We start from the raw sequence: 72,089 nt of genomic DNA on the forward strand, positions 1-72,089 counted from the left end.
TGTGTAATCAACATCTTATGTACCTGACTATTCAATCTAATAGTGTGCATTGAAGATTAAGTATTTTTGTTCTTATTTCATCTTATTTCTTGCATTATACACTTTGATTGGGATTCCGCACCATCAAAGTGAATCCGATTGATCTGTAGGAGAATTCGGGACTTACAATCACTACAAGATATAAGTGTATTATGGGCGACACTTTTAGCGACGACACCAAGCCATATGCGATTGGCATGTCACTGCTAAATGCGTCCCTCCTAACACATTTATCAACGATCCATGTGCTACGTCCAAATTTCAATCCTAGTCGTTCAATGCATATGTCAATCCAATAGTAACAACACATTATAGGCGACACTTTTACAGAGTAAATTTGAACAAAAGCATGCCCCACTCGAAGTTAAAATCAAGCCTAACTTCAAACACAGTCGGAGAAAAAAAGGGAAAATTATTTCGCCATTGTTGTTGCAGCTAAAGAGAGAACGATAGTAGGAATAAAAATACTCCAATTGCATCACTACATAAATAAATCTTATCCCAAAAATAAACCCTAGAAATCTACAATGTTCTCGACAGCCATTTTCTGCTAACTGTCATATCAGATGAACAAGTTAACAACCGACTGATTGCTTTTCTTGAATTCGAAGTCTGGAAAGGAAGAATGCATCACCTTTTTCAACGAAGAATAACAGAGGGGCGTTGAATGAGGATGGCAAGACAAGACCACCAAGTTGAATCCAATGTCGGAGAAAATCACCTCCTTCAAAGTGAAATTGTTGTTCGTTAGAATTCCAGAACATTGGGGCAGTGCTACAGACTCCGAGTGGTGGGATGTCAAGTCCACCAAGAAAATTACACCCTTTGTTTGCAAATAAAACGTAATATAATGGTAAAAAGGGGTATCGATCCTCGGGGAAATGGTTGTATTCAATCACCAATGCAATCTAATAGAACTAGTGTAAATAAACTAACTAACTACAATTAAACTAAAGCGGGGGTGTTGTGATTGCTTGAAAACTAAAAGACTTGAATAACTAAAAATCTTGCAATTAAGCAAGATGGTGAGATGCTCAAATGTTGGGAACAATTGGTTAACCAAGGCAATTCAACACAATGAACATTTGTGTGTTTATCATTAGGATTCAATACAAAGCTTATCATTCATCCCAAATTGGTTATAGCAATCATGAAGCATGATATGCCAAGATTCCTCATAGGTAGTATGGAGGTTGGGGAAGCCCACAACTGTCACACCCCCGAACCGTCGGAACGAACGACGGAAACGTCCGAGGGCGGGTGACGTCATGCGTAGTATCACAACAGTTGTATCATAGCAAGCGAAGTAAACACAACCATTACATTATAATATGAATATTTACATTGTTTGAAAACATAGTTTGTTCACATCAGTATATAACAAAAGTAAAAGACGTGACTCCAAAATGCTCCGTCTTCTCCAAAAGTTGGCAAGAGTACCTGTCTATTGTTGCCCTGAGAATACAAGCAGTTTTTAAAATATCAGCATAAAGCTGGTGAGTTCATAAGCGTTTAGTTCTGGTGAAAGAAATTTTCTTTGATCCTTTGAAAAGTGTATCCCAAGAAAATTCTATAGTTCTTATGAAAGATGTTTGATTATCCATTAGTTGTATGTTAAACAACCTGTTTATGTAAGGTTGAGTTATCCCAGGAAAATCCTATATTTTCCTTAAAAGTTGACAGTTGGTTATATGTTCTTGTCTGAGGTGTACAAGTATCTACCATACTTGTATCGTTAGATGTAGTTTCCTTGAAAAACCCTGTTCGCTCCATGTGAGATGTATTAGCCTTATTACATAAATAAAACTAATAAATATGCGGTAAACTAAATCCTAAGGGTATTATTAATACCCTCTAGTAATCAAATCGGTTATTACTTTGAGGTTAGTTCACTTGTTTCATTATTACAAAAGTAAGTTATGTTATCTAGGTTGTGAGTGTCATAACCGTACTTAGACTTGATATGGCACGTAACGGGGCCAATATCTTTTTATGACTTTGTCACCCCTGGACCTATCGGTCCAACTGTAGCTAGTAGTAAGGTGGGGGATAGTCGGTCCCGTATAGATCTATACACAACAGTCACGCTCTCCCTACAAGAGATTCTGGTTACAAGTGTTAGTCCTACACTCTCGAATCAGGTGGGAGTGTTACCAAGGACGTGTCTCCAACTTTAGACTAACAATTTGCATGTAATAATACCGAAAATCCTGTTTATGAGTTGTATGAATCCTTTATAAAATATCACATTTTATGACAAGATTCACAAGTTCATTGCTTTAGTTTTGAAAACTGTTTCTACGCGTTGATTTCTTAATCGTTTGGTAAAACTGTTTTCTGTGTTAAAAGCATACTGAACATATAATTATTTTATACAAAATAATATAACTTGAGCACAATTTTCCTTGTACTTTTGCTTGTATTCCCCCCTGAAAACATGAAAAACTCAGAAAAAGCGTAGGGGTATGAACTCACTGTTTGACGTGGGATTCGAGTGTAAGTTGCTAGGAATTGCTGAGTGTCAAACAAAGCCTCGGGAACAAACGGATCCTATTTAGCATGTAAAAGTACATATATGCATTAGGTGAGGGCTTAACACTATTTGTTATGGAAGGAACCATCTTAGGGACTAGGAAACATTTAAAACTAAGTGTTAGAATCATATGTGATTTGAAAATGGGGAGTTTGTGGTCGTAAAAGGAGTGTACGGTCAAGGGTTTGCGGCCCAACAGGGTTTACGGCCCATATGTTTACGGCCCAAGTGTTTGCGATCCCTGGGTTTACGACCCATGGGTTTACGGCCGTAAACACTTGGTGAAAAGTGCGATTTTCGGTGTCTCAAGGTCCTTTCTAGCCTTCTGGAAGTGTCCTAAGCCTCATGCCCAGCTCAAGGAAGAGTTTAAATGTCAATAATCGACCAAAAATGGAGTTTACGGCCATTGAAGGGTGTACGGTCGTAAACACTCAGTTCATGCGTTTCACGTCGATTTTTAGGCGAAAATCGATGGTTTCTAGTAGATAACAAGTACAGATGGTAGTTACTTACTGTTAAGAAGCTTGGAATGAGGTTTTTAGCCACCAAGAACTAGTGTGTGTTCTTGGTGAGAGAGAAAATCTAGAAAATGATGAAATTTAGGAGATTAGACATGGATTCATCACTAGAATAAGGATAGAAACACAATCAAAGTGAAGAATCACTTACATTCTTGAGGATCCTTGAGCAAATTCGAAGTTTGTAGAGAGAGAGAGAGAGAGAGAGAGAGAGAGAGATAGTAGAGAGAGAAAGCTCCTGAGATGTGTAAAGTGTGAAATGAAGGCCACTCATCCCTTATATAGGGATGAGCTTACGGCCAAGGGGTGGGGTGGAGGGTTTACGGCCGTGAACAGGGTTTACGGTCGTAAACAGGGTTTACGGTCGTAAACTGAGTTTGCGGCCGTAAACTCCTCTCGAAGGGTTGTTTGGCCCGGATGCTATGCTTTGACTTAGAAAACCTCGTTTTTTGAATCCAAATCTCGATTGAACTGAGCTTAGAATATTCTGTTAGACCAAAAATAATACTAACGTGAACGGAAATAAATCCGAATTGATTTATTTAAAACGTAAAGTCCTTCCCAAACTAAGAAATTTGTCGGAAATAAATAAAAACCCAAATTTTATTAACGGAAACTGGGTAAGGATAACGGAAAAAGTTTCGGGTTGTCACAACAACACACCTTCTTAATCAAAATCAAAGATCCAATTGAAGCAATTGAACCTAAAAAGTTAATTAGCCTTAAGAAAGAAGGAATCCCCAATTCCTAGAGGATGTCAATGCTTACACATCCATAAAGGAGCTATGATTCATAAGCTAGAGATGATTTCTACCATCATAAAGCTCTTGTTTTAAGTAAATTCAATGATTCAATGCAAAACCAAAGAAATAAACCAACAATTGCTCATTCAAGTACCAAGCTCATGATCAAAGTATCAAACAAGCATAAGAAATATAAACTAGAATCATAAACATGAGATAATTGATAATCAAACATGAATCCTTCAAAAACCCACAAACATTCAGAGGTTTTAGCCAAAGTTAACCAAATAGAGAGTTTAGCCACTCATGGCAGTAGAATAACAATCACAAAAGTCTAATTGCATAAAGAAACTACCAATAACTTGGAAAGATGAAAAGAAATGAGTCTTGAGCTTCAAAATCGCCTTCTCCTGGTCTCCAATGGTGTAAAAATCGAAGTTTCTCGCTGCTAGATCTGATTCACCAAGGTTATGGTGTGCCAAATGACCAAAATGCCCAAACTGGGCAGTTGCGCGGGTACCCGCGCGATGGAAATTCCACCCGCGCAAGTGCTGCTGGAATGCTATTGGCTCATTTTTCCTCCACTAACCATCCTACTACCAAAGATTCCCTTGGTCCCCTCCATATCCCACATGATTTAAACCAACCAATCATCATTTAGCTTCAAAAATATGGATGCTCCAAGCCCAAAATAAAAGTCCAAAATCCATCTTCACAAGCCCACTTCATCCAAGCCTTTAGTTTTTTAAAGCCCAAATCTTCTTTGGTGGATCCGCCAAGCCCAATAATGCATCGGAAAGCCCACTAAGCCCAACTCCAGTCAAACCGCAACCGCAATGAGCTCCAAAATCCTGCAAAATTCCTCATGCAAAATAAAAAGTCCCCGATACGATCCATGATAAAGAAAATAAAGAATATACAATGCAATACTAGTAAAAAGAGCTAAAAATCTAAAATAAACTAATAAAAATAAGGAAATAAAATAAGCTATCACCGAGCAAGCAACGGTGGTGAGATCGTTAAAAGGAGGAGATAGGAGAGATATGCAGATTTGAGAGGAGATAGTGTATTGATACGTGTATTGAGAGAGAGAGAGAGAGAGAGAGAGAGAGGTAGGTGGGTTTGGGTCTTTTCTTTTTAAATTTTTTTAATTAAAAAAAATTAAAAAACATACAAAACAAAATTAAAAGGGCAAAGTAGTCCTTTCGATTTTTTGAAAGACTAAAACCACAAAAAGATTTTGATTGGACTAGTGGTGCAAGTTTGAAAAGATTTTGGACTTCATTTGTAACGACTCAATTTTTTCAAAACAAATTTTCATTTTTAATTATCCAAAATACATGTTTACCATCCACAAAACCAGTTACAATTGTTTTCAAAAAAACATATCAATTACAACTTTATTTCCAAACTATCAGAGTGTCCTATAAAATATCTGAGTGAGAGTGCACGTCGCGCCATCAAGCCTTGCCCTTGCCCTTGGGCTCAGATGTACCTGAAACAAATCCACAAACTGTAAGCTAATGCTTAGTGAGTTCCCCAGAGCTTACCACACACAAGCCACATACAACATATCATACTAGCTATAACAGCTCTACATATCACATAAGCCATAAAACCTGTAAGAATGCCATGGGCTACCCCACATGGTCTTTACCTAGGACTGCCATGGGCTACCCCACATGGTCTTACTTCCAATGCTATGGGCTACCCCACATAGTCTTTACCTAGGAATGCCATGGGCTACCCCACATGGTCTTACATCCAATGCCACGGGCTCCCCCCGGGGTCTTCCATGCAAATCATACAATCACATAGCATATCAAATCACAGAATTACTAACACATATATCATAGTCACATAATGGGCCGGCCGTGGTGCCTTAGACCCATGGGTATGGTGAGAAGACTCACCTCTGTCTGCTGAATACAAAAGCTGCTCTCCTAACAGTCTGTAACCTCTCGTGCTGAATAATAATATTAATTAATGTCAGGACCTTACTTAATCAAAAGAAACCCAAACTCCAAACCCCTCCATGAGGCCCAATTATCCTTCCCTTGCTAATGGACCCAAAGTCCAGGTCCAAAATCATTAATGGGCCTCTTGGCCCAATAAGGCTCAACCAATAACCATGACCCATAACAGATGAAATGACCCATAATTCACAGAATGCAACCGAGTCCAATAACCAAATGAGGCCCAATGGCTCAAAGGCCCAAAACAGATTCGGCCCAACTGTGATGCGTACGCTCGGCGTACCATTCTGGTACGCGCAGCGTACTGGGGTCTTGGGACTACGCGCAGCGTACACTGGGTACGCCCAGCGTACTACCAGGCTAAGCACTTTCTCCATTAAGTGCTTAATACCCGATTCCTTTACGTCCAGAAGCCAGATCTAAGTTTGTTAAGACGTCCTAAGGCATAAAGTTGGCAACTTTATGCCTTTGCATGGCTCATATACACCTAACACCTCCATTAAGACCTTTTCAAGGTCTTTAACCCATGCATGAGGCCAAAACTTCCACCAATACTCCATTTTTATGTTACTAAAGGACCAAGGGACCTCAGATCTGTCATTCCCATCTTCTGGAGTTGCTTAACTCACTAATTGAGGTCCAAAATCAACCAAAAGGGACAAAGTAGGAAACCCTAGCTAGATCTAGAGATTTAAGTGGAAAGATGCAAGCTTTTTACCTCCAGAAGCTTTAAACGATGACCAAGATGCAGATCCTTGAAGCACCAACTCGTCCTAAGCTTGCTTGACCACTTCCTCTTCTTGGAATGAACACTAAAAAGGACCACAATGCACTCTTAAGGCTCAAAGGCACTCACAAAGTTTATTAGGGCTTCCAAGAACGTTTGAAGGTGAAGGAGGCTGTTAAAGGTATGGCTCAAAAGAGTTAAAGGTGTTTATATAGGTCACAAGTCCGGGTTTTAGGGTTTTGGCCCTCTATTGCGTACGCCTGATGTACCCTTACGTACCCCCCGCGTACGCAAGGCTCCTTCGCGATCCTTCTCCCATAGTATGCTAAGCGTACCCTTAGGTACACCCAGCGTACGAGAGGGACCATTTTTGCCAATTAATCTATTTTCAAGGGTTTTAAGGTGTACCTGATTTGGAGTGTTACATCATTCATATTTTTTTTTGCAAACCACAGGGACCATATTTACAGTTTACTCTTTATATTTTTTTTAACATGGTTAGAGTTTTACCAAAGATAAACTTGTAGATAATTTATATTTACTAGTATACCTCATAAATCATTACTCCAAATTTGTCAATATTCCTATATTCCATAATCACCTCATGATCATACCCTTTTTTCTTATGTTTGGTTCAAAATGAAGAGTAAACTATGATAATAAATGAAACTGAAGTTGGGGAGTCATTAGTTGGCTTTAGCTAACTTAAATCTCATTTTTACTTTCTTCATATGCCATTAATGTATGATGGTAAGTTACAATAATCATACAATTTACCAGTGTTGTACATATCGGCCTAGGCGGCCGCCTAGGCAGCGCATAGACGCTAGGCGGTCTGCAACTGATTACGATTAGGGGTGCTTGGCGGAAATTGGTCAATATCGGTCAAACTCGGGCTAGGCGGTCCTCGACGGTCCTCAGCGGTCCTTGGCGGGAAGATTTTAAAAAATTCAAATTTTCAAAATTTCAAATATTACACCAAAATTTACAAAACTTCAAATTTTTAAATATTCAAATTTTCAAATATTATACCAAATATTTCAAAATTTAAAATTTTAAAATTTTAAAATTTTTAAATTTTCAAATACTATTTTTTCTTAGGATATATTAAGTTTTAAAATAGTTTTATTAGTAATTTATGGTCCCCGATTAATCCTCCGATTAATCCCCGTCAAACCGATTAATCGCTTGATCCCAGTCGACCGCCGAAGATTTTTACAACTTTGCAATTTACACGAATCTTATCCTAAATCTAATTCATCTTCAAAGTCTGGACATATTTTTCTAAAGAATCCTCACAGTAGTCCAAATCACTCCAGCAGTGCAATCATCCTATAAGCTAGAATATAAGACCTTTAATTACTTTCAACCGGTAAATATATGTAATTATGTATAGGATATTTCATTCAACTTTATTTTCAAACAATCAAATGCATGTGCTTTGAGATTTCGTGTATAAAATACTAGTTTTTAATCCGTGGGAACCACATGTTATAAAATTAATTAAATTTTCATAATAAAAATTTATAATTATTAATCAATTATTTTAAATAAATCATTTTAAATAAATTATTAATTAAGAGATATATCAAAATTTTAAAGTTATGATAACTTCAAATTTAACATTTAATTAGAAAATGTAAATTTGAATTTTGAAATGAGTTGTCTAATATATCTATCTACATGACACATGACATAATATTAATAAGGAGTTGTAAAAGAGAGACACTTGACAAAAGAAGATTAAAACTATTTATTTATTAGAATAAAGATTTTAAAAAAAATATGCTAAATCAATATCAAATTCAACTAATTCTTGTCATGATGCCACATTAAATGGTATCAAGTTAAATAAAAAGATAAGGTATGTGTGTTTTCCATCAACTTTTAATAGAATTCCATACTTTTGTAAATTAAAAGTACTTATCTCAAACAAATAATGACGTTGACAACGACAAGTCCCCACCAACTTCTACGTAATCCTTTTCTCAATTAAAATACGTTTAACAATTTCTTAAAAAAAAAATTCAAAGTTTATTTGAATCACACAAATAGGGATGGCAAAAAAACCCGAACCCGACGGGGAAACCCGATTTCCGAAGTTTTCGGGTCGGGTGGGGTCAATATTATCGGGTATCGGACCGGGTATCGGGTTCTTATCGGGTATTTTTTTCGGGTTCGGGTCAGGGAGCGGGTTCTGTCTGCCCCGACCCGACCCGTCCCGAATATATATATATATATATATATATATATATATATATATATATATATATATATATATATATATATATATATATATATATTACACTTCAGCCCCCTGGAAGACTAACCCTAACAAAACTCATTCACGCTTCTCTTCTAGTCTTCTAGGTTACAACCGACATTCCAAATTGACTGAAATCAAATAGCAAGCTACAAGCCTGCGATAGACGATAGTGCGACGTGCGACGACCAGCAAGCTGCGACTCAACGACCAACAAGCAGCGACGGACGGACGGAGCGATCCTTTAATCGATCGACGAATACGCAACCCACAAGAAAAAAACGAATTTCTTTCTCTTCGATCGACGCCATGCACAAGAAACAATCACAGGTAATCGATTGCATCTTTCTTTCTCTTCATTTTTTCTTGAAATTGATCATAGGTAATCGATCACAGCTTGTTTGTGGTAATTTCGATTTTTGAAATCTGTTTGTGGTAATTTCGATTCTTGAAATCGATCATAGGTAATCTTTCTTTCTCTTCATCTTTTTTTCCCTGTACTGTTAATCTAATTTCGTGGTAATTTGGATTCTTGAAATCGATTTCTTATTTAGAATCTATGAATAACATTCTGAACATTTAGAATTTGTGAACAATCATTTACAATCTAATTTTGTGGTAATTTGAGCTTATACATGTTTATGATTCTACCAAATAACATTTTGAACAATCATTTGACAGAAGAAACAATTAATTTTGATTATATCTTAAATAATTTATATTTATATGTTTAGTTAGGAATATATTTGATCTTGTCTTCAATGTATTGTTTAAGCAATTAGCACCTATTTAAAATCAATACAAAACTGTTTTTTTGCATTTGTGTGGTTAAGAATAATGTCCTGATAGGCAAATTGCATGTTGGTTTTCAAAAATTCAATTGAATTTCAAGCTCAAATTAATAACACTTGATTTGTTATCAAACATTACCAGGTAATACCTACGAGAAGTGAATTACCAACATTCACATACAAACACACGTTTAGAATCTATTTAGAATTGTTGAATATGATATTACATTGGTTATTTTTCAGGAAATATGAATTCAACCAGTCAAAATCATGCTCCAACTTCAAGTAGTCAAGATGTGGGAGGTTCGGGTTCTAATCAACAAAATATTGATTCTGTGGATCAACAAGATGGGACAAATATTAATGATACAGTTTTTGATGAAGATGGAGATGAAGTTGTTGGTTCAAAAAGGGCAACATGTTCGAAAAGGGCAACAAGATGGGACAAATATTATTGTGATCAATTAGTTTTTCATGTTGTGTACTTGGGTGTTTTGGTTGGTTGGTTGATGTTACAATATTAAACTATTAGTAATTTCTATTTGGTTAAATGATTTAAGAACTTATTTGGTATTTTAAGCCTATGCAACGTCTTAATTTATCATTATGTATTTATAGTTTTACCTTCTTTTTTTTCTGCCATATTTCGGGTTTAGGGTCGGGTTTTCGGGTAATTATCGGGTTTCGGGTTTAGGGTCGGGTTCGGGGAAAGTTTCAGCCCCGACGGGGCGCCCCGATAAGAAACCCGTCGGGTATCGGGTCGGGTTCGGGTACATGTGTAGAAATCGGGTTCGGGTTTGGGAAACTATGCCCCGCCCCGAACCCGCCCCGTTGCCATTCCTACACACAAATATCTGAAATAAGATCGTTGGTGAAAGGGTTATTAACCAATTATCTTAACAAATTGAAGTAAATATTTTTATTATCAAAATAAGAGAATATTATACATTTAGCAAAATACACTATTTATTTTGTGGAAAATAGTTAAAAAAAATCAAAATTGCATTTTTAGCCACTAAAATCGCAGATAGGTATAATCTATCTGTGATTTCGTCATGTCATCTGCGAACGTACAAGTGGCTAAAGCACAGACGTGCTTTAGCCACTTGTACGTTCGCATTTTGTTTTTTTTTCGCTGTATATATACCACTGTTGTAAAAATTCCAACTAGGTCCCGATTAATCTCTGATTAATCCCTAGGCGCTACTCGACCGATTAAGGGCGCCTAGCGAATAATCCATACATACATAATGAGTGAAACATTATAAAACGATGAAATTTTAACATTTTGAAGAAGTTTTATTTCAATGGAAACTATTTGAGGCATGGTTAGTGTTGTATTAATCATATTAACCTATTTTGTTATCATATTAGTGATATTTACGAACTTTGATATGATATTAGTCATATTTAATTTTTTAAAATTCAACAAATTAGCAATTAATGGTCCCCGATTAATCTCCGCCTAGCCGATTAATCGCTTGACCCAAGTCCACCGACTGGCTAACGTCGAACGTTTTTTACAACCTTGATATATACCCTCTTTTCCAGCCTAAAATTGCAGATGTCCATCTGCGATTTCCTCTCTATTCACCTGCGATTTTGTATTTTTTTTTTGTTTTTTTTATTATTATTTTGACTACGAAATTGATAGGGTTTGACTACGAAACAACCTTATTATACTTAAATTTTTTCAAAAATTATCATTTTTTTGTTATTTCTCTAGAAAGTTTGTTTAAAACGTCTCTAAAAAATGAATGAATATTTGGTTTGCGTTGTAACTAGCGGGAGGTGGAAAGAGAGAGTTTCTCTAAAAAAGATAGAGAAAAATGAAAAAAAAAGAAAAAAAATTAAAAAAAAAAACGTTTTTATACAAAATAGCTACGAAATCGTAGATGGAATGTACAAAATCACATATGAACTGTTCTATCTGCGAACGCTGTGCTTTAGGCACTTGTACGTTCACAGATGGAAATGCGAAATCACATATCGACTTAATCTATCTGCGATTTTAAGGGCTAATTTTGTAATTTGGGTTTTTTTAGCTATTTTCCTCAAAATAATTAGTATATTTGGCTAAATTTGCAATTTTCTCTAAAAATAATCAAACACAAATTTAACAAAGACATTTATAAAAATGTGAAAGCTCCTATATTGAATACAAAAATGTGAAGCTCCCGTATTGAATACAAAAATGTGAAAATATAAAGAAGCTTTTATGTGTATATTTCTAGCCCTCAAAAGTCTCTCTCTAGTGATTAATTATTTATATAGACTATCAAATGAGAGTTAATAACTGTATTTTCTGAATTAACTGTTAGAAACTGAAAATAATTATTAAAACAGTTTGAGAACAAATTTCACAGTTAGATAAGATTATTAATAAAAAGTCAAAATCAAAATTAATATATATATAAAAAAAATTATTTAGTTAAAAAGACCATTTTTGACTAGTCAATCACCATAATTTAAACTCTATCCTTTAACCCAAGTTTTGTCCATTTTAGTAAGATACTAACTAAAGCCTTATAAAAAAACCGTTTCTTTTTGCTTTCTTCCAATATAACAATATAAGACAAGTCCCACTATATATATATATATATATATATATATATATATATATATATATATATATATATATATATATATATATATATATATATATATATATATATCATGAGGTGACCATAATTAACAAGAAACCAATGAATCAATCATGAGCGTCAGAAATCATAATGATCAACTGCCAAGGAAATAGATATACACTTGTACATTGGACGCACACACACACACATACACACCGAATTATACCAAAAAATTCATCTCCTTACCAAAAAACTCACATCTTTTTTTCGTTTAAAATTTATTTTAAGACACCATTTTTATCGAAAAAAAAAACCCGAATATACCGTTGTTCTCGATTTTTCATCATTTTTCCATAGAGATCCATATTGATATACAAAAAAATGATTTTTTTTCCGAAAAAAACCCATTTCATTTTGTTAGTTATTTCAATATTTAAGTTTATTTTTATAAAAAAAAAAAACTAATTATACCAAAAATATTATTTTTTTGTACTCTATTAATAAACATCAACACCGACTAAAAAAAAACTCGATCAGTGTAGATTCACACTGTGAATCTAAACTGTAAATATTTCAATTTTTAACATTCACAATGTCAAAAAGCTCGATCAGTTCAGATTCACATTGTGAATCTGACTTATTATTATGCACACTGTGAATATGGGAAGGTTCACAATGTGAATCTGAACAGGTTCACAATGTGAATCTGAACTGAAATATCGATTTTTTTTAAACATAAATATAAATCTATGTTTAAAGAGTACCAAAAAGTATGAATTTTGATATATTTATTAATTTTTTTCTATAGAAAAATAGACATTTTTTTTTCAAAAACTAAGAAAATGAAGTGGGTTTTTTGAAAATAAAAACTCATTTTTTATATATCAATATGGATCTCTATGGAAAGAGGACGAAAAATCACGAACAATATTATATTCGGTTTTTTTTTGATAAAAAACATGGTGTCAAAAAAATTAAACTAAGAAAAAGGAAGTGAGTTTTGTTATAATCCGGTGCATGTGCGTGTATTATAAAAGTCTACAACCTTTCCTTTTGCCGTTGATCGCTTTAAATTTCGACGTTTTGGATTGGTTCCATGGTTCCTTTATTAATAATGGTTCTCTATTGAACTTTTCCATATATATATATATATATATATATATATATATATATATATATATATATATATATATATATATATATATATACACACACACACACACACACACACACTAGTTATGTTTTGCACGACCCATGGAGGGTAATTTAGGTATTTATTGTACTATTGTTTAAAGTATATTGTACTAATAACCAAAAAAGTGTAAGTACAAACCTATAAATGGGTGTATTTTCAATATACCATGCATGTATAAGAAAAAGAAAGAGAAAGTGCATTGTTATAATCAACATGCAAATGAAAGCCTATTGTTATTTGCTGATATGATTTTTTCGCCTTATAGAAAAACCTACCAGCATCCTTGCAGAGTACTCTAGGGATATTGAGATTAATGATGAAATACCATCTTTGATTTCTTTATTCAAGGTTTTAGCCACTTGTTCCTTGGTTTCCCTTGATCTTTAAAAGCTTTTTAGCTCCTGCAATGGTGCAATGAAACTCATATTGTGTTTTTTAAAGAAATAACATACTTTCATTAATTTCTTGATTATAGCATCCAACATACCAGAATAGCTTCTTTTTGAAGTGTTATCATGGAATCTCTAATACCAGTTAACTTGGTTTTTATGTTTCTAGATTTTAGGACACTCTATAGTAGGGTTTTTTAACTTTGTTTAGCGCTTTAATACTTCCAATGTGTAAATAAACATTCATCTTAATTAAATTTAATTAAATGTATTTTAATAATAAAAAAAGATGATACATATGCCTGAACTTCTTGGCATAGGCTATCACAATTGTAAGTGTAACACCCCGACTCTCAGGTACAACTTTTAGTCTTATATTTCCATTGAAGAAGGTCGACTCGACGAGTTGGATGCCCTGACTCGTCGAGTAGGCACGGTTGTAGTCGCGGGTCTTAAGTGACCGACTCGACGAGTCGGAAGACGGACTCGGCGAGTTGGAGCTGGAATGAGAAACCCTAATCCCCGGGGTTTTGCACCCTATTTAAAGGATCCTTTGCCCCTTAGCCTCCCCCTTACAGCCCTTGTGAGTCCATAAACCCTAAATCGCCGTTTTTCTCTCTTTTTGTGTGATATTAAGCCTTGTGGTGAAGTGTGGAAGGAAGATCTTGAAGTACTCAAGCTTGGAACAAGAGGAAGGTTGTGGATCCGAGTTCTACTTCATCTCAGCATTACTTGGAAGGTAACAAGTTGTTACCTTTGCTTTCCATTAGATACATCTCTTGTTTCATGGGTTTAGAACCCTTCTTAGGGTATTGTGGTGGTATTTCGGATTTGGGGCAAGATCTGAGGTTGCAACTTCAGATCTGGACCCCTTTAGCCCCTTATTGTCATAAAGTCTCAACCTTTGTCAAGCTATGGCCCTTCCATTGTCTTAAGCTTCTTCTTTAGCTTGGTTTTGACTCTTGAGACTTTGCATGCACGTAAAGTTTGCAACTTTACGTGATAACTAGGCCCTAGGAGGCTAGATCTACTATTTGGAGCTTTGGAATGGCTCAAAATCATCTGGACAAGAAATGGACTTTATGAACTCGACGAGTCGGATAAGGGACTCGACGAGTTAGGAAAGGTTTTCCTATTGTTTGGTTTCTGCATGGACTCGGCGAGTCAGCAAAGGACTCGACGAGTCAGTTAGGGTTTTCCCGACTTCTGGACACGCATAAACTCGACGGGTTGGTCAGAAACTCGGCGAGTCAGTGAGGGTTTTATGACCTTTTGAACTCTTAAGGAACTCGACGAGTTGCTAGCTGCACTCGACGAGTTGGGTCAACATGGACCGTTGACTTTGACTTGGACCAAGGGTTGACCAGTTTGATCTCTGAGGGTATTTTGGTAATTTAGGAATTTATGGAAGTAAGTCATCGGTGGATGTAGGTGTTGGATTTGGAGCTGCATTTGGTTGAGTTGACTTTATCGATTCGAGCTACTTGAGACGTGAGTTCTCCTCACTGTATCAATAGGGTCTACGGCACCAAGGCCGGCCCTTTATGATTTACATCCTGGTTTAGGATGATTGCTATGTTAGATTTCATCCTGGTTTAGGATGGTTGCCATGTTAGATTTCATCCTGGTTTAGGATGGTTGATATGCAAGAGATCGGTTCGATCGGTATCCTGGTTATAGGATGGTTGCTATGTTATTGATCGGTTAGATCGGTATCCTGGTTATAGGATAGTTGCCATGTTAGTGATCTGTTAGATCTGCATGTTTACTTGTTTATATGTATGTGCACATGTTTGTTGGTTTGGGGAAAGGGTTGAGGCAGGTCCTGCTGTGTGCAGTAGGCCAAGACACCCTGGGCGGACCGGGTAGACTGTAGGCCCGGTCCGGGCAAATCTAGTCAGGCCGAAGGCCTAGCGAGCGGTTCGGATAGGCTGAAGGCCCCAAGGAGGGCGGTCCAGACGTGCCGAGGGCTCGGAGAGCGGTCCAGATAGACTGAGGACAGGGATTTGGTCCAGTCAGACTGATGGCTCATTACGCATGTTGTATTGTTTGCGTATATGTTTATATGATATGTTTATGATTATATGGCGTTGGTATTTTGGGGGTAACTCACTAAGACTTCGAGCTTACATTTATCGATTATTGTTTCAGGTACTTCTGATGATCGCGGGAAGGAAAAGGCGTGATCATACCACTCCTCACACTTTATGATTTTATGTTTTGATTCTGGGATACTCTGACAATATACTATTTTGAAAACAAGTTTTGTAATAATCATGGGTTTTGAAATGTTTTTACAAGTTTAAATTTGGCATGAAATTTATGGACGTTACAGTAAGCCAAATGGCGATCATCCTCCAATGGGGCTCCTTTAATTGATGCTCTTAGTGACTCACATACCTACAAACCATGATAAAATCTAAAATGAAGGTTATTGTGACATCACAATGATAGGTTTTAAATAAAAATGGCTACCTGATTGTTAAGTGTCTCAAGCATAAGGGATTACTATGTAAAAAGAAGAAGAATCCAGAATATTCACCGTTTAACTTAATTCTTAAAACTAGATAAACCTGAGAACGTCAGAGGGAAGGTTGCATCTGGCATTCGTGATGATTACACAAATCACAATTTAAAAAAAAACTAAATAAATTGGAACAATCGTTTATTGTCCAATCTGTGTGTGTATAAACCTTGTAACTGCCCTTCACATAAAATCAATTGTCCACATAATTAGTGATATTTGAAACATTTTCCCAACATTAATCGTAATTTTAATCAACTTAAAAAGGGGGAAAACTCACCTAGTCAAAGTCCTAGACATCTTGAAACCCTTTCAAGGTAAATATAATGGATAAATCTTCTTTGGTAGCCACTTAGAGATAGCCAAAATTGGTGAATAGAACGCAACTATAAAGGTGTATATTGTATTTGAGTCATTGTAAAAAGCACTTTCCCAGAGGCTTACTAACTCCATCTGGACATAATGATAATCACAAACACTATGAAGTATGAATAAGAAGATTGAAGTTAAAGGACCTGTAGTCGATTTGAAAGGCATCCTAGATGAAATCTGATTAGTGGTGTCCACCATTGTTACTATAATCATGAACAAAGTCACTACAAATTTCAGAATTTGCAGACAATTTGCTGACTTGATCATAGAAAATGCACCAATAATCAAATAATTTTACTCTAGAAAAGGCATCAATAATCGAAATAGAAATCCAATCGATTTCTCCCAGACTCAGCCTAATCACACAAATTTTTTTCTCAAATGAATGTGAATTCGAACAAACCTAATTCTGAATCCTTTTGTACACCCAATAGAGGAATTAGATATTAGGGTTTGGACCATACATTTAGGAAAAATTAGGTTTTTAAGACTACTAACCGAATAGCAAAGAACCAAAACAAAGCATTTCACTTACTGAAGAATGAAATTGAAAATATCCAACATTTAGTCGAGTACAAATTGTTGATGTATGTCAAATCTGATTAGAGACTCATATTTCCCTTAATATGAGAGAAGGGTTGTATCAAGAAAGCAACACCAACAAATGGATTAGGTTTCTGCATCGGAACTTGAAATCTTGTGTCTTGAGGTCGTTTTTTGAGAGAGAAAGAAGAAGAGAACGAGGGGAGAAAAGGAAACGATGTTTGTTGAAGGAAGTGGCGTTGAGAGCGTAGACCGGTAGCGGGGGAATTTGGAAACGGTGGAGGTAGTGATGTAACGGGAAAGCCCGAAGATGACGGTGGTGTATTTGGTTGGGGTCGTATGGGAAGCCAATTGAATGAATAAAGAAAGAGAAAGAGAAGAGAAGATGTGACAACCCGAAAATTTTTTGTTTTGAAAGCTCAGTCAGTCAACTCAACTGAGTGTCAGACTCATTGGTAATGAGTTCTAGCCTGGTTAAAGGTCATTCTAAGGAGTTTTAAGCCTAATACACTCAAGGAATGAGTGTTAGGAAGTACCTGTTAGCTTCACTGTACAACACTAAATCCCTAAATTCCAACATGTGGAGTTTACGGCCGTAAACATGGAGTTTACGGCCGTAAACTCAACCCTGGCCGAAAACTCCCCTATAAGACTCCATCCCTTCATTTTCTTTCATTAATTCATTTCCAACTCAAGAACACTTCCAAATCCTCTCAAGTATCATCGAGTTCATCATCTTAGATCATCAAAAACGCAAGTGCTCTTTCCTTGATTTGTTGTTACACTTCATCTCCTAGTTACACTCTTTGATTTCATCCATGAAAACATTCATTTCAACTAGATCTTCAAATCTTCAAGTTTCACCAAGAACACCAAGAACACACACTAGTGTTCTTGGCCAAAATCGACCATTTCAAGCCTCTATATCGTAAGTACTCTTCCCTATACTTGATACCTAGTTAAGACTCATGCTTAGAGCCTTGAAATCATCAAGAATGAATGACCAAAAGGAGTTTACGGCCAAGCCATCCCCCATGGCCGTAAACCCCTATAAAGGTGCCATTTTGGCCATAAACTCTTCCTAAGGCTTGGACTTGAGGCTAGAACACTCCCATGTGCTTTGTAAGACCATGAATCATCACCAAACTCATCATTTAGAGAGTTTACGGCCCAAGAGTAAACACCCTTGGCCGTAAACTCCAAGTATGGTCAAGTTTTGGACCTTAAACACTTCTAGACCCTTGCTAAACCTTAGAACACTTGAACCCTTGAGGCTTCTTACCTTTAAGACCCTAAATGTGACCATTTAGAGAGTTTACGGCCAGGAGTAAACTCCCTTGGCCGTAAACACCTCAACACTCTCCATTGAGTTGGTGTTTCTCATCCTTGTGTAGAGCAAAATTCCCTCAAGCTTCCCTAGCCCTCAAACACCCTCATATGCATCTTTGACCATGAGTTTACGGCCGTAAACTCCCTTGGCCGTAAACACATGGCCGTGAACACCAAACCATGACCATAAACACCCTTTAGGTCAATCACATGTGATTCCAACACTTGGTCAAAGTGTTTCCTAGTCCCGTGAGGTGTTTCCTTGCATTTGGTTGCTTCCAAGCACTATATTTATGTCAATATATGCCAATGTGTGTCATTTAGGACTTGTTGTGTCTCGGGACTTCATTCGTGGAACTTCTCATACTTACACGCGTATTCGTTGAATCACCCACATCAGGTGAGTTCATACCCCGTAATGAATCTTTTAACTGTTTTTAAATGCTTTTAAGGGGGGGGGGGAATACAAGTTGAACACAATGATAATTGTGTAAATGTTTGCTATAAACATCTTTCAAGAGATTGCTTATGTCTTTTATAAGTGATCAAAACATTTCAAAAACTCTTTTAAAAGTTATGTTACTTTATAGTTTTACAAAACTCCGTTTTTAAAGTACAGGCATAACTTAGTAGATAAAAGAGTCTTTTCAATAACAGTTCAAATAAAACACTAGTAAACTATAATAGTTATAGTTTAGGAAGACACTACTCATTACTTCTAGTACAATGAAGCATACAAAGAGTCAGTTCATACATGAGTCAGAACATACTATTTTGAGAAACATTTCACACTATACACTATACAAGAGAGTATACTATACACTAGTATGGAAAGAACATTACTACACTATAACTTACAATACAAACACTGTTATACAATAAATTAATGTGACATACTATTTAAGGATACAACAATACAGTGTTGTATCATATTGTAACCAGAGTCTCCTGGAGGGAGAGCAGGAATTTTGTGTATAGATCTATTCGGGACAGACACTCCCACACCCTGACTGCTAGCTACAGTCCCATCCGATAAGGCCAAGGGGTGACAAATGTCACCTTACTACATATGACACCGGAGGGTCATCTTTTATTCAGTCGTCGATCAGCATGGTTACATACGAGTTCACATTAAACCTTTAATTAATCGACTAAAGATTAAAGGCAAAACGACTCCCCGAGGTGTATTGTACATTTAATACTACATGGAGTCTGTATTTTATTACTTTATAGCCAGCAGTGTCACTGCTGAGGTAAAACATTATTTTCCCTATTACATTTACTTTGTGATCTTCTCACATATTCATTAATGTATAAACTATATTTAGTTAATGATAGTCTCACTCGGGAAAATACACACTCATACAAGAAACAAACATACATAACATTTGATGCCTTGGTAGAAGGCTACGTTTAGTAGAAAGGACCATAATGCTAACGTTATGATTCCTTAATGTATACATCAAAGGATACATATATATCAATAGGATCCGACAGGTAATAGGATGTGTGCTCTCCGTTTCATTTCTTGTTCCTTGTTTGGTTGTGGGCTTGGAACAGATTCACCCAGTCTATTATCTATTCGATTCTAGATATATATGTCCAGTATACATTGAGTCATCATAAGGGTACCAGGTATGGGTCAAGTCATAGGACATAGAGTCAATGCACAGTTTTCTAGTACAATGCATACTTTCCAAATCAGAACTTTTGGTATACAAAACTAGAAACTTACTAGTTAAGGGTTTAATCCATTTTATTAAACCAATATAAACTTAAAGGACCTTAGGTGATTAACTCTATAATACTTTAGTTTATACATCACGGTTATATATCATTAACTCTATTAACTCTATAATAGGTAATTGGATGTGTGCTTTCCGCCTTACTTCCTGTTCCTTGTTTGGTTGTGGACTTAGGGCAGATTCACCCAATTAACTCTCTATCCGATATTAGATCATATATAACAGTATAAACTAAGTGATTATAGATGTAATCAATGTGGTCACCATTTTATTATAAGAAATAAGGGTTTTCTTAAGGAACCTTTTCATTAAATATAAAGGAACCATTACAATTAACTCCATGAGTAACAAGTGAACACGCCAGAGTTATATACAACAATGATCTAACAAACAATGGGATGTGTGCTATCCGCCTTACTTCCTGTCCCTTGTTTGGCTGTGAGCTTAGGGCAGATGCGCACAATCGATTGTTTGTTTACTCTGAGTTTTATATCACTTGTATCCATTTAGTACTCATAGAAAGGATTGTAGAATCATTTTTACGTATCTTTCATCAAAGTAGGAAATATAGGATTTTCTAAGAGGAACAGGCGAACTTTTATAAACAGAACTTACAACTTACTACATTTTTTTCAACTACATTTTCAACAACATTTTACCACAACGTTTTACAACTTACTTACATCACTAAAATCTTATGAACTCACCAGCTTAATTGCTGATCAACTCTTTGAAATAACTTGTATTCTCAGGAGCCTAGTAGACAGGTACTCGCGCTGGAAATTCAGAAGATGGAGCAATATAGCTTCAAGTCTTGATTGTTATTTGCTTATGTATTCTATGTTTTGTGAACACACACTTTGTAAACACTTTCTTTCTAATGAAATGGTTGTTCATTACTTTGCTTACTATGATGCATGTCTTATTATACTAAACATGACGTCCTCCACCCCAGAACGTTTCCGTCGTTCCGGTTTTGGGGTGTGACAGAAGAAGGTTCAACAACACCAGTCAAACGGGTTTCTGTGGGCAGTGAAATGATTTCACTTAAGTGGATTTCATCTTTGACCCGGAAACATGTCTTCCTCCAAGACTATCACACGCGCTCCCAAAAAAATAAGGTTTATATATATATATATATATATATATATATATATATATATATATATATATATATATATATATATATATATATATATATATATATATAGGAGTAGGATCAAATAAGAACATCAAAAAGGTTGAGAACGCGAGAACAAAGTATATTCATGTGTGATTCCATGTATTCATTTGTGGAGAAATTATAAATTTTTACGCCTTTAATTTCAATTGAAGAGAAAAAGCATATTCATGTTGATTGTGCGTAAAAATTTATCATTTCTCCACAAATGAATACATGGAATCACAAATGAATATACTTGTTCTCGCGTTCTCAACCTTTTAGGTGTTCTCATTTGATCATATATATATATATATATATATATATATATATATATATATATATATATATATATATATATATATATGATCAAATGAGAACACCTAAAAGGTTGAGAACGCGAGAATAAGTATATATATATATATATATATATATATATATATATATATATATATATATATATATATATATATATATATATATATATATAGAGAGAGAGAGAGAGAGAGAGAGAGAGAGTCAATATCAAATAAAAAGGAAAATTTTGGTAAGAAGATAAGAAGTTTTTTTTCTACATATTTTTTTAGCGAATGAATCATTAGATGATTCAAAAGTTAGATGATTCACAAGAAAAAATTCTCAAAAACATCTTCATGATTCATTTTTAAGTAAATTAAAAAAACTTTTATGACAATTTTAGTGAATAACAACAAAATCATTGTATAAATGAATCATCGAGATGTTTTTTTGAGAATTTTTTTTGTGAATCATGTTATTTTTTATTCATCTAATGATTCATTTGTTTTATTCGTTAAAAAATATGTAGAAAAAAAACTTCTTACATTTCTACCAAAAAAAATTTCTTACCGGATATATATATATATATATATATATATATATATATATATATATATATATAGCTAGGTTCAAATGTTTCTAGCAACTATTGTGTGCATGTATGCACCAATGAGAATTGAGGAAATAATAAATCATTAAATAAATCATGTAATGGTATTATAGTAATCTTTGCATATTTAATTATGGTAATTCATTAACTTCTTAAAACCTAGTCTTCTCCTCTCTTTATATTCAAACGATCGGCCTAAAAAAATTGTAGCCTCACCTCAATTGAAGACCGACTGTTTAATTGAAGATGGCCGGAAACTGGTTGCTGCCGGCGGAAACCACCAGTAGTGGTCGCCCAGTTCTTCAGCCTGGCGAGGTCGAGTCGTCCTTACAACCCACTGTCGACTTAGTCAATGAAGAAAACCCCAATTTGTCGATTTTCAAGTCCGGTCTTCTCATTCTGACCACCTACTAACTCCTTTGGCTCCCTAACCCTCAATCAACTACATCCGCTCCGATATCAAAATCGGTGGCAGTTCCTCTTGCTGCTATCACCCACATATTTCATTCAAAGAAGTCCATTAAAGGGATGTTTTCCAGTACTAGGGTTAGGTTCCACATATCAGTTACGCCTGATGGAAGAGTACAGGAAAGGGGTTCTAAATCCACTGTAATGTCTCTATTCTCCCTATCTGGTCTTTGTTCTATTGTTATGATGTGTAACTGATGTTTTTTTTGTTGTAATCGTCGATGACTTAATGTGGTGTTGAAAAATCCTTTGAAAGCAACCATTTTTCTTAGGCAAAAAGTTGAATCCATTTGCTAGTCGACAACTCTGAACTCATTTGCATATTTTCTCTAATCCTTATTTATATTTATTTAAATAATTTCTTTTGAATTTTATATGATGTTATATTCCAATCTTGTTTTAGTGGAAAACATTGAATTCAAAGTAGGGCAAAGTCCCCTTGATTTTCCAAATTTAGAAAAAAGCAACGATAATTTTTGTTCTTACTAAATTTACATATTCTGTATGCTCATAAACCGTTCGATGAAATGCCTCGATGAAGTCTTCTTTTTTATTTTTTAAATAAAGAAACATATTATATCTATAAGAGTACATAACATATTATTCACCATTATTTAAGAATTTGGTTATATTGTTCAAAAAAGAATGTGTCAATTGCACTGTTTAAGAATTATTCTAACTGTAGTGGTACATGTCATTAGTCTTTGATGAAAAGGGTTAAGCTGGCATTCTGTCAGAATTTGCATGAAAAGGGTGAAGCTGGAGATTTTTTTCATATTAGAATGCAAACACATGTTCATTCTATGAGAATATAAATATTACATAAAATATGTGTTGCTAGTAATTCTGACAGAATACATTTATACATGCTTTAGAATGTTTATGCATATAGAAAAAAAATACTATGATTTAAGTGCATTCTGTAATGTATTCTGTTAGAATTTATTTATATATATGCATTCTGTTAGAATGTCTTTTGATAATGTTTGTTAACAACAAGTATTTTTGTTTAACTGGTACTACTGACAAGTAACGTATCTTATTCTTTCAGAATTGCATGGAGAAGGAATTCAATATTGATCATACAAGAGAAATATTTGGAATCGAGTTCAACGACAACTATATATGCGAAGATCAAGTGGATTATATGAACCACTGATGAAGATGAAGTGTATTTGTTTAATAATGTTATATTCAAGAATGCTATTTTTAAGAATTTTATTCGTTTTTGATGATATTCTGTTAGAATATGTATAAATATATTAAAATGCATAAGGATATTAGTCTGTAAGAATATGTATGAATTTGTATTTTATTTCGGATGTGTATTAAGAATAAAATCATAAACCCAACTTGGATGTATATGAGTAATAATCTATAATTCTTAAATCAGGTAAATTATCAAAAACATTTGCATTGGAAATATATTCTGCAAGAATAAAATCGAAAATATATATGGTTGGCATTCTGTCATTCTGACAGAATAAAATCGGATTTTTAAATTTGAATTAATTTAAAATATTCGGATTTTAAAAATAAAGGAATTAATTATCCCTAAAAATCTGAAAATTTCCTTTTTTAATATAGGTTAATTGACTAAAATGCCCTTATGCTCAAATTTGTGTGATTATATGGTACATGTTACCCTATTGTAATATCATAAACCCTCAAATCATGACATTTGATTCTATTCCATCCGGTAGTCCAGATTTGTTTATTCTGGCACACAATAGTTAGTAAAAATAAAATAACCTAAGCCTATATATATATATATATATATATATATATATATATATATATATATATATATATATATATATATATATATATATATATATAACATTGAAATTTCATATTTGCACCAACAATCTTTTTTTTTAAAATAATGAAGAAACTAAACATTTTTATAAACAAAACTCATGACAATTTAAGGAAATAAGATCATTCTCTAAATAACTTTTCAAATAATTTATAAAAATAACAACAACAAAACATTAAAAATGGAAATATAAATAAGAAAATACTGGGCCAAAATTAAAGTGATCAGATAGAGTTTCGCCAATTTCCTTTACGTCTGAATTGAGTAAATTCTAGTGGCAAAGGGCCGAAAAATAATAATCATTTTTAGGACCAGTTATAAGAAACTCCAAATTACATTTTAAGCCGAATCCTCTCACATGTTGTACATATGATATAAAAATTAATACATATGCTAATAAATATTAAAGCATATACAAATAAATATCAAAGCATAAAAATATAAATATAAGATGAAGTATATTCGTGGTAGCAGCTAGCAAGTGATAAATTATACAATATATTGATCCGAATTAAACGAAAAAAATATTTAAATAGACCATGGTTTGGACCTTGAAGCCCAAATGTTTGGGCTTAACAGCCAACCGTTAAACAATATTGCAATTTGCAAGTACTGTACACTTAATATAGTAAATATTGCGAATATTTTTCGAATTTCAATTTCACATTGCTATTAATGTGAATACTGTAAAAGATGTTGGTATGAAAGAAAAAAAAAACTAAAATATGTTGTAAAAATTGTAAAATATGTACCTACGAAATAATTATATCATGCAAAAAAATATAATTTACATGTCGACTATATTCACGTGAGTAAATTTTAACATGGTTACAAAAAACAAATAGTTTTCCTCTAAACTTACAGAAAAAATAAAAGGTGAAAAGTACGGGTAGTGATGCAAATATATTTTAGTTGTGACTAGTTACAAGTGTTTTAAAACTGCATCATCCAGTTGACTTAAATAAAATAACAATTAAACTCTGATGATTTATAATTAAATACCAAATATACAAAAAGAAAATTGTTTTATTATATCACAAATATTAAGTGAAATCCTAATTATACAATATTGTGTTTTTTTTTTAATACGAGCTTTCTGACTTTTTTTTTTTTTTTTTTTTTTTTTTGTTGAGCAAAACAATGGGTAAATATTTTCTATTTCAGACCATTTGTTTTTTAGATGATTACAAACCTTAAAAAGATTTGTATGTTAGTTGTTAAAAACAAGGGGTTTTCTATAAGTACCCTCTCCCTTTTTCAATTCCACCCTCTTGATTTGATTTTTTTGTCTTTTGTTGTTTTTTGTTTTGTTTTTTTGTTGTTTTTAATTATTATTATTATTATTACTATTATTATTGTTATTATTATTATTATTATAAATTTCGAACAAAATTTTATAATTCGGACGACGTCATAAAATTCGAACGACTATATAAAATCGGTTTTTAATTCTTTTTTAATTTATATTTTATAAATCGGTTTTTAAAATCCGATGACATTATAAATTCAGATGAAATTTTAAAATTCATACGACATTATAAATTTGGACGACATAATAAAATTCAAACGATAATATAAAACAGAACAAAAACAAAGTTTGTCTTTATTTATCACGGATATATTAATTGGTTCGTTATTACATTTGCGTGGTGCGTTATGCGGATTGGAAACAAACTTTACTTTTGTTCCATTTTATATAGTTGTTGAAATTTTATAATGTTGTCCGAATTTTAATATGTTGTCCGAATTTTATATGGTTATCAAAATTTATAATAATAATAATAATAATACTAATAATAATAATAATAATAGTATTATTATTATTATTATTATTAATAATAAAAGATAAAACAACAAAAAAACAAAAAAGAAAAAAAAACAAAAAAAAAAAAAAAGAAAAAGAAAAAGAAAAAAAATGATGTCAAATCAAATGTAAACGGTTGATTAGATTGATGTTAGGGGGATAAAATCAATTAAGGAGAGTACTTATAGCACAATCCTCTGTGTTGAGCAAAACAATGTGTAAATATTTTGTATTTCAGACCATTTGTTTTTTTAGATGATTACAAACCTTAAAAAGATTTGTATGTTAGTTGTTAAAAACAAACAGAACCTATAACAATTAGGTGACTAGCTTCAAAAAAAAATTCTAAATAAATAATTGAAATCGACCTACATCAACGGTCGTATATTATATAAAAAATTAATCATTCGTATGAGATGGTTTTCAAATTTGGCATCGTAACAACTACTATGTTTATTGAATTTTTGTGGCAAAGAAAACAATATTCAATTGTAACATACGACTTCAATTTATTTAAAAATAATAACAAATAAGAAAAACAATAGAAGGAAGGTGAAAGAAAGCTCATGTGAACCTTTGCTTATGATAAGGTTTTGATTTTTATGTTTATCCTTATATCATAGGGGCCCACCGCCGCAACCGAGCACATGATCTGACGTCGGCGGCTGCCAACCACCGCCCATAACGTATATGGGATGTTGACATTTTAAACACCTTTTACAAACTTTAACATTTACCCTTCGGCTTCTATTGTATGCTTTAAATTTTAATCCTAGCTTTTTAATAAGAACAATAACGCATTAAAAAACTGAAGTAATTATTTTATTAAGAAGTGTATGTGAAAGATCAATTTGTGAATATAGTTAAATGAAGAATAAATAGAATTAGGCTGTGATTAAAAATACAAGAAAACTATCAAAATTTTCGTGCCATTTTAATAGTTTTCTACAAAATAGTCAACAAAACGATAAATGGTTAAAACAGTTATAATTTTTACAGGATATATCATCAAAAATTGACAAGACTTTTAAAAATCTTTAATTTTATTATTATTATTATTATTATTATTTTAAATTGAAAGGACTTTGTTTTCTGCCGCTTGAAGTCATGCGGTATGGTCACTAAATGTTCACTAGAAAAGTGATGCCACCAGTGACGAGTCTAGAACGTAAAACTATATTGTTCACTATTTAAATGAAACAAATAGAAAATAAAAAATCATATAATAGTAGTTGCGGGTTCGGTTCGGGTCGAGTCGTATAAGCGAAAAAGGATTTAAAGTTCTTACAATTTTACCACGGGGCTGTGGTGGAGGCCGAAGCGGTGGCTATCGGCGCAACTGATCGGTGATTGTACTTGAGCTAATGGTGATCGTTGATTGTGAAATTTTCAATAAGATTGAGGATCGAAGAGAAAACATTGTTCCTAATGTCTACTGTTGATGATGTTTACATGATTTTATTTTATTTTCTATATATTTTTAAATTGTAACGGGTTACTCTTGTTGGATTATACCTTAAAAAATATTGGTTTATCAAAATACAAACTATGTACTGTAAAATTCAAATTAATACATACCTTTATTTTCCAAAAAAATATTAGTTAGTTTACTAAAAACAATTAGGGTAGGTCACCAATTTTAATCTTATATACCTTATTATGAGAAAGAAAAAAATAGGTGGGTCAAGTGACCCACCAAAGATATGCCTACCCTCGTCACTGGATGTCACATATGCGCCACATCACCTCTATTACATGTTCACTATATGTTCATTAGCCATTGGAAATGGTTATCACTCCGTATTATTTATCTTTTTTTTTAATTTTTTTTGACATTATATTAAATAAAAAACACAATTATTAAACATAAATAAATATTTTATAACTAAAAAAACATTAACTTAAATAAAAAAATATTTTTAAAATTTCACATACATTTTACTAATAAAATATTGAAATAAAAAAATACCATTCTTTGTCATCGTTGTCCTCAGGGTCGGCCTTGTTCTCATCGTCTGCGTCCTCATCCTCCTCCTCGTCAGTTTCATTGTGCTCTTCAAATTGTCGTTGCCATATGTGCTTAGTTAAATCTTGACGTAGATTTTGATGTGTTTCACTGTTTTGTATTTCCAAAAGCCTTGTAAAGTATGTTGGGCTGCCGACTTGTATTATTACAAGTGGATTGGGTATATCGTTCAGCGTATATGTACAAATAGCGCTACCATCTTCTTCTATTATCATATTATGTAAAATAGCACACGCTTTCATCACCTTTATCAAATTTTCCCTATCCCTTGCTCGCGTTGGATGTTTGTGTTGATACATGAAAAGTGAACCTATAGCAATCCCAAGCAATCAAGTTCCGAAGTCAGCTTGTATCCGAGATATGGTGAAGTGTAAAGCTCATGATGAATCCGAGATAATGGTGATTCGAAGTTAGTGTCTGTTCATGCATTTAATGCATTTTGTCTTTTTCATGATGTAACAGTTCATAGGACTTAATCATGTGTATCTTTTAGATGTCAGTTTGTCAAACACTGATCATTATCCGGTCCTTTGAATGTATTTCGGTTTGTACTAGGTTCTTCCTTTGCTATATAAGGAGTGAATGTTTCATGACTTGATATCGAAGTATTAATCCTAGAATAGCAATTATTCTCTTCACATCACATTAAACTTTCCTTCAAGTTAAAGTTCTTTCTTAACATTCTTCTTGTTCTTAAATTATCTTTGCATTGATTATACTCAAGTTTACTTCATTTATTACTTGAATACTTTGTTGATTATTTATCTTCAAGAATTAACTAGTTTACCAGACTCGACTGGAACTCTATATTAAGAGCGGACGTTGATATTAAAGATTAACTTAAGGTTTGAGTTTTCAAACATTGTCCTTGCGCATTGATTCTTGTTCTCACAATTGGTATCAGAGCTTGATTGGTTGTCCTTTGAATCTATAAGAACAGATTATAGTTGATCTGAGATTACCTTGGTATCTCAATCATTTCTGTGTTCAGGATAAAAGTTCTTCTATATACCTCTTCTGCTCTAATATCTTAACTTCAATGGTTGCTCCTAATCCATCTCAACAAATGTATTTAATGCAAATAGCAAATAGCGTGGGTTGCCCTTCTCGTGCCCCACTGCTAGTTGTTGAAGAGTATGATCACTGGAAAGTTAGAATGGAAAGATTTTTACTTGGTAAGGAAAAAGGTGAAGAAATATGGAGATTTGTGAAAGAAGGTCCACATGTTCCGGTCAGACAAACGGTGAGAGATGCCGCTATAACTCTCATGGGCCAAGAAGAACAACGCCCATCACCTCTCACTGCTACAGACATCAAGAAACCGCATGCAGATCAAGTTGCATTTTACGAGATGGTGTTCGGTGTTCCTCCATCGCTCTTCGAGCACATTAAGTTGTGCAAATCTGCAAGGAGATTTGGGACACTCTTCAGGATCTATTTGAAGGGTCCGAGAACATGAAAGATAAGCGTCTGACTTCAGTTGTTAACGATTTTGATACCTTCACCACTACTCCAGGTGAATCTGTTGTCTTGGCTTCAAATAGGTATCAGATTGTTGTAAACAACATGACTGCACATATAATAACCATAACTCCTCTAGAGTATAACCCGAAGTTCATCAATAGCCTCGGAAAAGGCTGGGGGAATGTCAAATCGTGTCTTCAGAGTAATGGATCTCTGAAGAAGCTGAAGCTTTACCAACTCTTTGAAGAACTACAAGGCCATGAATCAAACGTTGCACAAACGTTAAGAGAACTGTCAGGAGGTCCTCTTGCCTTGGTTACTCATGTTAACCCACACATTATGGACCCATCCGTGTCAGATCCCTTCGTAACTATCCCACATGTTACACCAGTTCGACCAACCTTTCCCACTCCACCAACTCCACCTGTTCTGAACCATCCAGAGAATATCGATCCCAATGCAGTTGAGTCCAGTCTTCGCTTTCAACAAGAGTTTGCATTACTATCCATGAAATACAAGAGTCCATGGAATCCCTCTCACAAACCATATCAAAACCGTTTCCATGCCCCTCACCAAAATAATCATCAACCATTTCCAAAACCTTCAGAGAACCCACCTGCTTACAAACCCAACATCTCGTCATTAAGTCATCCCTCGGAAACCCATGATAATCTAAAGTCAAACAAACCCAAGATAGTTTGTCACAAGTGTGTTCATGGTAATCATTTTGCCAAATATTGTATGGCTAAAACCACTCATAAACCAAAGATCAAGGATTCTGCATACTATGCTCGCAGAGCTCAAGAGATGGCTGCCAGTGAGAAAGCTTTCGTCACCACTGTGTCAAGAGATGTTGAAGGGTACTGGTCTTCTGGAGACGAGGACGATGTGCGTACTGGAAGAAATATGTTTCTTATGGAAAGACAATCGATCGAATGTGAAGAAGGCTATTTGTCATCAGGTTCAGAAGGAGATGATTAAGATGTTAAGCCAAACTTTTGCTACATGGTAACCAATGATCCACCAGACAGAAGCATCGATCAGCAGGTAAGATCTATGATTACTGAAATAATTTTGATTTATCTCTTTGTGAGCCATATCTAACTCAGATCCAATCAGATATTACCATCATCCATAAATCTTCTGAGTCTTCAATAGAAGTAAGTGAGAAGCTGGAAAGTGAACTGACTCGCCTTAGATTACGTTTCGAATACATGAAGCTTAAGATAGAATCACTAGAAAGAGAGCTTGTAACGTCTCAAGATGAATGTATCATTTTAAAAGACAAATGTGAAATCACTTATTCTTAAAGAAATGTTTTAGTTTCTGATAACAAACGTCTGAATTCCAAAATTGATGCTTTACATCATGCAATAGATATTCTTGAAGCAAATGAACAAATGACCCATAATTTTCGTCATCCATGGTCCAAAGCACCAGGCCTCAGAAGCGATTTTCCGAAACCTGTTGTTCGTCCCTTGAAAGAGTTACAAAATCTAACTTTTATGGGAGACATTCCCAACCGCAAACATTCGGATACCCCTGTCTCACCATTGTCACCCCTTCATGAGACCTCGTTCCAGTTTCAATCTCTGATTCTTGAGTTTCAACCCATAGTTGTCAAATGTCCTAATTCCATGCCTCTTCCGCCTCTGATACACCTGACTTGAATCAGACCTTGAAATCAGTCCCTAGCATCACCCGTACTAGAGTTCAAGTTCCGAACTTCGGTCCTCCTAACAATTATGTTGTTGAGGAATTAATTCCAGAGACAACTGGACCTGACTCTGATAGATCAGATTTCGTTTGGGCATCTTTAGATAGTGACTTTGATGAAGAAATTTTATGTGATGATTCAACTGACTCGTGTGTTTCTAATTCTCAAGTGATTTCAAAAATAACCCTAGTGCCAATCAAGCCTAAGTTTGACATCCCATCAGCTGGACAAACTTCCAAGTCGTCATCTAAATCTCGGAAGAAACCTTGGTTAAATAAGAAAGATGTTGTCGACCCTAAGATCGAAGCCAAAAATGCCCTTAAAAAGGAAATTAGGTCAAGGAACGACTCCAGATTCATTGAGAAATCTGAAAAGAAAGTATCTCAGACTGTTATTCCAACCACTAGGGACCACAATACCTTTGTGCCTGTTAATATTCTTAAAAGGCCATCCAATCCTCTTAGGTCGGTCGTTCAAAACAAGTCTGTCAGTCCTAATCCAAAAAGGGTTACTATTGATACTCATCCTACAAAAACTGACTCTTCTCGGACATTTTCCGTTGTATTTATTGCTAAATCTGATGGTACTATTTTTAAACCACAATAATTTCCAAAATCATATTTACCATCAAAAGCAGCAAGCAAAGAACGAGTTAGTAAGAACATTGTTGTTAAAAAATCCTCAAAAGATTCAAAACAAAAATTTGAGTGGAAAATTAAAAAGGTTGAAAATACTTTTGTAACTTCTGACAACATAATGATTCCTTCATCTCGAAAAATTGTGTAACAACGTGAAATTTCCAAAACAATTTTTCATTTTTAAATCATACTTTTAAATCATAAAACAATATCAAAACATAATGTATCCATTGTCATCGTTACAAAACAATTCCCAGAATCTCAATCATAATCTCTATGAGTGTGTACTGATCATGCCGGCGCCTTCCCGCGATCCTCACTGGTACCTGAAACACATAACACACAACACGGTAAGCATAAATGCTTAGTGAGTTCCCCAAAATACCACATACGCACATACGCCACTCAAGGCTATAAGACCTTCCGGTCCCTGTGTCTAAGGGGACTTCCGTCCTATAACCCTGGTAGACCTTCCGACCCTACCTGTAATGACCTTCCGGTCCATATCACTCTGACCTTCCGGTCCATATCCTCTTGACCTTCCGGCCCACATCCTGACATACACAACATATACATATCACATAACAACATACAGTACATACACATCATAGCATACAAGGCCTTCCGGTCACACATAAGTACCTTTCCAGGTACAGTATAGTGAGAAGACTCACCTCGGGTAACTCGGATAATCTCGCACACGGATATACTGATCTAGCCCCCGCCTAATCACATAAACAATATTCTCAAATAAATAATGGCTCTTAAAGGCTAGATTAAATCCCTTTCTACAACCCCACAGAAGGGTAAAAACCATTTTACCCCTCCTTGACCCAAAAGTCCACATGTTGCCCAAAACCCTAAAAGTCAACAAAAGTAAACCCTCCGGGTTAACATACCCGACGGCTTCACAGAATCGGGGAACGCGACCCCCTACGCTGCGCGTATTGGGATTACGCCCCGCGTAACTCCCAGTTTCATACTCCTTTTGATTTTGGGTCTTAAATGGTTAAGACATATACTCAAACTTCAGATCTGACTTCTCTAAGGTTGCTTAATCCATAAAGTCGAAACCTTTAAGCCTTTGCATGGCTGTAAAGGTCACCAATCACTCTAAACACCTTTCCTCTTTCCATAATAAGTCTAGATCTCATGCATGGCTCAATATTCACGTCCAAGTTTGGATTTTTATGAACCCACAACTCATAACACTCTGAAATGTGGCAGATCTAGGCCAAAGGAGACCATTTGCTCATAAAGTCTCCACCTTGGGACCAAAATCCTAGAAATTGGTCCAAGAAGCACAAATCAAAAATGACAAGGAAAGCTTTGAGCTTTTTACCTCAGAAAGAAGCTCCAACCTCTGAAGAATTCAGATCTACTCTTTTCCACCAACTTCTAGCTCCTAAAATGGCCTCCTCTTCTCTTTCACCACCTTGAAATGACACTTTCAAGCTTAAGAACACACACACAAGCTTATGACGGGTTTTTGCTCTCTTAGGGTTTCACTCACTGAAGTATGGTGGCTGGGCATAAGGCCTTATCATTCCTTTTATAGAGTACAAGCCTCAAATTAGGGTTTGCATCTGGGCCCGCTACGCCCAGCGTAACCCTGGGTACGCCCAGCGTACCTAGGCGAGTCCGCGTCCAACTTAAGCGCATGAGTACGCGCGGCGTACTCTTCAGTACTCCCAGCGTACTCATTTGCCTTAATATCTCCTTTAAGGGCTAAACTTGACAACTTGGAAAAGAAGAAGGGTTTAAGAGACGCACCTGAATTTTGGGATGTTACAATTCTCCCCCAGTAGAACTAGACTTCGCCCTCAAAGTCTCATGCTGTAAACAACTCTGGATGCTGTTCCCGCATTTCTGACTCCGGCTCCCAAGTCAGCTCGGACCCTCTCCGATGTTGCCACTGGACCTGAACAAGAGGCACCTCCTTGTTCCTTAGAACCTTGATCTTCCGATCCAAGATCGCGATCGGTCTCTCAATATAATTCAGGCCCGCATCTACCTGAATATCCTCCAGCGGCACCACCGCCGACTCGTCGGCTATACACTTCCTCAACTGAGACACGTGGAAGGTATCGTGAATCTGGCTCAACTCCGCAGGTAGCTCCAAACGATATGCTACCCTGCCCACCCTCGCGGTCACTCTGAACGGACCGATGTACCGGGGCCCCAGCTTGCCCCTCTTCCTGAATCGGATCACTCCCTTCCAAGGAGACACCTTTAGGAGCACGAAGTCTCCCACCTGGAACTCAAGCTCGGACCGTCGCCTATCCGCATAACTCTTCTGGCGACTCTGAGCTGTCAACAATCTCTGTCCGACCTGCTGTATCTGCTCTGTCGTCTGGAGCACTATCTCAGTGCTGCCCATCACTCGTTGCCCTACATCTCCCCAATAGATGGGAGTCCGACACCTCCTCCCATACAACAACTCGAAAGGAGGCATACCGATACTCGAATGGTGGCTATTGTTATAGGAGAACTCAGCCAACGGCAAGTACGTGTCCTAACTTCCTCCGAAGTCCAACACACATGCTCGAAGCATGTCCTCGAGCGTCTGAATCGTCCGCTCACTTTGCCCGTCCGTCTGTGGGTGGTAGGCGGTACTGAAATGCAACCTCGTACCCAACTCCTCATGGAACTTCTTCCAGAACCTGGAAGTGAATCGCACATCCCGATCTGATACAATCGAGATCGGCACTCCGTGACGCGATACCACCTCTCTCACATACAACTCGGCCAACCTCTCTGCAGAAGAGCTCTCACTGATAGCAAGGAAGTGGGCGCTCTTTGTCAGCCGGTCGACTATCACCCAAATTGCATCGACGCCCCTCGCGGTCCTTGGCAATTTGGTGATAAAATCCATAGAAATCTGTTCCCACTTCCACTGGGGAACCTCAAGTGGCTGCAAGTTGCCATGCGGACGTTGGTGCTCAGCCTTAACCCTGCGACAGGTCAAGCACCTCTCAACAAACCACGCGACATCCCTCTTCATGAAAGGCCACCAATACTCTCTCTTCAGGTCCAAATACATCTTAGTGGCCCTGGGATGGATCGAGAACCTCGATCTGTGCGCTTCCTCCATCTGAATGGTACGTGCCCCGCCTGCATACGGCACCCAAATCCGACCTTGAAAGGTCATCAACCCTCGGCTATCGGTAACGAACTCGGGCACCTGCCCGATCACCCGCTCCCTTTTGCGGTTCTCTAGCATCACGGCCTCTGCCTGGGCCTCCCGAATGGTGTCCAACACCGGAGTCATCACCGTCAATCGCATACAAAGGTCTCGAATCGGGGCACTCCCTGCCCTACGGCTCAGAGCATCAACCACAACATTAGCTTTGCCCGGGTGGTAAAGGATCTCACAATCATAATCCTTTACCACATCCAACCATCTCCTCTGGCGCATATATAGGTTGGGCTGATCCATTAGATACTTCAAACTCTTGTGGTCCGTGTATATGGTACACCGAACCCCATACATATAATGACGCCAGATCTTGAGGGCGAACACCACTGCCCCCAACTCCAGATCGTGGGTGGGATACCTCGTCTCATGAGGCTTCAGCTGCCTCGATGCATACGCTATCACGTACCCGCTCTGCATAAGGACCGCACCCAACCCTGATATCGATGCGTCGCAGTACACCACAAAGTCCTCCATTCCCTCCGGAAGGGATAACACCGGGGCTTCGCACAACCTCTGGCGAAGAGTCTCAAACGAGGTCTGCTGCTCCTGACCCCACGAAAAAGCAACGCCCTTCCGGGTCAACCTGGTGAGAGGCACAACGATCTTGGAGAAATCCTTGATAAATCTCTGATAGTAGCCGGCCAACCCCAGAAAACTCCTGATCTCGGTGGGAGACCTCGGCACCTCCCAACTCATCACCGCCTCAATCTTGGCCGGATCGACCAATATCCCCTTCTGATTGACGAGATGCCCTAAGAACTGGACCCTCGCAACCAGAAATCACATTTGGAGAATTTGGCGTACAGCCTCTCCGATCTCAAAACTCCGAGGATTTCCCTCAAATGCTCCTCGTGCTGCTCTCGGGACCTCGAATACACCAGAATATCATCAATGAACACGATTACCGATCGGTCCAACATCGGTCTGCACACCCTGTTCATGAGATCCATGAACGCTGCCGGTGCATTGGTGAGCCCAAAAGGCATCACCATGAACTCGTAATGCCCATAACGAGTTCTGAATGCCGTCTTCTGGATATCCTCATCACGCACCCTCATCTGATGATATCCATACCTCAAGTCAATCTTGGAGAACCAAGACGCTCCCTGCAACTGATCGAACAGATCGTCGATCCTCGGTAAGGGGTAACGGTTCTTGACCGTCAACTTGTTCAACTCCCGGTAATCAATACACATCCGGTGTGAACCATCCTTTTTCTTGACAAAAAGGATCGGCGCTCCGCAAGGCGAGCTACTCGGTCGAATAAACCCCTTCCCCAGCAGCTCCTGAAGTTGCGAGGATAACTCCTGCATCTCTGGCGGTGCAAGGCGATAAAGCGCCTTGGCGATAGGCGCTGCTCCCGGAATCAAATCAATGCGGAACTCCACCTGCCTCTCGGGAGGCACACCCGGTAACTCCTCGGGAAACACATCCGGGAACTCACGCACTATCGGCACATCATCAATCGATCTTGGCCCCTCGGCGGCCACTCGTGAATCCATCACATATGCCACAAACCCGCTACAGCCCTGCTGTAGACTCCGCCTCGCTCTAGCAGCTGAACAAAATGCTGACCCAGAACGGGTACCCTCGCCATACACCGTAAGTACTCCCCCACTAGGGTCTCGTATTGTCACCAACTGTCGCTCGCAGTCTATCACAGCCCCAAACTGGCTCAACCAATCCATGCCCACTATGACACACACGTCCCCCATCGCTATAGGAACCAGATCTATCGGGAACTCAACACCGAATATCTCGAGTACACAACCTCGAATCACATCGTAGCATATACCGCTCGTTCGTCAGCTATGGAAACCCGTAGCGGTCGACTCAATGCCTCCCGCTGGATACTGATGTGCTGACTAAACGCTAAAGATACAAATGACCGACTCGCACCCGAGTCAAATAACACCAAAGCAGGTACATAACTCACAAGAAAAGTACCTACGCATATCATAATATAAGCACAAGATCTCAGCTCAGCATAAATAAATAAAGAATACATACCTGCCACAACATCGGGCGCTGCGCGGACCTCCTCCGCTGTCAACCGGAAAGCTCTCCCGCGAGCATTCGGTACCTCGGCCTTCACTGGCCGAACCTCGGTAGCCCTAGTAGCAGGTGCAGATCCCTGTGCTGATCCCTGATGTAACTGCGGGCACTCGGCCTTCCGATGGCCAGTCTGGTTGCAATGAAAGCAAACCATAAATCCCTTGGGGCAATCCTTGGCGATATGCCCCTCCTTGCCACATTTGTAGCAAGCACCTGATCGACAGACCCCATCATGTCCCTTGCCGCACTTCCAACAAGTGTGGCCCTTCTGGCCTCCAGATCTCGTATCAGCGGACTTTGTCCGCTTGGCAGCCGGCTGCGCCTGCACCGGTCGCCTGTCCCTACTCTGAGACTCGGCCTCCTCCCTGGCCTGAGTCTCCAGCTCAATCTCCCTCTTTCGGGCATTTGCCTGGAGCTCAGCAAATGTCCGGTATGACGAGTTCGACACGAACTCCCTGATATCCCTCCTCAAAATGCTCAAGTACCGACTCATGCGTGCCTGCTCAGACGACACATGCTCAGGGCAAAATAGCGCCCTCTCATGAAACATCCTCGTAATCACCGTCACAGACTCAGTTCCCTGCTTGAGGGACAAGAACTCCAGGGCTAAACGTTCCCTCTCCACAGGGGGAACATACTCATCTCGAAACATCGCGGTGAACCTCTGCCAGGTCACCGCGGTAAGCTCTGCCGTAGAGAAATCCGCCGTCACAAACTTCCACCAGTCCTTCGCCCCCAAGCGAAGCTGGTTCAGTGCAAACCGAACCCTCAGATGCTCCGGACACGAGCAGGTGTAGAAGCATCCCTCGATATCAGAAATCCATCTCATCGCAACAATTGGATCCTGCGTCCCATCAAACTCTGGTGGCTTCGTGTTGCTGAACTCTCGGTACAGCAATGAGTCACCCCCCTGAGGTCTAGCAGCAGCCACAGCTGCAGTAGCTGCAGCAGCTGCAGCCTCAGTAACCGCTGCGTACCGCTCATCAAAGGTCTCAATCAATGTGGTCTTGATAGACCCAAACATATCCGGAATCTCGGCCCGGATCGCCGCAGCCACCTCGTCGTGGATCATCTGACGAAGCTCCTCGTCACTTACGCCGCTCGTCTCTGGTCTGTGGCGTGTCCCAACCATGATGTCTCTGAAATACAACATAAAAATATCAGAGACTCGCTCGAGCATACTCGCACTCGATAAATCAACCCTACTTGTTTCCTAGTCCCCTAAGGATTCTTACTTGGACTGCACACCGGTCCGGTCTCTACAGTAGTACGGGCCCTATACTACCGTCCACACCGTATCAGTATTCACCCCAAGTCCTCCTCCTTGGATCCCAGATCACAAGTACTCTACATCTCTCCAGTATAGGCTACCCTTCGGTAGACCTCTCATAATCTCCTCACTGCTACCTACTCACTCTCAAGCATCTCATGGCAGCAGAAACCTTCCTAGGCTAAGGCATCACAAATCAGGCCACTCTAGTCCTAATATGAGGACCTAGCCTACTCTAGCATGCATAACATATCATAACATATCTCATAACACATAATGTAAGGGTATTTTGGGAAATCACTGTTCGGGCGCTGGTTGATCGTACACACTGCTTCCTTCTGCTTTTCTCAAATTCTTTTACTTCCTTAGAAAATTGTTTATTTTGTGAAAAACTTCCTCAAACCCTCAGTTTGAGTTCAGATACGCCCGAAGGTGCATCCGAATCCCTCAAACCAAGGCTCTGATACCAACTTGTGACAACGTGAAATTTCCAAAACAATTTTTCATTTTTAAATCATACTTTTAAATCATAAAACAATATCAAAACATAATGTATCCATTGTCATCGTTACAAAACAATTCCCAGAATCTCAATCATAATCTCTATGAGTGTGTACTGATCATGCCGGCGCCTTCCCGCGATCCTCACTGATACCTGAAACACTTAACACACAACACGGTAAGCATAAATGCTTAGTGAGTTCCCCAAAATACCACATACGCACATACGCCACTCAAGGCTATAAGACCTTCCGGTCCCTGTGTCTAAGGGGACTTCCGTCCTATAACCCTGGTAGACCTTCCGACCCTACCTGTAATGACCTTCCGGTCCATATCACTCTGACCTTCCGGTCCATATCCTCTTGACCTTCCGGCCCACATCCTGACATACACAACATATACATATCACATAACAACATACAGTACATACACATCATAGCATACAAGGCCTTCCGGTCACACATAAGTACCTTTCCAGGTACAGTATAGTGAGAAGACTCACCTCGGGTAACTCGGATAATCTCGCACATGGATATACTGATCTAGCCCCCGCCTAATCACATAAACAATATTCTCAAATAAATAATGGCTCTTAAAGGCTAGATTAAATCCCTTTCTACAACCCCACAGAAGGGTAAAAACCATTTTACCCCTCCTTGACCCAAAAGTCCACATGTTGCCCAAAACCCTAAAAGTCAACAAAAGTAAACCCTCCGGGTTAACATACCCGACGGCTTCACAGAATCGGGGAACGTGACCCCCTACGCTGCGCGTATTGGGATTACGCCCCGCGTAACTCCCAGTTTCATACTCCTTTTGATTTTGGGTCTTAAATGGTTAAGACATATACTCAAACTTCAGATCTGACTTCTCTAAGGTTGCTTAATCCATAAAGTCGAAACCTTTAAGCCTTTGCATGGCTGTAATGACCTTCCGGTCCATATCACTCTGACCTTCCGGTCCATATCCTCTTGACCTTCCGGCCGACATCATGACATACACAACACATACATATCACATAACAGCATACAGTACATACACATCATAGCATACAAGACCTTCCGGTCACACATAGGTACCTTTCCAGGTAAAGTATAGTGAGAAGACTCACCTCGGGTAACTCGGATAATCTCGCACACGAATATACTAATCTAGCCCCCGCCTAATCACATAAACAATATTCTCAAATAAATAATGGCTCTCAAAGGCTAGATTAAATCCCTTTCTACAACCCCACAGAAGGGTAAAAGACCATTTTACCCCTCCTTGACCCAAAAGTCCACATGTTGACCAAAACCCTAAAAGTCAACAAAAGTCAACCCTCCGGGTTACGCTGCGCGTACCAAATCTGTACGCTGGGCGTACCCGACGGCTTCACAGAATCGGGGAACGCGACCCCCTATGCTGCGCGTACTGGGATTACGCCCCGCGTAACTCCCAGTTTCATACTCCTTTTGATTTTGGGTCTTAAATGGTTAAGACATATACTCAAACTTCAGATCTGACTTCTCTAAGGTTGCTTAATCCATAAAGTCGAAACCTTTAAGCCTTTGCATGGCTGTAAAGGTCACCAATCACTCTAAACACCTTTCCTCTTTCCATAATAAGTCTAGATCTCATGCATGGCTCAATATTCACGTCCAAGTTTGGATTTTTATGAACCCACAACTCATAACACTCTGAAATGTGGCAGATCTAGGCCAAAGGAGACCATTTGCTCATAAAGTCTCCACCTTGGGACCAAAAACCCTAGAAATTGGTCCAAGAAGCACAAATCAAAAATGACAAGGAAAGCTTTGAGCTTTTTACCTCAGAAAGAAGCTCCAACCTCTGAAGAATTCAGATCTACTCTTGTCCACCAACTTCTAGCTCCTAAAATGGCCTCCTCTTCTCTTTCACCACCTTGAAATGACACTTTCAAGCTTAAGAACACACACACAAGCTTATGACGGGTTTTTGCTCTCTTAGGGTTTCACTCACTGAAGTATGGTGGCTGGGGATAAGGCCTTATCATTCCTTTTATAGAGTACAAGCCTCAAATTAGGGTTTGCATCTGGGCCCGCTATGCCCAGCGTAACCCTGGGTACGCCCAGCGTACCTAGGCGAGTCCGCGTCCAACTTAAGCGCATGAGTACGTGCGGCGTACTCTTCAGTACGTACAGCGTACTCATTTGCCTTAATATCTCCTTTAAGGGCTAAACTTGACAACTTGGAAAAGAAGAAGGGTTTAAGAGACACACCTGAATTCCGGGATGTTACAAATTGTTGCTCCAAGAAAAGCAGTGTCCAAACCACCCTTGGTTAAATATGATTTCTGGATTAATGAAAAGACCATGGAATTTTGCTTATTTCCCAGAGGTTCTCGGAACACACCCTCCGAGACACCCGTTGTTCCAAACTCACAATTGAAGTCCAAAGCCCATGCCAAAGTCCCTAAACCTAACTCGAAGCCTAAAAACTCCAAATCTCACTAATTTTGCAGGAACTCTATGCGCCGGAACAAGATACAATGGTATATTGATAGTGTTTGTTCCATGCACATGACAGGGCAGAAAGACTTTCTGCGTGATCTTAAACTCGCTCCCAACGATGGCTATGTGACGTATGGCAACAACTCCAATTCTTAGATCCGAGGTTATTGCATCCTCACCAATGGAAACTTCTCTGTCTGAAATGTGGCATATGTAGATGACCTGAAGCACAACCTGATTAGTGTGGCTCAACTTACAGACTCCAACCGAAGATTTGAGTTCTGCAAAAAGCATAGCTACGTCTTGACAGAAGATCGGAAAGAATGTCTAATCAGGTAAAATCGCAACAAAAACATGTATCCGTTAGACATCAACATGATCATTGGCAAGCCTCAACTCTATCTTCTCTCAAAGGCCGTTCCTGACGACAGTTGGTTATGACATCGAAGGCTTGCTCATCTAAATTTCCGATATATGAATGATATTGTTTCTGGTGAAATGTTCAAAGGTCTGCCACTCCTCAATTTTGAAAATGATCACTTATGTGCTGCATGTGAATGTGGGAAGCAATCCAAGAAAGGTCATTCATTTATTATTGAAAAATCAATTTCGGAACCATTAGAATTTCTACATATTGATCTTTGTGGACCCTCCACTGTACAAAGTCTGCACCACAAAAAGTACATTCTTGTGATTGTAGATGATTTTACAAGGTTCACCTAGGTCTTCTTCCTTAGGCTAAAATCTTAGACAACCTTGGAACTTATCAACTTTGACAAAAAAATTGAAGTTCTCGTCAAACTTCCTGTAAGACGGATCCGAAGTGATAATGGCTCGGAATTCACTAATGTCACCATTGAGAAATTTCTCTCCGACAAAGGGATCGACCAGAATTTCTCTGCTCCCTACACTCCTTATCAAAACGGTGTGTTTGAAAGAAGAAATAGAACCCCCGTTGAAGCTGCTCGATCGATGCTCAACTTTGCAAATCTTCCACCTTATCTCTAGGCTGAATCTGTGTCCACTGCCTGTTTCACTCAAAATCGAAGCATCATCAATCGACACCTCAACATGACATCGTATGAAGCCATGAATGGTCGCAAGCCGAGTATCTCGTTCCTACATGTTTTTGGCTGCATGTGCTTTATAAAAAACAATGGTGATCAACTCACGAGTTTCAACCCAAAGCCGATGAAGCAATTTTTTGGGGATACTCCGCCAAATCCAAAACCTACTGAGTTCTGAATCGTCGGACTCGTGTTCTTGAAGAAAGATTTGATGTCACCTTCGATGACAACTATGTTCAGAATTCTGGCCCAACTCATGTTACAACCCACATCATGGAGTCCGATGCTCCATCTCCAGGATGTCTGAATTCCCAAATCATCCATGAAGTCGACTTCGAAAGCATGTTCGGACCTCTAGAATCTACTATTGATTCGGAATCTCGATCAAGACCGTCCTCATCAACGACATCTCCAACCTCTCAAAATGTTTCTGGTCCGACACCTACTTTTGCTCCATTTGATTTCGATCCGTTTCAACCTTCTCAGATTGAGGGGAAGAATAAGCACTCCTCTCTCGAATTAAATGTGGATGGATTCCAAGATGCAGTAGATAAATTCGCTGAATTTGATCCCACTCCGATCAACAACGAAGATGATGTCAACTTCTTTGACTTTCCGAACAACGACGATGTAGACATATATGGTTCAGAAGTTCACGGGGAGCATCATCTTCAAATTCAAAATATTCAGGGGGAGAAACATAAACCCCATTGTTGATGTCGAATCGTCTTCTGCACAAGAGCTTCCGAGCTTACATATCTGGACAAAGGATCATCCTCCAAATCAAGCCATAGGAAATCTCAACGCTGGTGTACAAACTCATTCTGCCACCAACATCCAAAATGAATGTCATTTCTCGGCATTTATCTCAATGATTGAACCAAAATCCATCAAGGAAGCATTAGAACATGTTGACTGGATTACAGCCATGCAAGAAGAGTTGGCAGAATTTGAGAGAAATGAAGTGTGGACTCTCGTCCCTCCTCCTCAGGATCACCCTATTGTTGGTATGAGATGGGTCTTCTGAAACAAGCTAGACGATGTTGGAGTTAGTATCCAAAACAAAGAAAGATTGGTGGCCAAAGGATTCATTGAGATTGAAGGGCTTGATTATGACGAGACCTTCGCTCTTGTTGCTCGTCTTGAATCCATCAGAATCTTTCTTGCCTATGTAGCTCACAAAGGCTTTAAGGTTTACCAAATGGACGTTAAGAGTGCTTTTCTCAATGGTAAACTGCATACCGAAGTGTATCTCCAACAACACTCTGGTTTGTCAATCTTTCTTATCTGAACTATTGCTACAAACTTTGAAAAGTTGTTTATGGCCTTAAGCAAGCTCCTCGCGCCTGGTACGAGACTCTCACCGATTTTCTCAAGCGTTCAGGTTTTCAAAGAGGAATTCTCCATCCTACCCTATTCCGAAGATCAAATGGAAACAACCTCATGTTTGTCCAAATCTATGTTGATGATATCATTTTTGGATCCATAGATTCATCAATGGTTGCTGATTTTTCCAAGTGAATGATTAGTCGATTCCAAATGAGCATGAATCGTGAATTAAGTTTCTTCCTCAGACTCCAAGTCAAGAAAACCAACAGAGGAATCTTTATTCACCAAGAAAAATACATTTCCGAGCTTCTCAAAAAGTATTCAATGGACACCTGTGCCTCAGCAAAGGTTCCTATGTGTTTCAGACTCAAGATCTTCTCGGACCCATCAGGTGTTGTTGTTGATCAAAAGAAGTACAGGGGAATGATTGGGTCGCTACTCTACAACAAGTCGTCCGGACATCATGTTCTCCACATGCCTGTGTGCCAAATTTCAGGTCAATCCGAAGGTGTCTCATCTTCTGGAGGTCAAACAAATATTCAGATACCTTAAAGGTACAAAGAGTCTCGGAATTTTTTATCCAGCAAATGAAAGTTTCCCTCTTCAGGCATACTCCGATTCAAACTATGGAGGTCTTCAACTGGATAGAAAAAGCACTTCAGGAGGTTGTCAATTTTTGGGTGGAAGATTGGTTAGCTAGTCATCTAAGAAACATAGTTGCATTGCTCTTTCAAAAGGCGAAGTGGAATACATTGCAACTTCTAGTTGTACTTCTCAAGTTCTTTGGATGAAATCTCATATTTTGAACTATGGTTATCGATTTCAACAAATTCCAATCTATTGTGATTCTCAAAGTGCCATTTCTATTTCTCAAAATCCAATTCAGCACTCCATGACGAAGCACATTTGTGACATCCCCATTTTCACGGCCAGAAAAGACCGATTTTGTTTATGCTTTATAAAAACCAGAGTACTTCTTTTAATAAAAATGTTGCGGAATTTGTTCCCAGAAAAACATGATAAATGCGTTATCAAAGCATTTCCAAAGAAATGTATTTTATTCATTTTCAAAACGTTGGGATGTCATCGTTAATACAGAAACATAAGCATAAACAGAACTTACATTCATTTACACTAGTGATCTACGTCTTTTTTAAATCTCTCAGTGTATAGTAGCTTCGTATCGACACCTGTGATACAAATAAGCTTGAGTGGGTCAGGTTGGGAAACCTGGTGAGTACATAGGGTTTTTAACCCACAATAATATAATTATTATGTTTAAACATCAAACAATCAACCCAATTACCCATCCCCATTATCTTCCTTACTCTTAAGGGTCTACCCTAAGAGTCATCTATCCTGCATTCGTTCACTCCGAAGTCCCTTGCTTCCAGGGTTTATAAGACAGACACTAAGTCCATAGCTGCCAATGCTTGTTCGTAAAGCACTAATTCCATAGCTGTTAAGGTTCATTCATCGGGTACTAAATCCATAGCTACCAATGTTTATCTAATAGGTACTAAGTCCATAGCTACCAACGTTTATCTAACAGGTACTAAGTCCATAGCTACCAGTGTTTATCTAATAAGTACTAAGTCCATAGCTACCATTGTTTATCTAATAGGAACTAAGTCCATAGCTACCATTGTTTATCTAATAGGCACTAAGTCCATAGCTGCCGATGTTATTTATTAGGCACTAAGTCTATAGCTGCCAATGTTTACTCATATCATCTTTTATCTCTCATCATTCATCTACCCATGTTATACCCAACATATTTGTAGATATAAAATACATATACAATTTAAATCATTTAAAACATGTATAAAAAAAACGTTCATCCAGCATAGATAGCAAGTATACAGATAATAAGCACACGTAGCACGTAATTTATATAAAATACTTCATATCTATGTGTAAGATGAAAGTAACTATGCACTCACCTGATAAGGTGGTGACTCGGTATTCGGACAACGCTTCGTTTACTTAAAACAACTTCTTTTGACAAAACCTAGTATCATTACCACTAGATTTTAGTCTAATGTTCAACGAAACTAATTAATAGTCTAACTATTATTACTATTATACAAGCGTTAAACAATACTGTTCACCCACTATGTACAGACAGGGGCCAGACATGGAACACCGGAGGGCAGGATCATTTTGGCATATAGCACTTCTGAAATCCAGCAACCCAAGCGGCCCTCCAAACCAGATTCCCCATACCACGAGTGGTTAAAAAGATAATATAACGACACTTATATAACCCATAATAATAGCCCAAATATTTATTATAAGGTCCTAATAACATTACTATATTGAAACATAAGCTATACTAAAGTTAGGTTAGGCGTAGCTCACTTACATCGGGTTTTTCTCAAAACCAGGCTTCACTGGAGCAGCATTCTCAAGCCGAAAGGCTCTTCTTCTCGGAGCCGTCGGGCGCTCCGAGGCTTCCGCCTCGTGCTAGGGAGGTTCCCTAGGCTTTTTGGGGGGTTTCGGGGCTAGAGAGAGGTTCTAGAGAGAGAGAGAGGGAAGTGATGGGAGGTGTGAGGAATGAAAAGGGCTTCACCTCTTATTTATAGGGGGCTGGAGGCAAACTTACATCGTGAGTTTTAAGATGTTCACGTCGTGAGCCAGCTGGATACAACTAGGCACAGCCTGGTGCTGACACGTGGCATCGCACATAGGGTGGAAATCAGCCGATTTTCAAAAATTCATAACTTTCGCATACGAGCTCCGTTTTTGACATTCTTTATATCCACGCGTAGGTAAAAATAATATCTACAACTCTCTTCTTGACTCGATTGGCTAATTCTCGACCGATCTTAAATTTAACAGTACGAAGGTTTACACTGTTAAATGTCCGCGTAAAATTCATAACTTCTACATACGGACTCCGTTTTCGTATGTATTTTTATCGTTGAGTTCCTATTAATGATATCTTCAACTCTCATTTAGGCCGCATAGGCCAAAAACCGCTCGATCTAAAATTCGAGTTTCGGGTCGTGCACTGCTATGCCAAATCTTAGAAAAATCATAACTTCCTCATACGAAGTCAGATTTAGGCGTTCTTTTTATGGACGCTCTTGGTTTAACATATTCTACGACTTTTGTTTAGATTAATAAGGCCAAAAATTCCTCTATCGTAAATTCACTATTTTACGTTTCCCGATGCCGTGCCGGTTTTGCCGCGAAACTTCGACGGACCATAACTTCTTCGTTATAACTCGGATTTCGGAGTTCTTTATATGTACGGAATCCTTGTAACATATGATAAAACTTTTATTAAGACTATTCCTTCTAAATAATCTTCCATCAAAAACTCATTTTTGATGCTCATTGTCTCTAAATTGACTAGCCCGGATCTACGGGCGTTACAACATTGATATTCGGTACAATTTCACTAAAGATCATGTTTAAAAGGAAACATTGAACTTATTTTTGTTCCATCTAACGATGAAATTGTTGTTGTTATTACTAAGACATTAGACGAAATCAAATTCAATGGGTTTCTGAACAAAATGGGTTTGATAATGCCTTATCCTTAATTCTTCTAAGAGGCTTGTACTCTTTGATGGAAACATCAGAAAGTGTAATAATTCCGAAGTCAAAATCTTTTTCATCTCAGAATCATTTCCTCTCGGAATAAATAGGATCATTTTACGTGTCTTTTTGTCTAACCTCTCCTTCTAGTTTTAAGTTGTACAGTTTTCCTCATTTCTTGAAGATTATGACCAATATAGATACATTGTGCGAGCTCTGATCCTTAATGTCTCGGAATCTCAAATCTATTTAAAATTTTCCTCTAAGATCTTCATGCATTTTGCCTCTGATATTCAGTCTAAGATTGTGCCATCTTGAACTCTATATCATGTACAAATGTTGTGTTCATCTTCTCCTCGAAGTATCTTATGACATCTCATCTCGGAATTTCCTTATTCCGAGATCCACTGTTGTGAAAAGAAGTTTAAAAGGTTTTCATTAAGTTTTTTTCCGAAACATTTTTATTAATTGAATTAACGGTTATTTTTTTAATGATTATCCTTAACTCCTCTAAAATTACGCTTTTTGCACACATCCCGATAAAGTGCACATCAACTCAACTGAAACGTCGATTTTCTCATTTCGCACGTATGGACACCACATCTTTCGTCCTTGCAGTTTATACGCATGCCAATTTTGGCAACACATTTAATGCGATCCGTTTTCCAATCGGGTGTCATAATTACACTTTTTCTAACCCGACCCGGAAGTCCAACCTATAAAAGGTTTTCAATCTCCAACTGTTAAATCTTTAAGCTTAAACCATCTTCTTCTCCAATATTCTCTCTGCAACCATTCTTGAAGCTTTCAAACCTGCAACTATGGCTTCTCCTCAAAACACTCCCGAAATCACAAAATCTGCAACAATGGTACCACTCAGAACATCCATGAAATCCCAAAGCCTACTCCAAAGAAGAAGAAATCTTCAAAGGGTTCAGCCTCATCTTCATCCGCAGAACCAATTCTTTGTGAAACAACCCAACTTTTCTCACTCGATCCTATGGATTATGACGAATCCAGATCATCTCACATCACCCCATTACCATTCCACTCACCAAAACCTCAAACGCTCAAATCCCTCTATGCTTCCTTCACACTGCTTTCGAGAGAATCAAGATTCAAGACGGTGTAGTAGAGACGAAGATCATTGGAGATAGAATTGTTCCTGTTTCAAAGCAAATATTCCTCAAAGCTATTGGAATTCCAGAAAACCCCAAGGGTTTTCAAGTGCAAGAACCCACGTCTGAAGAGTTCCAGACGTTCCTCAACAAAATTGGGTACACTGAAGAGTTTAAGGCTAAGAAGTTCAAGAAATAAGCCGTTCATGGCCTTTGGATCGTGTTGATGCACCTCATTCTTCAAGGTATTTCAGGAAAACATGGAGGAACAGACACGATGAGAAAAGATTGGCTATATGTCATCTACAACATTTAATCAGGAAGGAACAATGCAGTTGACCTGACCGAGGTCCTATGGTAAGATTTTCGGAAGTTTGCCATCAAGAGAAAGCCAAACGAGATTTCTAGTCCGAGGTTCTAGGCTCTTACACTTCAACAACTCTACAGAGAAAGACAAGAGCCAATCCCTATCAACAGAGTTCCAAAAGAGGTATTACTCTCATTCAAAGCTATAAAGACTTATAGACTTCTGAACCAGTCCACTTTTGGACCTATTCGTAGGATACCACAACACATGCTTGCAGTTCTTCCATCCGAGTCTCAATTTCTTAAACATCACTTAGAGACTTCGATTGTGTTTGTCCCAACACAGTCTACCCCAGTCTCTGTTGATCAGCCCTCGGATGTGAATAAGCCATCCACAACTGGTGGCAAAAAGAAAAAGGTAGCCAAACGAAAAACCTCTCCTTCCAAAGTTCCTGCCAAAAAGAGATCCAACGCCAGTGGTTCATCTCGGAAGGAATCACACATTAACATTCTGACAGACTCTGGTCATCCGATTACCCCTCCTGGCCACTCTTCTGAAGTACCCTTCGGATTTTTAATACCACTTGCACACACTCACGGGGAGTTTCCACATGATCCACCCTCATCTTCCTAAAAAGATGATGCCGATGTTCAACAAAGTCTTTGCACCACCTGGAACAAACCCACATGTAATCTCGAAAATCCCATTTTCTTCAACACAAGCATGATCTGAGGCCCCTGCCTCAGATCCTAAGCTCTCGGAATCTGGAGTTGTCCCTGCAACTTCTAGAGCTCCAACTGGCCTGATACCTGGCTCAGGTAAAGGACGAACAGGTTCTACTGACAAAGATTGGATTGATTTTGTTAACAGGGCTCACACTGGAAATCCTGAGTTGACTCGTGCCCAAGTTGAATCCGCTCTCATCTCCATGAGAAAACGGTCCATTTAGAGCAACTTTCCATTCGTTTCTCCCACAGATGAAGAAATAGATCAAGAGCTTGCCACCGGAGAAGCTCATGAAACCACAATCATCTCGGATGATCCTCCCAATTCTCCTCAAACTAATGCATTCCAACCGCCCTCGGATGAAGAACATTCAACGGATTTCTTGTTTGATAATGATAGCACTTCCGTTGGCGCTCTTCCACTCTTCTAATATTTCAAGTATTTGAAAAATCCTTCTTCTTCAAAGCCTGTATATGACTTCAGACTGCCATCATCCTCCTCGAAAAGTGTAGATGAAGAAATCCAGATTGATGACAATGTCTAAGCAACTCAAGGAGGTGAAACAGAAACAAATCCTCCTCAAGGCAATCTAACATAAAATAATCCCTCTTCTTCCGAACCTCAAGGCGATAAAGGTGATGATAATGACAAGTCTGAGAGTTCCACCTCGGACACTGGATCATCAAAAGAAAACATAGTTGATCCATTTTCCCTCCTGGAACTCAGAGACAACGTAGCAACAACTATCTCCAAGGTCGACTCACTCGACAAATCCGTGGCGCAATTAGACTCTAAGCTTGATGAAAAAGTTTCCAGCCTCAACTCAAAGCTTGATGTCATTCTCAAGTCTCTCTTAAAGATTAAGCAATCTGGGCCTTCGGGAGGTGAAAGAGCAGATCAACTGGATCAGCTCATCTCCTTGCATTTCAAGCACACCTTGGAAGAAGTTGAGCAAAAATACAACACCATCCTGGATCACTACATCGACACCACCTCTACCATGCTCAAAATTCATGAAGATATGATCAGTGCCACCAACGAGCTTATCAAGCAACGCATGTACGCCATGAGAAATAGATCCAACGGTTAGAGAATGAAATAAGAAGAAAGACGAACTCAATCTCATCATGCAACAGGTCCTCGTCAAGTTACTCCGAGCTTGCAAGAACATCGTTGATGTTCCGAAAAAAAAGTTCGAAAAAATGCTTTCCATCTTGGGTACCTTGTTTGATCATCTGAAATCCCAAGCCCCTATTGCTGAATCCTACGATGCTCTCTCCAATCAAATCAACATGAGCTTTAAGAAAGTATTCGTAAGGTTGTCTGAAGTCCAAACTACAACTTGACTTGCCTCGGATGCATGGCTTTCCGAAGCAAGTGGGGGAGAAGGACCTAGTCGCAAGGGTCGAACCATTCAATGGAAACCTACCTTGGAGTTCACTCTCCGAGATGAATCTGACGATGATATTTTATAGGTTGAATCTATGGACCCTTTATCAGAAGATGATAAAGAAGAAGATGATGAGTTTATCTCCAATGCTATTATAGGACTTCAAGCTCCTCAGAAATATCCAACTAAGGTTCTATCGAAGGAAGAAAGAAGGATATGGTCCGTTGTTACTTGGCCGTGAAATGGCTAAAATCAAGTCTAAGCTCACCGCTGATGTATTTAGAGCTACTCAATCTATGCTGCCTCCTATTCCTTCTCCGAGAATTGCACCAACTGATGAAGGTTCTCCTGCTCGGAAACTAGACAATATTCCAAAAGAGCCTCTGATCACTCCTCCTTCAGAGTTCTTAGTTGATGAAACAATTCAAAAAGTCATTTATGACTTGAACAAACCGCATCAAGACAAAGGGAAGAACATTGCCTCGGAACCTCACAGCCCTCAAAGGACCTTCAGAAAGTCCGGAGGCTAGTCTTAAGCTCAAATTGATCATACACTTGAAGAAAGCCTCCGGATCCAAGCATTAAAAGATAATCCAAATCCGATGTTGGGCATATCCCTACTCTTCCGAGAAAGGACAATTCACGATCAAGACATTGCGCCCTTCATGTACTTTGATCCACCCAAGCAAGACTCCGACCAGATTGATTTCCCAATCTCTCCCTTCAAAAAGTATTACATAAAGTTCTCTCCACTTCACCCGACTGATGATCCTTAAGCAATCATCATAACTGAGCGAGAGAGGTTCAAGACATTCTACTCCGTTAACACATGTCCTCAGAAAGAAGTGTGGTCTCGAAAGAGAAGAACAAAGATTGTTGGGTTTGGAAGAAAGGTTCAAAGCAAGTTCGACCTGGATTGCATGCTGTACAAATATTACATCAATCGGAACAAAGAAGACACCATCACCATCACAAATGAAAATTTCCCATCCATCAACCCAAAGGGTATTCTCACTATTGCTGCTCATTTCCGAAGCCGTCAAAATGATCAATTGAGCATTGCATCATACATTACTATAATCAACTTTTTGAAGGATTATGTAGCTGAATTCTGCAGATTCGACATTAAGTTTGCACACCTGTTTAGAATTGAGAAAGTGTTGGCAAAAATTTCAAGTGAACTTCTTGAAGCCCAAATTCTAGCAGAAGGTCCGATTGAAGAACCAGAACTCAGATACATCTATCTAAGAAAGAAGGGCAAGAGGAAAGAGTTCTTCCAAGTCATGGATAAGAATCTCGTTCCTACAACCATTCTGCGAAAATTCATCGCCAATGCTGCCAAGAGTGATGCTCCGGAGCATGTGAAGAATATGTTTATCAATCATCTCAAGTGTTATGTGAAAGTTCGAAGTTGTCTCTACAGTGCTTACCTCTTCTTATCCGAGGATGCCAACTAAGCTGACTGATTGCTAAGTTCACTTAGGGGGAGATTGTTGATACATGAAAAGTGAACCTATAGCAATCCGAAGCAATCAAGTTCCGAAGTCATCTTGTATCCGATATATGATAAAGTTCCGAAGCTCATGATGAATCCGAGATAATGGTGATCCGAAGTTAGTGTCTGTTCATGCATTTAATGCATTTTGTCTTTTTCATGATGTAACAATTCATAGGACTTAGTTGTATGTATCTTTTAGATGTTAGTTTGTCAAACACTGATCATTATACAGTCCTTTGAATGTATTTTGGTTTGTACTAGGTTCCTCCTTGTCTATATAAGGAGTGAATGTTTCATGACTTGATATCGAAGTATTAATCCTAGAATAGCAATTATTCTCTTCACATCACTTTCAACTTTTCTTCAAGTCAAACTTCTTTCTTAATATTCTTCTTGTTCTTAAATTATCTTTGCATTGATTATACTCAAGTTTACTTCATTTATTACTTGAATACTTTGCTGATTATTTATCTTCAAGACTTAACTAGTTTACCAGACTCGACTGGAACTCTATATTAAGAGCAGACGTTGATCTTAAAGATTAACTCAAGGTTTGAGTTTTCAAACCTTGTCCTTGCGCATTGATTCTTGTTCTCACAGTTTGATTATGTGCCACTTCTATTTGAGGACTCCAAACGCCCGCTCCACATCCTTCCTTTGCAGATTCTTGTACTAACTTGAACAATTTTCCATAATTGTATTCATGTCCATTTACAACGTATGACATTTTGGTGTTTTACCCTTCAAAATATCGTTAAATAACGGAGATGCTCCAAGCACATTCAGGTTGTTGTTTGACCCCTTCATACCAAAAAATGCATGCCAAAACCATAGGTGCTGTGAAACAACTGCTTCTAGTATAACATTCGACACGTCATGATCACCTCGCGTGAATTGCCCTCGCCATGCATTGGGACAATTTTCCCACACCCAATGTGTACAATCAAGGCTACCAAGCATTCTTGGAAATCCATGTTTAGCTTGATGTGCGACATACAACTGTTCGACATCACTTCTAGTCAGATTTTGCAAGTATATGTCACCATAAATCTCTATAACATACTCACAAAAAAGATATGTGCATTCTCGACCGGTCCTCGCAAACATTTTTAAATATTCATCTGAAGCGTCTGCGACTATGTCGTATGCCAATTGTCTAAGAGCTATTGTGCATTTTTGAAATGTAGTAAAACCATGTTTATCTCTAGCATCCCATCTCAATTGAAAAACTCATAGTTGTTTTCCAAATCTCTAGCTATACGTACGAATAAATTTCTACTAATAAGAAAATGATCTTCGAATTTCGATAGCTCGTATAAACTATCAGTGGTAAAGTAATCACGTACCAAAAGTTTGTTTGTAGTGATAATATCCCGGTTGATAGACTTTCTACATTTCTTCTCGACATTTGAACTTTCGCCTCACTGACGCACAATGTCATGTGTCGCAGACAACAACGTGTGCATAATCAACTCATCATCATCAGATGAAGAAGAAGAAATGCAACCCAACAAATTATTGATATTTTCGAGTGTATTTGTTGTGAGATATTTGTTGTGTATTATGTGTTTGTATATATAGGCGAAGTTTTAATTTAAAAAAAGTTTTTTTAATCAATGTTAAACGGTCCCAAAGGAATGCCCCAACGGTCAAAAATCGAATAACCAATCAGGTGGCCCGTGAAAGTCCGTGACCATCATCAATCCGCGTCACATTTACTCTTGTTGGGGTTGGTGTTAACACGTGAAAAAGCCCTCCATCTAGATGCTTACATGAGAATTTCCATCCTATACACGATGGCCTAACTGTTTTTTTTTCTTTTTTCTCATTTTTAGACAATAGTTTTACAACTTAATCCAAAACCCTATGAAGACAATGGGTGTAACATCTTGATTCCCAAGTATTTTCAATTTGACCATTGGTTTTCGAATGATTTCCAAAACTAGTCCTTTATGGCAATTTCGTAATTGTTTGGGCAGGCTTGCATACGCTGAGTGTACGTTTTGTATGCTGGGCGTACATAGCCAGGGTGCAAACCCAAACTTTTAGGGTTTGGACCTTATTTAAACATATTTATGGCCTCATGCACTCTCTTAAGTCATGCCTCCTTCCTCATTTCAAAACCCTAATGTGTGTGAGTGCATTTTGAAGCTTGGAGAGTCTTTCGGTGCCATTTTGGAGCTTTTGGAGGTGAAGGAACAAATTTGAAGTTGTAGAGTTTCCATTAAGACCTTAGATCCATCATCTACACTCCCTTGTTCACCCGTTGGAGGTATAAAGCTCCAACCTTGATGAGTATTTCATTTAGATCTAGTTTAAGCATAAAGTTGGCACCTTTTTGTCCCAAATCTTGATCCTTGTGGGTATGGTGTACTCCAAGACGTTTGAGTTTTCCTTTCAGATGTTATAGGGTGTGTGAAGTCATAAAAATATGATATTGGACATTATTTTCTTCCCATGCATGATATAGGTTGTCTTAATGGGTCAAGAAGCTAGGGTTCTTGATGTTAATGTCTTATTAGCCATGCAAAACCATAAAGTTGGAAACTTTATGGTTAAGAACACCTTTTAGGGTTTAGATATGGATTTTGGGCGAAAGTGCTTAATGATTAAGCACTTAATGGGTTGAGATGGTGGCAGCCGCGTACGCTGGGCGTACTAAAGGTTACATTGTGTGTACGTGGTCAGACCTTCGTGGTTTGGTCAAACACTCAGTACGCCCCTCGTACATGTTGAGTATGCCCAACATACTCACCAAGTTGACTTGGTTGACTCGATTGACTTTGTCCTGGATTTTGACCAAGGATTTACCTAAGGGAATTTTGGGTATTTTGATCTATATTCTGGGTATTAGTCACTATATTTGTAAAGATGACTGGCAGAGTTGATTTCGGAGCAACGTACTATTTCCGTTTTCTCATCTGTCTATGAGGTAAGTTTCTCACTGTATCCATGGGTCGAAGACACCAATGTCGGCCCATCATTCGGTTATATAGATTGTTAGTTGTTATGTGATGTATACTTGTTTGATTGATTAGGTTGAAATATACCCCAGGGTGGGGCCTACTGTGTTATGTCGGGTTGAAACATACCCTAGTGGGGCCTACTATCACATGTTTGGGTTGAAATATACCCGAGGGTGGAGCCGATATTTGTTTATTGGGTTGAAATATACCCTAGGTCAGGGCCCATATTCGTATGTATGGTATGTGGTACTTTGGGGAACTCACTAAGCTTTTTGGTTACATTTTATGTTTATGGTTTCAGGTACTTCTGGTTCGAAGGGGAAGGGGCTGGCGTGATGGCACAACATCTTCCCCTTATGATTTCCGCATTTTGAATAATTTTACTATTATATTTTGGATATTATATTTAGTGATGGTTTTGAAACAATTAATGAACGAAATTGATGGTTTTTCAATGAAATATTTTATTACTGTTTTTGGGTTGTTACAAGTTGGTATTAGAGCCTTAGTTTGAGGGATTCAGGCACACTTTTGGGTGTGTCATAACTCAAACTGAGGAGATGATAATCTTTTTAAAGATCAATGAAATTGAACTTCTAAAAAGATTTTTACTAAGAAAAGGGGGTGCGATGTGTGCAATCATCCGAGCTCAGGTAAATGGTTCCCAAGATTACCCATACCTATGTATTATGAGTAGTATGCTTGATATGAGAATTTCATGCTAGATCAGGGCTAAGGATACCTTCAGGAAGCATATGATAGAATTGCCTGATTTGTGTGATGCCTTATAGCCTAGGAGGATTGGATGATATGTATTACTTGGAATTGATATCGAATAAGTTAATTAAATATATGCTTTCAAAGTTGTATATGATTAGGATTATATCGCCCTATAATGATCGATTTGGCCTTATTTCCTGTTCCTTGTTTGGTTGTGGACTTAGGATAGAATCATCATTTGACATTCTATGTGATCCTATTTCATGTATAACTTGCATGCATAAGGAAACCAACGGTGTTGATTGAGGTTCATGGTATTGCGAGCAGTGGGGGTTGAGACTTCCTAGGAGAGCCTAGGATATGTATGTTGTTTAGCATAGGTTTGGTATATGGTTTTAGTGTGGTGACTTAGAGGAAACAAGACTGCTCTTGAGGAAGGTACAGGTAGGTGTGAAAGGTAGTATTAGGCCCGTACTACTGGAAGCAAAGGATCTATACCTCAGACAAGAGTAGACCTGGAAACTCTAAGGAGGCCTGTATAGTGAGGATTTCCTCGGGCTGTATGTTGATTATTTATATGTTTTTTTCATTTTGAGGATGGCGATGATTACTCAAGGAGGTTCAGGCTCTGGTTCTGGTTCAGGTTCTGGCTCAGGTACATAACCAATTGATGAGAGGTTGCACGAGCTCATTTCGGCTGAGGTTACTCACAATATCTTTTCGAGCTGAGATTGTTGGGGGTCAGATAGAAGCTCGAACTCCCTCATTTCGGGAGTTCAAGGCATGTGGAGATCTTGAGTTCTTTAGGGCTAAGGACCCCATCGCTAGCCGACGTTGGATTGCTGAGATGGAGAATGCTTAGCGGACGAGTTTTTGCCTTGAGGGGGGAAAAGGTGGGATTTACATCCTGCCTACTGAGGGACCGAGCATGAGACTAGTGGGAAGAGGTTAGCCGAGCTGTAGGGTCAGTGGTAGTGGCAGTCATGACCTGGGAGGATTTTGTTCTGAGATTCTAGAAGGAGTTTGCACCAACTATTTGATGGGTTTTGGGTAAAACAAATAAACTAGAAAACAATTCCTAAGTTCACATGCAACCTACTTTGGATCTATGTTTTAACTATTGAACATATAACTTTGAATTGCAAAACAAGAACCCTAGAGGAGAGAGGCTAATTTCGAAATTAACAAACTAGGGTTTAAGAATTACATACCTTTCAATTGTTATAGCAAACAATTGATAATCCTCTTGATCTTGATCTTGATCTTCTTGGAAGCTTAGCACCACAAATGTAATGCCTCTAATGGAATCACACCCAAGAACTAGCAAGAAGGGAACTTGGAGGAGAGAGGATGAAGAGAGTATGCAATTTCGGCCTTAGGGTTTCTTCCAAAGAAATCAGTGACCTCAAATGTGAGCCAGAAGTCTCCTTAAATAGCTGAGGGATCTAGGGTTTAGGGAAAACCCTAGTTATCCTTTGCTTAGGGCCTAAGCAAGATCCAAAGGCCTTATTTGGAGCCCTTGGACGAAATCTCTAGGGTTTCCCCTAAGAATTTCGTCCACCTCCTTCCAAGGGGGTTCTGGAACCTTCCACTCAACTATTAGTTAACTGCAAACTAGTCCCTGCACTTTATAATTAATTCTTTTAACCCCAAAATTAATTCTGATTAATTTCTGGCTAACTATTAATTAAACATAATGATTTCTAATTAATATATTAATCTTTTAACATATTAATAAATCATTTATATTAATTCATTAATCTTATAAATTAATATCTCTCCTTTCATAATTTCCTTGTCCACTTGCTAGGTTGAGGGCAACCCAAAAGGACTGTGCTGCTATCAATTCAAGTACATACCAATTATAGTTATGGGCTTAGACACCTAATCCAACAGTCTCCCACTTGGATAAGTCTGTAACTATAATTGCTAGTATGCCTTCTAAATTTGACCAGCAAATTGTAGCTTCCAAAAAGCTGCTGCCGAACTCTGACCCAGTCAGTTACGTGTCCTAAGATAAGTGATCATATAATCCTTCGTTCTGCTAGATATCCCTAGACATAAGACATGGAATGTAATCAATCTATTTGTCCAGAATCTATGTTTCCCGATTCCTGATTTGTGATGATGTAGGACTTTTAATTGAACACATCAATTTAGTCCTGGCTGGGCCCAGCACATAAGTCAACACCAAATCATCGAGGGGCCCACAGATATCGCTTTTCCTGTTAGGGCAAAAGGAACGAATAAACGTTGACTCATATGCTTGTATCTTTTACTCATCAAATTATGCATGACAATACGTTTTATAACACCAAGTTACTGATGCGTTTTCGTATCACCAATGCATGACCGACTTGTAAATCACAACTCATATATCTTCGTTTCAAAATTATAAGATATTAACGTCTCAGTATTACTCGTGATGAATTCCATGAAGTGATACTCTGAGCGAGGGTTTATCTACTCAAATCTCAATTTCTGAGTACTCATGAATGTTGCAGCAATTCTATTGCCATGTCTATCCTTAGACAATCTACAATCCAGTTCATGACAGTCTTAATTCACTACTTACTTCCAAAAGTATGGGTGACTGTGGAGTTTGAATAATCTTATTATTCGGGAAGTAAAACATGCAAAAATGAAACACTAATAAACAATTGACAAAAGGCAGAAACCAAACTTATAAATAATACTTTATTATTTAATCACCAAAAGTCAATTACATTTACTTTGTTACAAGTTTCAGAATAAAACTAATCTAACTACTAAAACTAATATCATCTTTCAGTCCTATGCTCCGAGCATGCTGAATATGCTTAGCCCTACTCAGACCCTTTGTGAGGGGATCTGCTGGGTTATCTTCAGATGACGCCCTCTTTACTATAAGATGGCCTTCTTCAACTCTATGTCTGATGAAATGGTACTTTCTGTCGATATGTCTGGTCTTACCATGATCTCTCGGTTGCTTTGTCAAGGCAACCGCTCCTTCATTATCACAGAACAGTTCCATAGGCTCCTGGATGGTTGGAACAACTCCGAGATCCCCGATGAAGTTCCTCAACCAAGCTGCTTCTTTCGACGCTTCACTTGCTGCTATGTACTCTGATTCACAAGTAGAATCAGCCACCGTATTTTGCTTGGAACTCTTCCAAGTAACTGCTCCTCCATTCAGTAAAAACACCCAGCCCGACTGAGAACGGAAGTTATCTCTATCCGTCTGAAAGCTGGCATCACTGTAACCATCTACTCTCAAAGTATCACTGCCACCAAGCACAAGGACCCAGTCCTTTGTCCTTCTCAAATACTTGAGTATATTCTTAACTGCTGTCCTAGGAGCTCTACCTGGGTTTCCCTGATAGCGACTGACCATGCTCAAAGCAAATGCCACATCAGGGGGAGTACATGTCATAGCGTACATGATCGATCCGACAGCGGAAGCATAAGGTACACAACTCATGTCATCTATTTCAACATCTGTACTCGGGCATTGAGTCTTACTCAATTTGGTATTGCTCTGGATAGGTAGCTCTCCCTTCTTGGAATTTTCCATACTAAACCTCTTTAGTACCTTATCCAAGTATGTGCTCTGACTAAGTCCAATTAGTCTCTTCTTTCTATCTCTCAATATTCTAATCCCAAGAATATAGGCAGCTTCTCCAAGGTCTTTCATGGCAAAACACTTTCCAAGCCAAGACTTAACTTCTTTCAAGGTTGGAACGTCGTTACCAATGAGTAATATGTCATCGACATACAACACCAGAAAAGTTACTATACTCCCACTAGCCTTGATATACATACATAACTCATCTTCACTTCTAGAGAAACCAAACTCTTTGACTTTCTCATGGAAGCAAAGATTCCAACTGCGAGATGCTTGTTTCAATCCATAAATGGATTTCTCAAGCTTGTACACTCTATTGGGGAACTTTGCATCAACAAAACCCTCTGGCTGACTCATGTAAACATCTTCAGCCAACTTCCCATTAAGGAAAGCAGTTTTGACATCCATCTGCCAGATTTCATAATCATGAAAGGCAGCTATGGCGAGCAATATCCTAATAGATTTAATCTTAGCTACTGGTGAGAAGGTCTTATCATAGTCAACCCCTGGGGTTTGAGTGAAACCTTTTGCAACCAGTCGAGCCTTGAATGTGTGCACATTTCCATCCATGTCTGTCTTCTTCTTGAAGATCCATTTGCACCCAACTGTCTTACGACCTGGTGCACTATCAACCAAATTCCAAACTTGGTTGTCATACATGGACTTAATCTTGCTGTCCATTGCCTCTTTCCACTTGGAAGCCTCTGGGCCTGCCATTGCTTCCTTATAAGTGACTGGTTCATCTAAGTTTACCAGTGTTCTGTCACTTATGAATGTGCCACCATCTGAAGTAATATGAAAACCATACAACTCAGGTGGCACACTCACCCTAGTGGATCTTCTAAGAGGTAATGAGTTATCAATTGGTTCAACAGGAACTGTTTCCTCTGGTTGAGTGCTAGTGTCATCTAAGGTTCCTTCATTGGCTGACTCTTGAATTTCTTCAAGGTCAATAGTGCTCCCACTGTCCTCTTTGAATATGAGCTCTCTTTCAAGAAAGACTCCTCTTCGTGCTACAAAGACCACGTTCTCACTAGGCCTATAGAACAAATATCCAAAAGACTGCTTTGGGTAACCAATGAAAACACATTTCTCACTTCTAGCTGCTAGCTTGTCGTGAGTCTCTCGTCTTACGAAAGCTTCACAACCCCAGACTTTAATATGTGCTAACGAGGGAACTTTCCCTGTCCACATTTCGTGAGGTGTTTTGGCAACCTTCTTTGTAGGGACAAGATTGAGGATGTGGGCGGCTGTCTCTAAGGCATACCCCCAGAAGTGAATAGGAAGCGAAGCCCGACTCATCATAGAACGAACCATGTCTAACAAGGTTCGATTGCGCCTCTCAGCTACACCATTTAACTGTGGTGTCCTAGGAGGAGTCAATTGTGAGACTATCCCACATTCTTTCAGATAGTCGTTAAACTCGATACTAAGATACTCCCCACCTCTATCGGATCTAAGTATCTTTATCTTTCTGCCCAATTAATTTTCGACTTCATGCTTAAACTCTTTGAACTTTTCAAAAGTTTCTGACTTATGCTTGATCAAGTAGATATATCCATATCTGCTATAATCGTCAGTGAAAGTCACATAGAATCGATTAGCATCTCTTGTAGTTGATCTGAAGGGCCCACACACATCTGTGTGTATGAGATCCAACAAACCTTCACCTCTTTCACAAGACCCTGTGAATGGTGATTTTGTCATCTTTCCCAAAAGACAAGATTCACACATATCATCTGATTTTAGGTCAAATTATTCCAACACTCCATCCTTTTGGAGTTGGGCTATGCGTTTCTTGTTAATGTGTCCAAGACGACAATGTCACAAGCATGCCTTGTCTACACTATTAGACAAGTCAATATTAAGTACACTATTTCGTAGGCTATCAACACAAGTCACTGTTTCATACACACCATTACAAGGCAAAGCTTCAAACATAAAAACACCATTCTTATAAACAGAAATTGAACCATTCAAATCATTAAAAGAATATGTAAAAACTTGTCTGAACAATGCATGAAATGAAATAATGTTTCTCGTCATCTCAGACGAATAGCAACAATTTATTAAATCTAATCTAACATCATTACTAAGCAGAAGCTGATAAACTCCGATCTTGGTTACTGGTGAAGACTTTCTGTTTCCCATGATCAGGTTTATCCTTCCTCGCTCTATCTCCTCACTTTCCTTTAGACCCTGCAAATCAAAACATATATGAAAACCACATCTGTATCAAGGACCCACGAACGAGAAGATAATGAGTTATTAGCAGAAATAGTGTAAATACCTGCCGAAGATGGCTTTACTTTGCCATCCTTGATATCTTGCAGATATTGTGGGCAAGATCTCTTCCAATGCCCCTTTTGGTTGCAGTAAACGCAAACTGCCTCTTTTGGATCAGAAACATGGGGAGTAGAACCATTGGGCTTAGCCTTTGGGCCATTACTAGATGACCCAACTTGAGCCTTGCTCTTCCAGTTTTGTTTGGGAGGACCTTTCCTCTTTTTCCCCTTTCCCTGTCCAATAGCCAAAACAGGGGCACTCGTAGGTGTGGAGGGTATACTTTTACCCTTCATCCCTGCCTCAGCTGTCTGCAACAAGTTGTGCAATTAGGCCAAGGTCTGCTCAGTATTGTTCAAATGGTAAGTTAGAATAAACTGACCATAACATTCAGGAAGTGAGTTCAAGACCATGTCAATGGCCAATTCCTCATCAAAGTGAATATTGAGCTTGACCAAACGCTCTATGTAGCGTTGCATTCTTTGCACATGTGACACAACCGACTCCCAATCTTTCATCTTGCAAGCCATGAGTGACTTGACTACTTCGAACTTTTCTTGACGAGCTCGCTTATGGTACTTTTCCATAAGGTCCTTGTTCATCTCGAAAGGCCAGTAGTCCTCATAGTACCTCTGCAGTTCTGGGGACATAGTTGCCACCATGATGCATGCCACTTTGGTAGCATCATCGTAATGTTTCTTGTAGGCAGCAAGATCTTCAGGAGTAGCTTCATTCTCATCAAGCTCTTTGAGCTCCTTTTCAAGAACATTATCTTTGTTCTCGAAACGAAGAGCCATCTTGATGTTGCGCATCCAATCGTTATAGTTTGAGCCATCCATAACAACTTTGGAGCATATATTGAGCAAAGAGAAGTTTTGGTTGGAGGAGGATGAAGCAGAAGTGTTTCCAGGAGTAGACATCTGAAAAGAAAGAAAGTTTTAGTTAGATTTCAAGATACCTTAATAGAATAACCCAAAGATATAATATCAAGGTTAGGATCCAACTATGAAGATTCACAACTTAGAAATGGGATGCCGAGATCCAAGTGCAAATTTCATAAAGGTAGGTGAATGACGATTCACCTATTCCACCATTAGACGAAACATACGAAGTGAAATTCCTAATTCTTTTGAGATACATTGAAACTATTCAATGGCATGTTTTAATCTCAGATTATGCTCTTCTATTTGTGACTGGGATGCCGAGGATCACAAACAAGATGTGAATAACCATGCAAATGTGCTTGGTAACCTCATTGTCTTTATCATTAACTATTGATGTGCTGGTAAACCACACACGCTCCATCAAAATGACAATTATGAGATACCCATTACTACTCTTTATTAGTGCCTTTTAGTGTGCTGGTTAACCACACACGCTCCACTAACGACCAATAAAGCATAATGTGTAATTTCATGGATTAGCATACTTTTCACATTTTTCCTAAAGTAACTAGAGTTGGGATTTTGAAAATAATGTTCTAGTACTTTCTTTAATATCATTATACTTTTAATGAGAAGTAGTTGTCCTATCAAATCCGTTCTGCTAACGACCCTCCACTAATCAAGGAAGCGGTGGGTGAGAGTGGACACCCATTCAACTACCATTTTATAGGCAGTTTCCTTATACTCCCCTTATAGATTAGCTTCGTGAATGAGGCATACTAGCGATTTGACTGACCATATTCTTATACATATATAATATTAAACTTTTAATCATAATATATATATAAGGTGTGTTTTAAAACATTTTAAAACTTCAAGGGTTTATAAATTTCGAAATTTAAGCTATTAAATTTAAATTTAAATAAACCAATTAACTAGATTTAATATTTATCTTTTAATTAACTATTAATCAAATTATTAAATCTTGTAAGGATTATCTAATTAAATTAATCAATTAATTTAATCCTAATCCTTATCCCTCTAAATTTCGAAAAATAGGGTAAGGATAATTATCCAATTAATCTAATTAAGTAACAATTATCCAAAACAAGAAACCCTAGTTATCCTCTAGCATATTTCGAAATTCACAAGGGAGTAGGCTAGGGTTTTCAAAACCCTAACCCTAATTTCGATTAGGGTTCTTTGGAGGCTAGGGTTTTTTGAAAAACCCTTTTCATCCAAAACCCTAGAAATCGAAAATTTGGCCTTTAGGGTTTAATAGCTATAAACCCTAATTTGCAATTCAACAATTATAGCAATTCAATTTAAAACAAACAATGGCTCTGATACCACTGATGGGTTTTGGGTAAAACAAATAAACTAGAAAACAATTCCTAAGTTCACATGCAACCTACTTTGGATCTATGTTTTAACTATTGAACATATAACTTTGAATTGCAAAACAAGAACCCTAGAGGAGAGAGGCTAATTTCGAAATTAACAAACTAGGGTTTAAGAATTACATACCTTTCAATTGTTATAGCAAACAATTGATAATCCTCTTGATCTTGATCTTGATCTTCTTGGAAGCTTAGCACCACAAATGTAATGCCTCTAATGGAATCACACCCAAGAACTAGCAAGAAGGGAACTTGGAGGAGAGAGGATGAAGAGAGTATGCAATTTCGGCGTTAGGGTTTCTTCCAAAGAAATCAGTGACCTCAAATGTGAGCCAGGAGGCTCCTTAAATAGCTGAGGGATCTAGGGTTTAGGGAAAACCCTAGTTATCCTTTGCTTAGGGCCTAAGCAAGATCCAAAGGCCTTATTTGGAGCCCTTGGACGAAATCTCTAGGGTTTCCCCTAAGAATTTCGTCCACCTCCTTCCAAGGGGGTTCTGGAACCTTCCACTCAACTATTAGTTAACTGCAAACTAGTCCCTGCACTTTATAATTAATTCTTTTAACCCCAAAATTAATTCTGATTAATTTCTGGCTAACTATTAATTAAACATAATTATTTCTAATTAATATATTAATCTTTTACAATATTAATAAATCATTTATATTAATTCATTAATCTTATAAATTAATATCTCTCCTTTCATAATTTCCTTGTCCAGTTGCTAGGTTGAGGGCAACCCAAAAGGACTGTGCTGCTATCAATTCAAGTACATACCAATTATAGTTATGGGCTTAGACACCTAATCCAACACTATTGAGTTGCAGCAGCTGGCGAGGGAGTTCTAGGACCTTCGCCAGACTACTGAGACTGTGCCAGAGATTACCGCAAAATTCAGGCAGAGGGAAGAAGATGAGGTATCATGACATATTGAGAGATGATATTATAGAGTTTATGAGCTTCTTGGGGTGCAAGACCTTGAATGATATGATCGAGAAGGTCCATGAATGGGAGATTGAGTTGGAGCTTCGGACAAAGTGCGAGCCAGAGCAGGTACAGAAAGAAGTGGGCCAGGCTAAGAGGCCCAAGACCTACGATTTCCGGACCAGAGGCCAGCAGGGCCAGGGCCCTTGCGGCAAGCCACACAGTGGGGCTTATCGACCGACAGGTTCGGGATGTTTTAGTTGTGGTCAGTCGGGCCACATGAGTAGGGACTGCCCCAGGGGTGCTCTGATTTGCTTCCATTGCAATCAAACCGGCCATAAAAAGGCCGATTGTTCGAGACTATCAGAAAGAGCAGTTGCGGCGCTTGTTCCAGCCACCTTGAGGATTACTGTTGGCCACCTGGGCAAGGCAGAGGCACTTGTGGTGAAGATCAGGGCATTTCATCTGACCACCGATGAGGCCCGTGCAACATCAGATGTGGTTATGGGTATGTGACTCATTTCTATTTATATTTCTTTCCTTATTTATGCTTATGATTATATTTGATATTGTATAGGGACCTTTCTGGTCAATGTTATGGATACTCATGTTCTGTTTGATTCAGGAGCTACCTGATCTTTTGTATCTGTTGCGCTTAGAAAGAAGTTTTGTGAGGCTCCCGAGACTTTGGATTTTCTGTTGGAGGTTGAGATTGCGGATGACCGTACTATGAGTGCTTCGAGGGTTCATCGCGAGTGTGTCCTAAATCTTTTTAGTGAGAGATACTCTATTAATTTGGTGCCGATTCCTTTGAGAGGATAGAATGTTATCATCGGGATGGATTGGTTGGGCCCTAATGGGGCCATGATTGACTGCGAGTGATAGCTAGTGAAAGTTTGAACCCCAAGTGGGGGAGAACTGGTTATTCCTGGCGAGAGAGCTTCACATGTGCCGACTCTTTGTTTAGCTATGAGGGCCATGAGATATCTTCAACAGGGTTGTTCTGGGTTCCTAGCTTATGTTGTAGACACTCGAGTTGAGGGCACGACAGAGTTGAGTGGGGTGCCCATTATGCGCGATTTCCCCGATGTATTTCCTAAGGAAATTCTAGGAGTGCCTCCCTAGAGGCAGGTTGATTTTCCGATGGATCTGGTTCCTGGCGTTGCTCCGATAGCCAAGGCACCGTATCGCTTGGCACCACCAGAGATGCAGGAGTTGTCTACGCAACTTTAGGAGCTGCTAGACAAGGGATTTATTCAGCCGAGTAGCTCTCCTTGGGGAGCACCGATCCTATTTATGAAGAAAAAGGACGGTTCACATAAGATGTGCATTGACTACCAGGAGCTGAATAAGTTAACGGTGAAGAAATGTTACCCACTCCCAAGGATTGATGATTTATTTGATCAACTTCAGGGTGTATCTTGGTTTTCCAAGATTGATTTGCGATCAGGTTACCACCAGATGAGGGTCAGAGATGATGATGTGTAGAAGAAAGCCTTCAGGACTCGCTATGGTCATTACGAGTTTATGGTGATGCCTTTCGGACTCACCAATGCACCAACAACATTCATGGATCTCATGAACCTAGTGTGTAGGCCGATGCTGGATCAGTTGGTGATAGTATTTATAGATGATATTCTGGTCTACTCCAAGACCAGGAAGCAGAATGAGGAGCATTTGCATGAGGTGTTGGAAACCCTTAGGATGGAGAGGCTTTATGCTAAATTCTCCAAATGTGAGTTCTGGTTGCGAGAGGTGCATTTCTTGGGGCACATCGTCAACTAGAGGGGTATATTGGTCGACCAGGCTAAGATCAAGGCCGTGATGCGATGGGAGGTTCCGAGGACCCCATCTAAGATTCAGAGCTTCCTAGGCGTCGCAGGGTATTATCGGTGATTTATCCAGGACTTCTCCAAGATTGTAGTGCCTTTGACCCGCTTGACGAAGAAGAATGTGGTTTTTTGGTGGGGACCCAATCAACAGTTCGCTTTTGAGACTCTGAGGCAGAGATTGTGTGAGGCTCCGATCCTCGCGCTTCCTGAGGGTTTGGAAGATTTTCTGGTTTATTATGATGCCTCTATTTCGGGTTTGGGAGCTGTCCTTATACAGAGGGGTCATGTGATTGTTTACGCTTCGAGGTAGCTGAAGCCTCATGAGGCGAATTATCATACACATGATTTGGAGTTGGGTGCGATGGCTTTTGTTTGATTAGGTGTCTAAGCCCATAACTATAATTGGTATGTACTTGACCCGATAGTAGCATGGTCCATTTCGGGTTGCCTTCACCAGAACAATTTGATAGATGGATATTTGAGTAAGAGGTTATTTATGATTTATTAATATATTATAAGTATAATATATTAATTGTGGAATCATATTATTTAATTAGTATTGATCAAGAATTAATTTAATGATCAAAAGAGACTAATTAAATTGATACATATGAGTTGGGCTAATGATCCATGGTTTGATTTGTGATGGGCTTATGGGTTAATCCATGAAGTATTTATCCAAATCAAATGGGTGGATCATAACCTTATGGGTATGGATTAGGGTTACACATGACCCTTGATATTCTACACACACACACACATACACACACATATATATATATATATATATATATATATATATATATATATATAGATATTCATAAGCTAAAATCGGTTACACCTTGCATTCCAAGAAGTAGAATCCAATTTCTAGTCTCCTAAATCTCTCTTATATCCATCTAGTTGTTTATTGGTGTTTGTGACTTGTTTGAGGCACAACACTTGGGGTGCTTGCTCTCTTAAGGCCAAAGTTGTACAAGCTACTACACAAGGTAATCTTCTAACTAGTTTTTATGATTCAAATATCACCTTGTATGCTAGTTTAGGCTTTATGCTTTGGAAAAAGAATATTGCATGTATAATTAGAGAAAACTTAGATCCAAAGCTATTAGGGTTGTATGTGCACCATAGGAGTGTTATAGTACCTAAAACCTAACAGTGGTATAAGATCCATGAGTATTTTCTGTTATACAGATGCATTGCTTAATTGTTCAAAGCTGGAAAAGTCGAATAACTGCACTCTGAAAGGGGGACTTGACGAGTCCATACATGAACTCGACGAGTCCATTATCTGACTCGACGCGTCGGATAGCCTGTTTGCAGTTTTTCGGGGTTTTTGGCCAGATATGGATTTGGATCATTACCTTAAACTGTTTTGTATCATAAAATCTGTTTTTTCTGATATGGTAATGGTTATCCCATCCAATTAAAAGATAAATTGTCAAATCTTGAAATTATTACTAGTTTATATAATAAGCTAATTGTTTGTAATATTTTTATTTGAAGTTATCTTGCTTTAAGAGTTGAATTAAGTCAAATTTGTAAAAGATAAAATTATGATTATTTTATTGGTTTTAAAATTTGATCTAATTTTTTTTAGGAGTTAAAAAACTTGCCATCAAGTTTTGGAACTCAAAAGTTTTTTATGGAGTTACAAATCTTGTCATCAAGTTTGGAACTCAAAAGATTTTCAGGAGTTACAAAACTTACCCTCAAGTTTTGAAAGTTGAAAAGTCAAATTTATGGAACATTGAAAAGCTTTCAAAAGGTGCAACTCTTGGGTTCATAACTTAAAATTAATTAAATAGTTTTAATTTTTGTATTTTATGTATAGAACCTTCATGTCTTTTGAATAGTTTAAATTACCTCTTATGGATTTCATTAAGTTAATTAAATGTTTAATTAAAAGAGAGATTAATAAATCCATAATCACATAGTTCAAGTTTAATTAAATTAAGAGTATAATTTAATTAATAGATTAAACTACAAAGTACTTTAAACGTTTAAAATACACCCTTATACTATGTAAAATTAAAAGTTTAATATATTATATATGTATAAGTAAAAGGTCAGTCTTACCGTTAGTAGGCCTCATTCACGAAGCCGGTCTATAAGGGGGGTATAAGGTTACTGCCTATAAAATGGTGGTGTAATGGGTGTCCACTCTCACCCACCGCTTCCTTGACTGATAGAGGGTCGTTATCCGCACGTGTAGGATAGGACACTAAACCCTCATTAAAAGTATAATGAATTATAAAGTAACTAAACCCCAATCTTAGTTACTTAGGAAAAATGTGAATTTGATGCTAACCCATGAAATTTCACATTGCACCTTATTAGTCGTTAGTGGAGTGTGTGTGGTTAATCGGCACACTAATATGGGACTAATGAAGGATGACAATGGGTAGCTCGTAGTTTGTCATAGATCAATGGAGCGTGTGTGGTTAACCGGAACATTGATTAGGTGATAAATGACTTCGAGAGTACCAAGCTAATTTGCATGGTTATTCACACCTTGTTTGTGATCCTCGGCATCCCAATCACAAACTTGAAGGGAATAATCAAGATTAAACATGCCATTGAAAAGTTCAATGAATCTCAAAGAATCTAGGAATTTCAATTCATTTAAAACCTAAAATTCATTTTTGTTTTTCATGGTGGAAATTGGTAAATCGTCATTTACCTACCTTCAAATATTTTACAATTGGATTACGACCTCCCTCTTCCGAATTGTAGAATATTGTGCTGGGTCCTAGCCTTAATATTTCATTTTGGGTGTTATATTAAGGACTTAAATCAACTAACTTGAATTTCTCCCTTATAAATGTCTAGTTCTGAAAACTATGGTCTTCCCGAATCTTTTGGAAAAAGCTTTCCTCATGAAGATGATGTTCCCAAAAATCATATTTCACTTCCTGCACCTCCTCCAATTATTCTCCCTAGCCCACAAGTTCAAAGACTTGAAAAGTTCAAGGTCACTCAAGCACTATTGGCTAGCAAACACCAAGATGGAAGGTCTGTGTGTGCACATGTCTTGGAGAAGAAGTCACACATTGACAGGCTGGGAATGTTAGGATTCATTGTCTCGAGGAAGTTGGCTGTTGACTTGGTTCTTCAGTCACTTCCTAAGTCATATAGTGAGTTCGTTAAAGATTACTATATGAAAAACTGCGACATGTCCCTTATCGATCTTACCTATTTGCTAATTGCTGCTGAATCAACAATGATTTGGTGCACTGGTAGAGCAAAGTTGATTGGAAGATCTACTTCCCAAACTTCCATGGACATTGACAATGGAAACACTGGAAGTCTAGAAAAGATTTCTATTTCCAAGGGAAAGGGAAAGGCTAAGTATGAGATTATCCCATGTACCATTCCAAAAGAATCTGTTTGCTTCTATTGCCAAGAGAAGGGCATTGGTTGCGAAGCTTCTGTATCTGCCTGAAGGACCACAAGGATGGTAAAGTCAAAATGTATGACTCTGCTCCAGGTAAGTCAACTATATAACTCTACTAAGATCGTATTTGTAGATTCTTGATACATGATGTGATAAGATTACATTTTGATGTTTTGTAGGATCAAAGGAAGCTTAAAGGAAAAGCATGCCGAGTCTCATCGCGAAGAGATGGATTTCGATCGCATGGTTCGATGATCTGATTTTTGAGCTAATGCTAGGAGTTATGACAAATTGCTTAGGAATATGTAGTAACATAATTTTCATTTGTAATTTCATTGTAAGGAAAAGTTTTTCCGCATTTTATAAATAAATAAAATTTTGTTTTTATCTTATATTTATAATCTCCTTGCAATGGCATTTGTGAAAATTGATGTTTGTATGTTTCTATTTTTAACAATATGGATTTGATTCTTTCGTTTGTGGTAGTGTCAATATTTACCAAATAAGGAAAGATTCTCATCACCCAAATTTCAATTGGATAGAAACTTGGAATCATGCAACTTGTATTGTGTGATGAATGAGAACCTTCGTCTTTGGGAAATTAAAATTAATTCCTTGTTCACATGTATATGTGAGTCGAGTGAAGGACTAGGAGATCGGGTACACTTGGTTGTGCGCTGGTTAGGTCCACCACAAAGAACTATAAGACTATTCGTTATTATTTAGTAAAAGTTTAGTGAATATGATTATACTTTCAAGATTAAGTGTAATTCTGAATCATTGGAAAAGTTTCAATGTATAGCAGAACGAATAAGAAGAATCAAATAGGCAGAAAGATAAAAGGTTCTCCAATCTGAAAAGAAGGGAGAGTACTTGAGTATCGTGTTTTATGATCATCTTAGTGATTATGGAAGCATATCACAATTGATCCTCTAAGTAAACTTGTATGGCTAAGAAGAGGAATCGGGAATTGTTGAAATGGTCAAATCAAAAGGTGAATCATACTTCGTTCCAAAATCAAGTCTTAGAGTCATACTCTGAGATTATAACTTCAGTGACATAATCTTAAGAAAGGTTTATAACACTTATCAAATGTAGAGTAAAATGTTTCTTACTCTTGTACATTTGAAATTGGTAAGTTGTGATGTTTTGGATAAAACAAAGACCAACTAAGACCAATTGTGTGAAGTGTTATTCTTGATAAGACTCCGCACTAATTTTTGAATATTTGTTTGTCAAGGAATGTTTCTTGACAAAGAGAATCTTATATGTCAAGAGTTCAGTGGGAGTCTTAAAGATCTTGAAAAGTTTCAAGAACTAGTCAAGAATA

Source organism: Lactuca virosa, chromosome 3, assembly GCF_052849685.1.
Source record: "Lactuca virosa cultivar CGN04683 chromosome 3, Lactuca_virosa_CGN04683_v6, whole genome shotgun sequence".
Taxonomy (NCBI): domain Eukaryota; kingdom Viridiplantae; phylum Streptophyta; class Magnoliopsida; order Asterales; family Asteraceae; genus Lactuca; species Lactuca virosa.